This window comes from Schistocerca gregaria, chromosome 6, assembly GCF_023897955.1.
Source record: "Schistocerca gregaria isolate iqSchGreg1 chromosome 6, iqSchGreg1.2, whole genome shotgun sequence".
Classification (NCBI taxonomy): Eukaryota; Metazoa; Arthropoda; class Insecta; order Orthoptera; family Acrididae; genus Schistocerca; species Schistocerca gregaria.
The window spans coordinates 512,996,124-513,068,212 of record NC_064925.1 but is presented as its reverse complement, the minus strand read 5'-3'; positions in this window follow the sequence as shown (position 1 = coordinate 513,068,212).

The following is a 72,089-nucleotide window of genomic DNA, read 5'->3' as shown; positions in this document are numbered from 1 at the left end:
ACACACACACACACACACACACACACACACTTACGTTTGCAATATGTGGTTGACTTACATCAGGGACATCTGAAAGGTGGTTTTAGCGTGTTCACTTTTCCATACTGTCTCTGATGTACCAAATACGACAGTTATGCTGCCTTTTAGCTTAACCTGGATGTGTACCCGTTGTACTGACGAAGTGGCCGAGTGCCCGGAACCGTGTTACGTGAGACTTTAGTAATAAAATTTGGGACAACTGTGGCGGAAATTTCAGTCATGGACAATTCACATAACTGCTGCAGGCGTCCCACTAACAGAAATCTCCTTATCGGGTGATATCATCTAGCCCAGCTTCCACTCATTTACGTTCACAGCAGGGATTCTAAATACACAACTTAAAGGCAAGCGTCGCTGAACAGTGGTAATTTTTGTTATGAATTACATAAGTTTTAATCGAAGCCTTTTAAAGATCCAACTATGACCACAGCCTGGGTGAATGTTTTGAAATAGCCACGTGTGGTAGAGCACTCAAAATTAGGCCCTCATGATTTGTGTACGCTGTGTGCACCACATGAAACCTACTGGTGCCTCAAAAATGTTCAAATATGTATGAAATCTTACGGGGCTTTATTGCTAAGGTCATCAGTCCCTAAGCTTACACACCACTTAACCTAAATTATCCTAAGGACAAACACAGACACCCATGTCCGAGGGAGGACTCGAACCTCCTCCTGGACCAGCCGCACCGTCCATGACTGCAGCGTCTTAGACCGTTCGGCTAATCCAGCGCAGCACTGGTGCCTCTGAAATTACATTTTATCTAAAGATGTTTCCTAAAGCATGAAATCAGCCGTGATTGTTGAAAAAATGTGACATTTGAAGGAAGTAATAGTCATTACAGTAACTGAGAACACAATGTCAAGGAGACGTCGGTGCTTAAACGGAACAGTTTCATCAGTAAACGAAGTGAGACGGAAAGAACGAGCTCTGACGCACTGCTGTTAGCAATGAGTCTGTATACTCCGAATCGTCATGGCTTTGCGTTATACATATTACTTTGTTTGTTCTTGCCTTGCTCTGTAAATGGCACGTATAATGTTCCTTTATAAGTCCATACGTTAAGTTCTTAGCAGCCTCCATTAAAAGTTTTACGGATCGTCATTACGTCTACAAATTCTGAATAAAGCGAAGCAGATGATAGAATCAGAAGTGATTATCACGTTTAGATTCCCAAATAATTGTATAAATATGATTTTTATCACACAGTACATTAGCCTCCAACGCAACTACTTACAACTCAGTTCACACACAGATTTCGTCTCCTTTGCACATAGTAAGTCAGAAAAGCGAAATATGTTTCTAATTTACAATTTTGAATGATTAGTATACCCTTTCCCTTTGTTTTCACACATATTTGTGTCTAAACTTCATAATATAACTACACTGCTTCACCCTTACCTCTTCCCAGCTATCTCTGCTTGCTCAAACGCCGTCTTTTTGAAATAAATGGGGATAGGGTACATCTATGGATCTTGGGTCTACTTTCAACGATCTTCTAAGCATTAACATGCCACTGTTTTTCTTTAAATTAGAGTTTTTCTTATGGCTTATAAGGGACTGACGATCGTGAAACATGTATTTGTAGTGACCAAAGGTTCCTAATTTTAGTATGCAAATTCTCACCCCGGGTGTCAGAGTTTGTGCGTGTTGCCAATAAATCTTCACTTATGTAAGTCTGCAGGCTTTCGTGGCCGTTGTCACTGAAGTTAAAATCTTCTGGGTTATTAAGCCGCGTCATGTTTGTTCTAAAATGTTCAACGTTTCGACCCCTCTGCTGGGATCTTGCTTAGGATCTTTTGGTGTCTACTACTGCTAGAACACTGTCAGAGACGAGTGTCGCGTCCACTTATAAAGGGGGAATTTTCTGGCGTTCATGTTGGAGAAGTGGTAGTATTGGTTAAAACACATGTGGCTACCATTGGTGGGCTATTGTCATAGGCTAATAGAGATGAAGGGACGTTGGTAGCTTGTCTCCTGTGGATACCATTGGTGGTCATCGTCATCGGATAGAAAGGCACTATTCCACACTTATGCTGGAGAAGGGTGATTGATTGAAATGCCTGCTACCACTATTGGTTGGTCGTCATCAGTGGCTAGATTCGAAACGGACAGAGCAAGAGAGGGGGAATTTTTACCCAAAATATAATTGTCCACCGAGGTGACTTACAGTGCTTCGTTTATGCCGCTCACATACCGCGACCGCGTATTTACTTCCTCGATGGCGGGGAGCCACTATGCCGGAAGCCTATAGCCGTCCACTCTATTGAAATTAGATGCATTCTTAGAAATTTCGACCGCTTCTCGGACTTTTAGTCTATAAATGTTTGTTTCTTTAACCAGTACACGTATGTTATTAAAATCGATGTCAGAGCCACAGTTCTCGGATGTTCCGCTACTGCCGATTTTGCACTTTGTTTTAGATGCATGTGCCGTTCGTGTTCCTTAATGCGTTCTTTAACAGTTCTTCCCGTTTCGCCTATATACACTTTGCCGCAGCCACAAGGCACTTCATAGACGCCTGCATTGTGGAGGTAATCAGGTGCATCCGTTTTCAGTCGGAATTTTATTTTGACAATAGAAAGATGTCTGAATACAATTTTTCTTTAAAATTCTGCTTATGCGGTCAGTGACCGTAGTAACGAACTGTAAGTAGTGCTCCTCTGAATCATTCTTGCTTGCTCCACTACGTGGACGATACATTTGTTATATGCTCACACGGTGAAGAAGAACTTCATGCGTGCCACAACTTCTTAAATGGAATTCATCCCAAAATAAAATTCACCTTGGAAGTTGAGAGTGAGGTCGCTGTCCCGTTCCTAGATGTGTTGCTATACAGAAGATCTGATAACACTTTGGGTCACAGAGTGTACAGAAAGCCGACTAACATAAACAAGTATTTAGATGCCACTTCGCACCACCACCCAGCCCAGAAGCAAGCAGTACTCAACACTCTGTCTTCACGTGCCTTCCGTATCAGCGATGACGACAATTTAGAATCGGATCTGATTTTTTTAAAGGGGACGTTAAAGGCTAATGGGTATGATAGTTATTCATTCGACAGGGCTTTTAGACGGAATATTTATACCGCTAATAAGAATGAGGAGGAACCGCCTTCTCAGTCCGTCAGGTTACAGTCTCTGGAGTCTCTGATCACATAAGCAGAATTTTAAAGAAAAATTGTATTCAGGCATCTTTCTTTAGTCAAAACAAAATTCCGACTGAAAACGGATGCACCTGATTACCTCCACAATGCAGGCGTCTATCAAATGTCATATGGCTGCGGCAAAGTGTGTATATTCGAAACGGGAAGAACTGTTAAAGAACGCATTAAGGAACACGAACGGCACATGCGGCTAAATCAAAGTGCAAAATCGGCAGCAGCGGAACATCCGAGAACTGTGGCTCTGACACCGATTTTAATAACGTACGTGTATTGGCTAGAGAAACAAATATTTATAAAAGAAAGGTCCGAGAAGCGGTTGGAATTTCTAAGAATTGATCTAATTTCAATAGAGAGGACGGCTAAAGGCTTCCGGCGTCGTGGCTCCCTGCCATCAAGGAAGTAAATACGCGGCCGTTGTGTGTGAGCGGCATAAACAACGCGCTGCAAGTCACCCCGGCGGACAATAATATTTTGGGTAAACATTCCCCCTCTCTTGCTCTGTCCGTTTCGAATCTAGCCACGGATGACGACCAACCAATAGCGGTAGCAGGCATTTCAATCACCCTTCTCCAGCATATATGTGGAACAGTGCCTTTCTATCCAATGACGATGACCACCAATGGTATCCACAGGAGACGTACTACCAACGCCTCTTCTTCTGTATTAGCCTATGACTATAGCCCACCAACGGTAGCCACATGTGTTTTAACCAGTACTATCACTTCTCCAGCACGAACGCCACAAAATTACTCCTTTATAAGTGGACGCGACACTCGTCTCTGACAGTGTTCTAGCAGTAGTGGACACCAAAAGATACTGAGGAAAATCCCAGCAGAGGGGTCGAAACGTCGAACATTTTAGAAGAAACATGACGCGGCCTAGTAATCCGGAAGATTTTAACTTCAAATCTTCACTTCTCCAATAACTAGTATTTTACACATCTTCAAGCAGTTAGGTGCTTACATTAATGTTTGTGTGGCAGATGCCAACTCATCTCGTGTGTCCGAAAAGATTCGAAGCTGAATGAATAAGAAATGGAGAAACGTTAATATCATGTTTTAATGCTTGACATGTTTTGCCTGGTCTTCCCATACTTGACGTCTAGAACTGTCAACTCTAATTTTCCTCGGGCACTTCCTTGAGCACAATGCACAGATCATTCATAGGATCATGTGGATCTTTCAGAAAATTCTCTCTTTGGGATGCTGTTCAAATCGGGCATGATATTGTCTTGAATGTTGGTTATCTTGGGCCTTCACGTGAATTTCTGGACTTAGTTGTTTTGTTACATGTTGGAACTGATGACACCGCCTCTTGTCACCGTGATTTTTTCCAGGAAACAATTGTTTCCGGTTTGGTACTCATTAAAGTCGTCGCCGATGCTCACGCGTCGTTGTTTTTGCTTGGGAGTGAAGGAATACGGAACAAACGGTGGTAACACTTTGTTCTTCTTAAAAGCATTCTGCAGTATGTTTTGATCTAGGAGTGTTGATATTTTAGAAAATATCAGGTATCCGATACAACGATATTTACTGCAATATTATTAGTGGCCCTAAGTATAACGAAAAATTTATCGATATATCGTTATATCGACGGAAGAAATATCAATGTACCGATCCATAAAAATATCGGCTGCCATTGTAAATATATTGCCAGTTTTAGAGGTGTACATTTAAGCACTGATTTATTATCACATATTCTGTGTATCAACAAGCTAGCAACCTGCTTATCCCCCTTTGAGCAAGACTGAAAGACAAACGATGCACATTCATGCTTGCTAACAATCTTAACTGTGGATAAGTGTCATGATAAATGGTTCCGTCGTTCGGGTTCGTCACATATCGGATATGTGCGGAAGACTTCATGTTGACTTCTCTGTTTTTTCGTTTCTGCAAACGCCAGTGACCTAGCGATTCCAGTGTCAACATTGCGTGGTGAAGCTAAACACTGCAGTTTCTATTCGTACCGCAGAGCACTGAAAGCGCCGCTGCCCACCGCAAAAACCAGTCTTGTTAATTGCCTAAAGCAACTGCTAGTATAGAGTGCCGATAAGAAGAAATAGCACACAATCTGGGGTAAAAATTGTTTCCTTAACGCAACTGGTGCGCTATTTCTCCGCATCGGAAATCTTGTTATCCGAGTCACCCCAACACCCCTCCAGTGAAATCGGACTTCTTCTTTGTGCCACCTGTACTTGCTTCACACAGTCAAAGAGAAAGACTGGACGTGATGAAAGCTCACGCTCCTTAGCACAGCGATAGGAAAATAGTTTTCTAATAAAATTTCAGAAGAACATGGTAGAATGAAGGCTTTCACGACCGGGTGTCATGGCTGTTGATGTACTTTTCGGGATGTGAGGTCGTGGTCCAAAGAACTTTTCTGCTCCTTACGTTTCGTCCAGGACTGCGCTGGACTTCCTCAGAGGCGCTGCTCCGCTGAGTCTTGCAGACAGAAGAACAGTTTCAAATATTTACCGAAAACTGCGAAAAAATATAATCACAACTAAAAATATAGGCACAGAACAATGCCATATCGATAATCTTATACCGATATACGGTACAAAATGTTATCGCTGTGCATATGTCGACATAAAATGGCAAAATGTAGGTATATCGATATCTTATCGATAGCCCTAATTTAAACACCATTTCGATTAGTGCAGTGGCGGATACATATGGGGGACGCTCGGAGCATGCACCGCTCCCTTACGGCGCTGTCCGCATGGCCACCCGCGCCACCCCCGCCAGTCAACCCGCACGCTATTTGTTCGTTTCTTTCGTCAATCGACTGGACTGAAACGGGTTATCAAGTAGTTGTACTTTCCTTTGTTGCTGGCGTTTCTTCGTCATCGTGTTTTTTACGTTTCTGTCTGGCACATAATTAGCTAACACATACCTACGAGAAAAGTCGCGGCCCATCTAGTGATCCCAATGCTGTCCGGTATATGCTCCAGAAAAGTTGCCAATATTCTGCTGTTTTCGATTAAAAAGAGGTTAATTGGAGGAATACTTCAATAAAAGCAAACGAGCATAAACGCCCTTAATGAACGTGATTCTGTTATGCAAGCGTTGTCTGTATGTCCTATGTCTGACTATCCTACTTTGCACACGCTGTACAAAATATTTGCTTGTCTTCACCAGGTTACCTTCCATTCGGAAGCTCGCTGCACTCAGCGACTGTTATGTGACTTATAAATTATAGAGTGCAGCAATCAGTCGCCCTTTTTTAGATTTTATTACGCAAATCCAGATTTCGCCTAGTATCTACCCACTCTGAATACACTATATTCTATTCTCAATTAATGTAAGTCGTGGCTGTTCGGGCGTCAGTCACAGTTCTCTGAATACCTTATTTGCGTGATAAAATCTAAAAGTGGACGAATGATTGCTGCACTCTATAATTTATACATTTGCTTGTGTACCTGCATCTGTCGCAGAAAGCCGTTTTTGAACATTGCGGCGTACAAAGATTTGGCTGCGATCGACAATGAAGGAGGATCGACTTAATGGCTTAGCTCTGTTGAACACTCACCCTGACATTGATTTTCCTATTGATGATGTAATTAACCATTTCGACAGGAAAAATAGGAGCATAGAATTCATTATTTAAAGAAGAGAACCACAATTGTAGCTTTTTTATGTCATATTACGGCATTGTCTTGTGTATGTGTATAATCAGTTTTAAAAAAATGTTGTACACTTTGAATGTGACTTGATTATTTTTTATCATGGTAAATGTAAACGTAGCTCAAGATATCTTTAGCCCCCCCTAGCTGAGGTTTTTCTGTATTCGACACTGGATTAGTGCCACGCTGCATATCCAGAACTTAACAATGCCTGCTCCCAGTTGACTGGTCGAATGCGCAGCTGTTGTTTATAGATATTAGTTCAAGCTGCCAGCACAGTTACGACGCCAATTCGCTTATACAGAAGGAATAAAATCAGCCCCGGAACCTTTTATACGATCGGTGTATGTTCAGTTACTTCCAACGAATGATGTCCGATAAAGTAAATTACCTCCCGTTAAAGTACTGACGTCGAAGACGTTGTATTTGCTACCACGATAACCTTCAATGGACAGTTACAGACTATTGGCGTGGCTCGGGTTGGACAGTAAAAGGAACGTCTCGCCTCACTCTGCTCTCTCTCTCTCTCTCTCTCTCTCTCTCTCTCTCTCTCTATATATATATATATATATATATATATATATATATATATATATATATATATATAAACACAAGGTATGGCACGATTTACAAAACGGCAAACTTCAAATACACTCCTGGAAATGGAAAAAAGAACACATTGACACCGGTGTGTCAGATCCACCATACTTGCTCCGGACACTGCGAGAGGGCTGTACAAGCAATGATCACACGCACGACACAGCGGACACACCAGGAACCGCGGTGTTGGCCGTCGAATGGCTCTAGCTGCGCAGCATTTGTGCACCGCCGCAGTCAGTGTCAGCCACTTTGCAGTGGCATACGGAGCTCCATCGCAGTCTTTAACACTGGTAGCATGCCGTGACAGCGTGGACGCGAACCGTATGTGCAGTTGACGGACTTTGAGCGAGGGCGTATAGTGGGCATGCGGGAGGCCGGGTGGACGTACCGCCGAATTGCTCAACACGTGGGGCGTGAGGTCTCCACAGTACATCGATGTTGTCGCCAGTGGTCGGCGGAAGGTGCACGTGCCCGTCGACCTGGGACCGGACCGCAGCGACGCACGGATGCACGCCAAGACCGTAGGATCCTACGCAGTGCCGTAGGGGACCGCACCGCCACTTCCCAGCAAATTAGGGACACTGTTGCTCCTGGGGTATCGGCGAGGACCATTCACAACCGTCTCCATGAAGCTGGGCTACGGTCCCGCACACCGTTAGGCCGTCTTCCGCTCACGCCCCAACATCGTGCAGCCCGCCTCCAGTGGTGTCGCGACAGGCGTGAATGGAGGAACGAATGGAGACGTGTCGTCTTCAGCGATGAGAGTCGCTTCTGCCTTGATGCCAATGATGGTCGTATGCGTGTTTGGCGCCGAGCAGCTGAGCGCCACAATCAGGACTGCATACAACCGAGGCACACAGGGCCAACACCCGGCATCATGGTGTGGGGAGCGATCTCCTACACTGGCTGTACACCTCTGGTGATCGTCGAGGGGACACTGAATAGTGCATGGTACATCCAAACCGTCATCGAACCAATCGTTCTACCATTCCTAGACCGGCAAGGGAACATGCTGTTCCATCAGGACAATGCACGTCCGCATGCATCCCGTGCCATCCAACGTGCTCTAGAAGGTGTAAGTCAACTACCCTGGCCAGCAAGATCTCCGGATCTCTCCCCCATTGAGCATGTTTGGTACTGGATGAAGCGTCGTCTCACGCAGTCTGCACGTCCAGCACGAACGCTGGTCCAACTGAGGCGCCAGGTGGAAATGGCATGGCAAGCCGTTCCACAGGACTACATGCAGCATCTCTACGATCGTCTCCATGGGAGAATAGGAGCCTGCATTGCTGCGAAAGGTGGATATACACTGTACTAGTGCCGACATTGTGCATGCTCTGTTGCCTGTGTCTATGTGCCTGTGGTTCTGTCAGTGTGATAATGATTGTATCTGACCCCAGGAATGTGTCAATAAAGTTTCCCCTTCCTGGGACAATGAATTCACGGTGTTCGTATTGCAATTTCCAGGAGTGTACATCGGGGAAATACTACAAATGAATGGACCTAACAGAGGCTCAAACGAAGAAAGAGAAACTAAACTGGACGAGGCATACAAAGTAGTGTGGATTCATTGCAACTAGTGTCCGCTCCCGGTAGCTGAGTGGTTCTCCTGCACTCTTTGTCCACACTCTGTTACGGCACTAGCAGGGGCCGGTCCTGTCCTTAACACGCAGTCTCTTAGATATCCTCCGACCAGCTTCTCTCGATCCACCGATCAATGTGGCACCTATTTCTCCATTATTGTACCAAGTCGCCGATTGTTTCATAGAAATCAGCTACGTTCGGGCCGATCTTCCAGTCACCCGTCTTCCTCGTACGAAAGATTATTACCGTTTGTTTATGCTGTCCAACCCTTGCGACCCCATGGTGCTACAACATCCTGACATTAACTGGCGAACGGTTTGGTGGTGTGCGCATTCACCCTTTTTACCGTCGTCTGTGTCTGCATTCTGGTATGTTTTAGTCTATGGAAAATTCCCGACTAATAGTCGACTATATCGCATTGGACTGGCCACGTCCCCACTCTGCCCTGACTGTCAGCTCGAAGACACCGACGAGCACCGTCTTACGTGTCCCCTGAAAGAAAACGTATGGCTCCTCATCCAACGAATCGTGGGCTTTTGCCTCAGTGCCCCGCCAATGACGGTAACCCCGGATTTCCTGTTGTTGCCCCAGACATTTAACTACCCTCTTGCTAAGCACCATACCCTAATCTGGTTTCGAGGACAGTATTTCGAATTCCTGTTTCAGAGTGGTCCGCAAACAGTCCTTGACTTCCGGTAGAAAGTTGTGACCGCGCATAGCACCCTCACCCGAAAACCATATTACCGACAAACTTTTGCCGGTTATCTCTGCAGCGTCTTCCTTGACCTCCCTCAAAGTTGGGGTGTGCCATGCCTACCTGTCACATGATACAACACCCTGGTCCAAGTTCTCATGCATCTACCAAAAAACAAATAAAAAAGGAAGAAAGACAGAATATGTTATATTTCGTTATATTTAATGTTATTATAATAATTTGTTTGCCTAACACTCATTTGTATGTGTTTAAGTGGTACCTTGAAGAACTGTTGCTTTGTGTATATATGTGTACTCTTAGTTTGTTAAAAAAAAAAAAGAAAAGTGGTCAGTGCGACAGAATGTCAATCCTAAGGGCCCGGGTTCGATTCCCGGGTGGGTCGGAGATTTTCTCCTCTCAGGGACTGGGTGTTGTGTTGTCCTAATCACCATCATTTCATCACCATCGACGCACAAGTCGCCGAAGTGGCGTCAAATCGAAAGACGTGCACCACGCGAGTGGTCTACCCGACGGGAGGCTCTCGTCACACGCCATTATTATTATTATTATTATTACAACAAGAAGTCTATCTCACAAAAAGCCAGATTACTCCACTACGACACGGTGGTGCTCCCCGAGGAACTATATGCAGCAGAGACCACACGAATCCTAGGGCATACACTTATCAGACAACTAGAAAAAGTAAAACGGAAAATACTTAGGAAAATATTTAGCACAACTAACAACAATGGAATATGAATCAAGAAACCTAGAGAGGAACTATACACACATACGGAGACAATCACAGAAAAGGTTAGAAAACGCAGACTACAATTCTATGGACACATATACAGAATGCCATCACACTGACTGACCAAACAGATCTTTGACTGGGTAACCACTAGAAACAACAAATGGGTCGTAGACATAAGAAACGACCTGAACCAACCCAACATAACAGAAGACACAATAAACGACAGAATAAAATTCAGAAACATCATTAAGAAAAGTAAACTACATGAGATACAATGTGACAAACGAACAGGCGTAAAATGGACCGAAGAAAGAAAGCAAGATCACAGCCGGAAGATGAGAGAAATATGGGCAACCAAAAAGGCAATCAAGATGAAGCCGAAGACACAAAGCCGACAAGAAGCATGGACAGAGGACCGGAAGCAGAAACACAGCGAGCGAATGAGGGAAGTTTGGGCAGCAAGAAAGGAAGCAAAAGGAACTGTCCATGTAGTTTAGTCCAAATGCGCTCTTTAAGCGCAAAAGACCAATAATATATGTACAGGGTGTTACAAAAAGTTGCGGCCAAACTTTAGGAAACATTCCTCACACACAAAGAAAGAAAATATGTTATGTGGACATGTGTCCGGAAACACTTACTTTCCATGTTAGAGCTCATTTTGTTACTTCTCTTAAAATCACATTAATCCTGGAATGGAAACACACAGCAACAGAACGTACCAGCGTGACTTCAAACACTGTGTTACGGGAAATGTTCAAAATGTCCTCCATTAGCGATGCAGCCACCCACCGTAGAATAGAATCCCTGATGCGCTGATGCAGCCCTGGACAATGGCGTATTGTATCACAGCCGTCCACAATACGAGCACGAAGAGTGTCTACATTTGGTACCGGGGTTGCGTAGACAAGAGCTTTCAAATGCACCCATAAATGAAAGTCAAGAGGGTTGAGGTCAGGAGAGCGTGGTGGCCATGAAATTGGTCCGCCTCTACCAATCCATCGGTCACCGAATCTGTTATTGGGAAGCGTACGAACACTTCGACTGAAATGTGCAGGAGCTCCACCGTGCATGAACCACATGTTGTGTCGTACTTGTAAAGGCACATCACATGTTCTAGCAGCACAGGTAGAGTATCCCGTATGAAATCATAATAACGTGATCCATTGAGCGTAGGTGGAAGAACATGGGGCCCTATCAAGACATCACCAACAGTGCCTGCCCAAACATTCACAGATAATCTGTGTTGATGATGTGATTGCACAACTGCGTTCGAATTCTCGTCAGCCCATACATGTCGGTTGTGAAAATTTACAATTTGATCACATTGGAATGAAATCGCGTCCGTAAAGAGAACATTTGCGCTGAAATGAGGATTGACACATTGTTGGATGAACCATTCGCAGAATGGTACTCGTGGAGGCCAATCAGCGTCTGCTAGTGCCTGCACACGCTGTACATGGTATGGAAACAACTGGTTCTCACGTAGCACTCTCCATACAGTGACGTGGTCAACGTTACTTTGTACAGGAGCAACTTCTCTGACCTGACGTTAAGGTTATCGTCGACTGCACGAAGAATTGCCTCGTCCATTGCAGGTGTCCTCGTGGTTCTAGGTCTTCCCCAGTCGCGAGTCATAAGCTGAAATGTTCCGTGCTCCCTAAGACGCCAATCAATTGCATCGAACGTCTTCCTGTCGGGACACCTTCGTTCTGGAAATCTGTTTTGATACAAACGTACAGCGCCACGGCTATTGCCCCGTGATAATCCATACATCAAACGGGCATCTGCCAACTGCACGTTTGTAAACATTGCACTGACTGCAAAACCACGTTCGTGATGAACACTAACCTGTTGATGCTACGTACTGATGTGCTTCATGCTAGTACTGTACAGCAATGAGTCGCATGTCAACACAAGCACCGAAGTCACCATTACCTTCAGTTCTGCAGGGAACCCTTTTCCGTGAGGTGTATTTGTGTCTGTGGCGTAAAGGGAACTCATTCATCCTCAAGAATCAAAGCAACAGAATCGAGGAAGTACAGTACATACTGACGAAACTAAAATGAGCACTAACATGGAAATTAAGCGTTTCCGGACGCATGTCAACATAAAATCTTTTCTTTATCTGTGTGTGAGGAATGTTTCCTGAAAGTTTGGCCGTACCCTATTGTAGTCCTCAGCTTCACCAAACCTCTACACCATGTCACTAACGTGACATGTAAATTACGACCGTGTTGACTTAAGAACACTGAAATAACGAAGCTGACCTCATTAGGTAACAATTAATTTACTGTTTACTAGTAATGTTTTCCGAATTTGATTTCTGATTCTGAATCCACAAAGTCCATTTTTATGGGAGATGAAACAAAATTTAGGGGAGCACATTAATACACTACTGGAAATGGAAAAAAGAACACATTGACACCGGTGTGTCAGACCCATCATACTTGCTCCGGACACTGCGAGAGGGCTGTACAAGCAATGATCACACGCACGGCACAGCGGACACACCAGGAACCGCGGTGTTGGCCGTCGAATGGCGCTAGCTGCGCAGCATTTGTGCACCGCCGCCGTCAGTGTCAGCCAGTTTGCCGTGGCATACGGAGCTCCATCGCAGTCTTTAACACTGGTAGCATGCCGTGACAGCGTGGACGGGAACCGTATGTGCAGTTGACGGACTTTGAGCGAGGGCGTATAGTGGGCATGCGGGAGGCCGGGTGGACGTACCGCCGAATTGCTCAACACGTGGGGCGTGAGGTCTCCACAGTACATCGATGTTGTCGCCAGTGGTCGGCGGAAGGTGCACGTGCCCGTCGACCTGGGACCGGACCGCAGCGACGCACGGATGCACGCCAAGACCGTAGGATCCTACGCAGTGCCGTAGGGTACCGCACCGCCACTTCCCAGCAAATTAGGGACACTGTTGCTCCTGGGGTATCGGCGACGACCATTCACAACCGTCTCCATGAAGCTGGGCTACGGTCCCGCACACCATTAGGCCGTCTTCCGCTCACGCCCCAACATCGTGCAGCCCGCCTCCAGTGGTGTCGCGACAGGCGTGAATGGAGGGACGAATGGAGACGTGTCGTCTTCAGCGATGCGAGTCGCTTCTGCCTTGGTGCCAGTGATGGTCGTATGCATGTTTGGCGCCGTGAAGGTGAGCGCCACAGTCAGGACTGCATACGACCGAGGCACACAGGGCCAACACCCGGCATCATGGTGTGGGGAGCGATTTCCTACACTGGCCGTACACCTCTGGTGATCGTCGAGGGGACACTGAGTAGTGCACGGTACATCCAAACCGTCATCGAACCCATCGTTCTACCATTCCTAGACCGGCAAGGGAACATGCTGTTCCAACAGGACAATGCACGTCCGCATGCATCCCGTGCCATCCAACGTGCTCTAGAAGGTGTAAGTCAACTACCCTGGCCAGCAAGATCTCCGGATCTCTCCCCCATTGAGCATGTTTGGTACTGGATGAAGCGTCGTCTCACGCAGTCTGCACGTCCAGCACGAACGCTGGTCCAACTGAGGCGCCAGGTGGAAATGGCATGGCAAGCCGTTCCACAGGACTACATGCAGCATCTCTACGATCGTCTCCATGGGAGAATAGCAGCCTGCATTGCTGCGAAAGGTGGATATACACTGTACTAGTGCCGACATTGTGCATGCTCTGTTGCCTGTGTCTATGTGCCTGTGGTTCTGTCAGTGTGATCATGTGATGTATCTGACCCCAGGAATGTGTCAATAAAGTTTCCCCTTCCTGGGACAATGAATTCACGGTGTTCTTATTTCAATTTCCAGGAGTGTATTATCACATAAAAATGCCATGTACACCATCTGATCAAATGTAAGCGACACTTATTAGTATACTTTAATGTGGTGTGTGTCCACCTTTTGCCTATATGAAGGCTTCAGTTTTCCAGGGAACACTTTTCCGTGAGGTGTATTTGTGTCTGTGGCGTAAAGGGAACGCATTCTTCCTCAAGAATCGAAGCAATAGAAGGTATTCATGTTGGACGCCCGAGTCTTGAGTGAAGTCGACGTATGTATTCCACGGGAGTTCACGTCGGGGCTTTGGGCAGGCCATATGATTTCATGAATATTATTTATGGATTATTCCTTCGCTTCCTGACAGAACAATTCCTTATTGAGAGTTGAATAAGACGTAGGCGCTTTCTTGTTACACCGGTATTCATTTATATGAACTAGTATTCGGCTTATTAGGCCATTTTCAGATAACTACTGGCTATTGTTCACAAGGAGCCAGTGTTCTTACGAACCAAACATTCTGGACTAAGAAACAACGCACTTACATAAGACCTTTAGTTGTGGTATTGTCTTTAAAATTGTCAAGCGGGTCTTTTGACATTTTGTACTGTAAAACTGCGAGTTTATATGTTAAAGAACAGTTTTACTCTAGTTGTGGTATTGTCTTTGGAATTGTAAAACGGGTCTTCTGACTTTTTGTTCTGTAAAACTGTGATTTTTTATGTTAAAGAACAGTTTTACAGAACAAAAAGTCAAAAGATCTGTTTGACAATTCCAAAGACAATACCACAACTAAAGATCGTACGTAAGTTCGTTGTATCTTAGTCCAGAATGTTTGGTTCGTAAGAACACAAGCTCCTTGTAAACAATAGCCAGTAGTTATCTGAAGATGGCCTCATAAAGCGAAAACTAGTTCAGACAAATAAAATTCCGAGGAACAAAAAACCGACTAAGTGTTATTCAACCCTCAACATTTCATGAATGTTATTGTCCAAAGAATATAGTGCCACAGGTGCTGCTATATGACAGGATGGATTGTCATGCTGATATATTCATTGTCTCGGAACTAATTCTCTACTGCCTGCAACAGACAATGCTGTAAAATGTTTTCAAATCCTTCAGCATTCAGCTTTTTCTTAAGCACAATAAGCGAACCATACCCTACCCACGAGAAACACCCCCATACATCAACATCACCTTTTCCATACTTCACTGTTGGCAATACACGTGATGGCAGGTGAAGTTCTCCTGCCATTCGCCATACCCAGGCACTTCTATAGGACTGACATGGGGTACAATGTGTTTCGTCAGTCAAATTCACTCGTTTCCAGTCATCTACTGTCCAGTGGCGTCTTTCTTTACACCAAATGAAGCGTTATTTAGAGTTGGCTACAGAAGTGAGTGGCTTATGAGGAGTGAAGAAGAATTACATGATCTGCTGAATGCAATAAACAATCTAATGAGTACAGAATATGGACTGAGAGTAAACTGAAGAAAGACCAAAGTAATGAGAAAGAGCGCAAATGAGAACAGCGAGAAACTTAATATCAGGATTGAGGGACACGAAATAGATGAAGTTAATGAGTTCTGTTAAGCAGGCACTAAATTAACTAGTGACGGGACGGAGCAAGGAGGACATCAAAAGAGACTAGCACTGGCTAAAACGGCATTCCTGGTCAAGAGAAGTCTACTGGTATCACACATAGGCATTAGTTTGAGGAAGAAATTTCTGAGAATGTGCGTTTGGAGCACAGAGTTGTATGGCAGTGAAACATGGACTGTGGGAAAACCAGAATAGAAGAGAATCTAAGAATTTTAAATATGGTGCTACAGACGAATGTTGAACATTAGATAGGCTGATAAGGTAAGGAATGAGGATGTTATGCGCAAAATCAGAGAGGAAACGAATACGTGGAAAACACGGACAAGGAGAAGGCACAGGATGATAGGACATTTGTAAAGACATCAGGGATTAACTTCCATAGTAATAGAGGGAGTTGTAGAGGGTAAAAGCTGTAGAGGAAAGCAGGGACTGGAATACATCCAGCAAATAATTGAGGACGTAAGTTGTAAGTGCAGCTCTGAGACGATGACGTTGGAAGAGAAGAGGAATTCGTGACATCAAACCAGTCAGAAGACAGATGACTCAAAAACAAAAAGAAGGTGAGTGGATCGATCATTGTATTGCACTTTTTAACTCCCTAAGTTAACTGGTGGTAGCACTTTGGAACGCATGGGTGATTTCGTCCGCTGATGCGGTTTTATACAATGTTCCTCCGCAATGCTGGATGGTTCCTATATGTCCGCTCTTCACATCTGCCTGACTTTGGTTTATCTTTGGTCATTTCTTGACGTTTACACTTCACAAACACATCAGTAACAGTCGACTTGGGCTGCCTTAAAAGGGCTGAAATGTGCTTGACGATTCTGTAGCGCAGGTGACATCCAATAAATTGTCTAAGTTCGAAGTCACTGAGATCTATTCGCCGACCAATTCTGCTCCTTCTCCACTGGAGACACAATACTTCCCGTCTCCTTTTATATTCGAGGATCTGCCTCTGATTATATATAGTGGACAATCGGACAATCCCTATTACAATGGAGTGTCCAGATACTTGCGTCGTAGTGGAAGAGCCAATCTATTGGAAACACTTCTTGCCTCACTCTCTTTCGAAAAAAAGATGTCGTCATGGAATTAAGATATAAAATGATCGTTAACAAGAATATAAGGGATGAGAGGCAGGTAATCCGCTGTTTTAAAATCAACCTCTACTCGTTAAAACTGACAATTCTACAGATGAGCTAAACATATACACCAATGAATGGCACTTGATGTGTGATCGACCTACATCTACATCTACACGGATGCTCTGCAAATCACATTCAAGTTCCTGACAAAGGGTTCATTGAACCACCTTCACAATTCTCCATTATTCCAATCTCGCACAGCGCGCGGAAAGAATGAACACCTATATCTCTCCGTACGAGCTCTGATTTTCCTTATTTTATCGTGGTGACCGTTCCTCCCTATATAGATCGGTGTCAACAAAATATCTTCGCGTTCGGAGGAGAAAGTTGATGATTGGAATTTAGTGAGAAGATTCTGTCGCAACGAAAAACGCCTTTCTTTGACGATTTCCAGTCCAGATCCTGTATAATTTCTGTGACACTCTCTCACATATTTCCGGATAATACAAAACGTGCTGCCTTTCTTTGAATTTTTTTCGATATACTCCGTCAGTCCTATCTGGTAAGGATCCCACACCTCGTACGAGTATTCTAAAAGACGACGGACAAGCCTAGGGTATTCAGTCGCCGTAGTAGGTCTGTTACATTTTCTAAGTCTCCCGCCAATAAAACGTAGTCTTTGGTTAGCCTTCCCCACAACATTTTCTACGTGTTCCTTCCAATTTAAGTTGTTCATAATTGTATTACCTAGGTATTTAGCTGAATCTACGGCTTTTAGATTACACTGATTTATCGTGTAACTGCAGTTTAACGAGTTCCTTTTAGTACTAATGTGCATGACCTCACACTTTTCGTTAATTAGGGTCAACTGTCACTTTTCGCACCATTCAGATATCTTTTCTAAATGTTTTGCAGTTTGTTTTGATCTTCCGATAACTTTATTAGTCGATAAACGACAGCGTCATCTGCAAACAACCGAAGACGGCTGTTCAGATTGTCTCCAAAATCGTTTATATAGATAAGGAACAGCAAAGGGCCTATAACACTACTGTGGTGAACGCCAGAAATCACTTCTGTTTTACTTGATGACTTTTCGTCAGTTACTACGAACTGTGACCTGTCTGACAGTAAATCACAAATCCACTCACATAACTGAGACGATATTCCATAGACACGCAACTTCACTACGACACGCTTGTGTAGTACAGTGTCAAAAGCCTTCCGGAAATCAAGAAATACGGAATCTGAAATACCTTGTCAATAGCATTCAACACTTCTTGTGAATAAAGAGGCAGCAGAAGGAGACAATTTTCATAAAATTCTACTGGGTCGGTTATCACTTCTTGTTTCAAACTGCACCATTGTTTCGAAAGTAGCCTTTATCGAGATATATAATACGCACTCTGATTAGAGTCATTTCCAACAGTGACACAAACGTTGGTGCATTTTATAACATGACACGGTCTACGACTCAGAAGCATTTTGCGCAAATAGAGCTAGTATTTGACACATAAAGTACTCCAAAGAAAGATGCAGTGTGTGTGCGCTGATATTGCCAGTGCGTTCCTTGGACCGCTTCTTCTGGCGTGCCCAGAAGTAATCAGCCATCTCGGCACTCCATCACGTTGTTCTTCCCCTCCCGTCAGAGAATGTGAAGGAGACAGATAGTGCGGTGTACCAGCTGACTGGATTCGGCCGGAACAACACTGAAGCTGCTGTTACCGGAGTGCACGTCGTTTCTTGCCACCTCAAGAAATTACAAGAGACCGTACAGTTAATAACTTACTCAGTTAACGTAGGCGTTTAATGTAATTTCCAGTCGATGAATTTTTTGTTCATTATTTTAAGATCATCACGATATTTCCTCTACGCTATATGTATCGAGGTTTTCGTATACGTATAGGAGAATGTTGTACCTAGGTAGTGTACCATTGAACGCGTTATGTGTTTTGATTACTACGTTAGTCTAGTGACTTGTCTTAGAATAACATGGCGAAACTCGAACTAGAGACAGTTACAAGAAATTACCAATATTGTCTACGGCGTTTGCTGTTGGTAGACATGAGGCTGTGTTCCGCGCTGTATTTTTACATATTTCACACTCTGCGCATTTAAGAGCTGTATTTATCAAATATTTACCCCTTATTAAAGCTGTTTTTGATATACTGTGAATTCTTCAGGTACCAAATTTTATACTGGGTAGTATTAGAACTATTAATAAGGCATGTACTTTGTTGATCGTGTACCATCTTGTACCATGACATAGAAGAAGATGTTTTACCACAGGGCATTTGATACTTGCGAAGATACTCGTAAATGAACTGCATTTATTTAATATGTTAAGAGGTTTACCTGCCTGAATATGGAAATTTCTGTTTTCAACTGCCTCGCGGGATTAGCCGAGCTGTCTTGGGCGCTTCAGTCATGGACTGTGCGGCTGATCTCGGCGGAAGTTCGAGTCCCCCCTCGGGCGTGTGTGTGTGTGTGTGTGTTTGTCCTTAGGCTAATTTAGGTTAAGTAGTGTGTAAGGACTGATGACCTTAGCATTTAAGTCCCATAAGATTTCACACACATTTGGACATTTTTTGATTTCATCAGCATTTCTTTCAATACATATTTCAATTGTAACTGGTTATTGTTAATACTGCTGCTTAACTTGGTTTCACTTACTGGTTATTGGTGTGTAGTAGAGGAATATTGAAACTGGTAAACAATTAAATAGAATATGAATAAGATTTTCTGAACTGCCACTTCAACGTGTCTTGAAACATATTATCATATTTGGAAAGAAATCATTTTTATGGAGTAGCTTTTGTAACTGTAGAAAACTCCTACAACACATAAAAAGTGACTCCTATCATTTAAAAATGGAATGACAAAATACGTTAAACTTCTGTTACAGGGATGGCTACAGACGTAACTCTCTCTCTCTCTCTCTCTCTCTCTCTCTCTCTCCCTCTCTCTCTCTCTCTCTCTCTCTCTCTCTCTCTCTCTCTCTCTCTCTCTCTCTCTCTACTACGTTCTTAATTAACTTTAGAGCCATATGGTTAGCTTGTTTTCTGCCTATGCCCTTTGCACGTCACTTCTTATGTGAAATCATAATTTTGCTTTCTACATAAAATCACAATACCACAAATTAGCCTTCTAATAAAAAAGTTATTCTCAACTCAATGAGATGATAACTGTCCATTACTCAGTAATATTTCGTCTAGAGACAGCTATCAGGAACGCTGCAGTAGCTTGCTTTCGGGAAAGGATAATGTGATAAAGGATCATCCAATACCTAGTGGTTTGTGTTCTAAAATAATTCTTGTGGATTAAAATATGCCTTTCCAGCAGAGAACTACGATGTGTTGTTTAAGAGTATCCATGTTTGTACAATGTCCAGTTTAGTAACTCAGAATCGTACAGTACCAGTTCTGTAGTGCTCGTTAGGCTTATTTCTTAACTACTCAAACGAATTGCTAATTAATAGAGACTGTTTCGGGAAAACAGGTAGCGATCTGATATGCTTAGGACGGAGAATAGAGACTAACAAGTCGGGAACTCAGAATTTTTACCAGGTCATGATATCTCTCTACAAGGCCTGTAGTCAGTGCCAGAAAAGTCATACTCTCATAGGTACATGTAAAGATTAAAGTCACACAGCGTTAATTGGAAGATGGAAGTAGTCGGATAAAGGGAATTCTGGCGCACTTTTGACATCAAACTGATATGCTAATTAATTAAATATAACAATTAAATCACCCATTACCCTCTCCCTCCTCTTAACCTATTGTTCTGCTAAGTGGATTATGACCCCTGGGGGCTGAATTATGACCGTCTGGAGATAATCTGTCCTTCTGAGAAAGCCCCAACCTTCCCTCTTCACCTCTTCCATTCCGCATCCCTCTTGGTAAAGGAATTTATCACAGCTTTCCAGTTCAGTTCTGAACCTCTTTTCCTCCTTCTGGGAAATACCCCAGCACTCTCTTCACCTCCCCCACTTCCCTCTCCAACCCCATCTGAAAATTAGCGGGAAAAAGACCCAGTCTGTGCTGAGTCGTTGGAGAGGAAGTATATCAAAAGACAAAATTTAAATCATTATCAGCTGACATAATAGTGTATCATGCAACTCTATTTGTATATTGTTTTTTTTTTCAAATTACAGGAGACATGGCTCCTCTCACCTCTCCCCAACTTTGGAGAGCTTACATCTGTTCCATGGAATGGAATGATGTGTTAGCCACCATTCTGGATCACCCACATGTGTGTCAGTCAGCCAGGCAGCAAGTGCGCTGTCACCCACGTCTGCCAGCTGGCCGCTGCTGGCATCAGGAAGAGCTTTGAGCACTGCAGAAGCCTGCTAGCCAATGGCGTGTTCCTGCACAAACTTACATTTTGCATAAGGACCATGAAGATAAGACACAAGAAATTAACGCTCATACGGAGGCATATAGATAGTCTTTTTCTCCTTCATGCTGCTTGCGTGTGGAATAGGAAAGTAAATGACTGGCAGTGGTACAGGTTACCCTCTGCGATGCACTGTGCAGTAGCTTTCGCAGTATGTATATAGATGTAGATGTTAATTTACTCTACCTATTATGATGCCAATCCATCCATTTACAGACATGCAAAACTCATGGAAGAATGTTGTCTATAATGTCTGTTGTTGATCGAGAAAACACAAGATGGAAATTCTGCTCTTGATAGTGTCTTGGTAAAAATCTTCACATTAGCTACTAATTTTCTCATTGCTTCACAAGATGTATGTGATAGATTGTAATTTGTTTGCTCACAACACTTAGAACAGGTATATATCTCACTTCTCAACTCTCCTTTTGCCAGAGAATCACTTGCCTCTCGCGAATTTTCCATTCTTCGATATTCTGCATGTGAATGCACCTGATTCCGACGAATAAGAGATGTCTCCCTCCAAGTTATAGACCCATGCTAATTCTTTGAAAACCCCATCGCATTCTGGGAGAACTATCCCATTAGTTAGAAGACTGTCTAGTCCTTCATTCATGGCTCACAAGGTAGAAAACTATCACGTTGAGGGAAAAGCACACTAATGTACTTGATGAAATTCACAACCATGGAGAGTATATGTGGACTGCTGAAACAAATTCAGACGCACAGCATCTACAATTCATCCATATCGAATGATTGTCTATAAACATCTCACTGTGTGTGTCCTAATCCCATTTACAATATTCCTATGTTTGCTACTAGAAATACGACAGTGTACGATATCAAAGTCTTCGTCGACAGCATAGTGTTTCTTGGGATTCCAGCAAATGAATCTGGACCTGACATATGCATTCTACTTTCGTTCACTCCAGATGTTTACTGCTATTCCTTTTACTGCAGTTAACGCTTCTGATGACAGTGTATGGGATTTACAGTAGTATTAATGTGCAATAGATTTAGTTATATTGAGGTCAACTCCCAACTCCACCACAGGTCTTTCCACCCACTTGCCGATCACTCCAACACCTATAAGCGTTCTACTTCTAAAACAAATACACTTCAAGTGGCTTGACAGTGACTGGCGGAGGATACATCGCATCAGTATTATCGATTAATCATCTATACCAATCTCACATACTGAATCAAAAATTGGCTATATATTTCCATATGTACCCTAATCCAGCAATAAGTTTTTGGGAGAAATATAACATCTCACCCAGAGATTTTCTTTCTGACACATATTTCAATGGAGTATGCCAACCTACACAATCCTAGCAGCATCAAAAAGGTGCTTCTGCTTCATCAGTCATATAAAAATGAGCAGATGATGGCTCACAGGATTGGTAGACAACATCTTTGTGGTGACGAGCTGTCAAATCGACATATTTGTTCAGACGTATGTATCATTTAACCACAAATTTGTGTATGCATGTGAATTATGGGATAGCAGCAGACTGTACTCCAGATTTTCCACTGCTAAATCCATCTCCACACAGTACCCTGGGCGTATCACAGGTGGATTCATCTTCAAACACTATCCTGTTCATAATGCATGGTGGATCCACATACAAAACCTATCCCAGATCTAGTGCATGGTGGATCCACCTTCAAACAGTATCCAAACCGTAACGCATGGTAGATACATCTCTGAACACAGTCCCAACTGCAACATGTGGTGAATACACCTCTGAATCCTTGCCAGCCATAATAAATGGTGGATCCATCTTTGAACACTAACCCAGGCATTAGACATGGTAGATCCATCTATGAGCTTCATTTTAACTGTATCCTAAGCCTAAGCTGTACCATTAACGCCCAACGTGAACTGATAGACATATACATAAAAATAACGCATTTGCGCTAGGTGTTGACCACTTTGCTGCATTTACAAGCAAATTTAGAAGGTTGACCAGAAGTGAAATCATGATCACATGAGCAGAATTCTCATGATCCTGGATCTTTAGAGTGGGCTATCTATAACATGAGTTGTGAAAGCTGGTCGCTCTGTAACATAGAGTGTGTGGGGATGTATATTGGTGGGTCAAACTGTTTGTGTTGCATGGTATTTGTAACAGAATGGAGATACCCCCACAGTCATCCTCTGAATTATCATTGTTATGCACTTCAGTGTGTTATGTGTTGGAGAGTATGTTAGCTCACCTTAAATATAGAATGCGAGGTGCAAGTATGGCACCTCTCAAAAGTTAGTCTTTAGCTATTAAACATTGCCTGATGAGCTAAGCTGATTTTTTTTTACACCAGTGGCAGAGATGGAACCACGTGTTTCCATTGTGGTGTGGTTCAAAATATTGGGATCAAACGGATACCCCATTGGTTGACATGCTTTGTGGTTTTTCGACTGCTTGTTTGAGCTTCTAGCGAGGGATATGGATTTTGTGGATAATATCTGTCAGAAGAGAAAAGCAAAAATTACTTCGAAGTTTGCAGCTAATATTAAAAGTCCAAATCTTCAGAAAGCACCAACGGAACACAATATAGCTGTGAGAGCTTCTGACAATGCTCACCTGTGTAAAATCTGTCTCATGGAAAGGGTGTGAGTATTTTCTTTACATGCTGACACGCTGCTGCTCGTGTTAAAAGTGAACGTACCCTTTCCTTGCATACAATGTGTCAGGGACCAGTTTATCTTCAGTGTGAGCATTCTGACGAAAGTGGCAATATTGTAAGAGTTACTATTATTTTATGATGTATTTGTAACATTGCATAGAATGTGTGGCTGAGAGTAAGCAGTACCAATATTGGTCAGCTGATTTCCTATTCCAGTCACAAATGTATCAAAAGAAAGAGACACTCTATATATGACTCCATATTAGCATTAATTTCTCCTATCTTATCTTCGTGAGTTTTACTTGAAATATACTTTGCAGGTGGTAGGTACCTTCTCAGTCAGCTTCAAATGTCGATTCTCAATAGCGGTCCTCTAAAAGAACATCGTCTTCCATCCAGGAAATCCCATCTGAGTTACCTGGTGAGTGTAGTCTGACTGCTGAGAAAAATTACTCCCCGCGCAAACGGGCTGTCATGATTAATTAACTAGTCAATAATTTGATATCAATGACATCTCACAGAGTGAGTGGAAGCGAGGGCAAGGGTGCCACAGATTTGATTCGAAAGTTGGAGTGATGAGCAAACGTTTTCTTTATTTCGTTGGTGCGAGATCTTTTAATGAAATTACAAACTCTCACCTACACAGTGTGATATGGCTATCGTAATAACACCAACTATATTACCGAAAGCAGCTATGTTACCAAATTTATAAGATGATAAATAGTATTATGATAAACTTGTAGTATTGTAATAAACTTGTAGTAGAGCCAAAAATTACTTTACTATTCAAGTCCTTTGATGGATGATGTAACAGATATTACGCTGACAAGAACAATTTTTTAACTGGATTATAATAAAGCCTATGCCATGCTGTTGTAAAGAATTTTTGCAACAAATAACTATATTTTAGCATTGTGAAAACCCATGTATGATCCAGTTTCTTCTCTCTTCGAAAATAACTCCTATAAAAGGGAGGAATCTATGATCAGAATGAGAAATTGGAGGTGTATGGACAACAAAATTCCCATTTAGGAGTGGGTGAAGTGAATTTATTACATTGGCGATTCTATGTAGGGCATGAAATTGCAGTTAGAACTTTACATCCAATTCACGCCAGCTTGTCCCGCAGTGAACCATGGCCAATGGTAGGACTGATAACAGAGCTTGTGCAATCGGCTCTCTCACATAACAGTGGGAACAAGTCCTGGGTGGCAGTACTACCAGTGTCCTCTGTGTGACTGAATAGCAAACTAACTGGTTGAACAGTGGCAGAAGCAGACATGTGTGTTGCGTGCATTCTCCGATTTTACTTGGAAATTTGAAAAGGTCCCATGTAGCAAGTGTTAGCAATGGATTGTTATTCTCCCTGCTGCCCTAGATAAATTGATTGGCTGTAGGCTGGGCGGTGAATTCATTCGCGTTTGTGGCCTCTGAGTGTTTGGTGTGGCTAGCTTTTTAGTTGAAATGTTGTAGTGGGGCAGTGTGCTCCTATTCTCAAACATCCATGCATACAAGACCTCGGATATTTTCTGCTGCAATCCATTTATGGAAGGAATTTAATTATTTGATTTGCAAGATGAAAGTGCGTGATTCTTAAACTTCAAAAACACATTTTATTAAAAAGAAGAACCGTTGTCAGGTGGTAGTGAGTGTATTAAGCAATCTAACTGAATCCTGTAAACTGCTGAACAATTCATTTGATAAGTCAGTACAAATGGACCACTGCCCACCATTTTTGATATTACAATTGTGCCAGATCCCCTTTTGTCCTGTGATGTCATAAGAGAGTGCTATTTCTCTCACCCATATAAACAGAACCAATGCACAGTATTTCCCACCAATTTAAATAATTAATTTAATTGGCATTTAAATAAATAAATAATATATTGCTCGAATTTATGAGCCATTTTATGTCATGAGACACTATCAGTCCAGCATCTCAACAGAGACTGAGCTTTTCCCATTAATTCAAAAGTGAGGGAGGGGAACTGACAAACGGCTACTAACTGCTTGCCACTTGAGAGAGAGAGAAAGGGAGAGAGAGAGAGAGAGAGAGAGAGAGAGAGAGAGAGAGAGAGAGAGAGAGAGAGGGAGGGAGGGAGAGAGAGGGAGGGAAGGAGGGAGAAGAAACATGCCTGGAATTTCCCATTCAAAAAACCAAATTATCCTCATGGAATAATAAATCAACACACAGGGTGTATAAACCACTAAGGGAATAATAGGGCGAGGGGTGGGGAAGGGGTGGTTTAGTTGATAAGTTTATTTCATATGGCATATCAATGTGCTACCAGAGGGCGCCATTCCCGGTGGGAACACGCTCCTAAGCTCAAACATACAATGATAGCCTGATGAGCGAAGAAATAACTTTTAAATACAGCGAGTAAAAACTTAAGTCATCACATTACACCCATGTAGCACAAACAAACAGTTGTGATAAGTTGCTAAAAGATGAAAATGTTAATAGCCAGGGCAAACACACCCACTTACACCTCATTATAAATGAGTTCAGTGGGCAACTGAGTTTCAGCTTTAAATCACACCATGAGGTGGAAACGGTAAATACTTAACAGTCACACGGGATGGAGAACATAGGCGGAAGGGCGACATGACCAGTTCCCTGGTGACAGTTGGCTTTGAAGTATAGCCCACCAAAATATTTTAAACAAGATTAGCCCCCATAAGGTACATAAGCTGGTGGGTTCCAAGTAACCAAAGAAAGCGACTTGGCGATTTATTGCAGAACGTACCAGGCCCAAAAGAAGAAAAAAATTAGGAAAATCACCCAATAATGTAAAACACGCAATCAGATCACAACTCTATAATTACCAGATTGAAGCTATTATGTTTTCATAGAAACAACACGCTCTCAGATCGCCTGGCCACACGCAGAAACAGAGAACAACTTTAGGAGGCTGAACCGAGTCCGACGTAAAAGCAGCAAAACACAAACACCCGCAGGAATCGAACCAATCATCAAGCTCAACGCAGGGAGAAAGATCTGCCTCTAAAATCGCCGCATGCTGTGCTTTGACAAATAGTGGGAAAGCTTGGAGTCACCAGGAGGTGCCTGTATGACGGCGATTTACCACCCACCTCCAAATCGGGTCAGCCAAAGGAATAATGTTTCTTCTCTTGTCCAGAAGATGCTCATTCAGACAAACTTGCAAGTCACACGGGCGCTAGAACTAACAGCTAGCCCGTTGTCTAGCAGATCTGTGCTGTCCGTGGTGCTTCACTGAGCACCTGCCCCGAAAAACTGCTCAACGTCACTCGCCTAAACGTGCCACGCCACCGTCACACCAAAGATTGTGATCCAGGAGAAGTGGCGCGAGCTATTGAAGGTAAGAGACGAAGTACCGGCGGAACTAAACTCGTGAGTCGTGTTTGGGCAGCTCACTATGTAGAGGAAATGCCCGCAAAAGGGTAAGTTCCCATGTTCGAGTCTCGTTCCCTTACACAGTATTAATCTGTTAGGAGGTTTCAATACACAAGGATATTGAACAGGTAATTCAGTACCTAAACGAAGATGATTAAGAGTCAAGGGGGGTGGGGGAGGGGATTGGAATACGATTAGAGGGGAAGGAGGAGAAGAAAATCCGACAGGGCAATATGGATTTGGTGCTAGAAAAGGGAGAAGATGAAGACTAACTAGCTCTGCACCAAAGTTCAGCTAGTAATAGCGAATAATTTGTTCAACAACCACAAGAGGAGGAGCTTGCAACTGGGCGGAAAATAAAGAAAGTGCGGTTGACAATGTTCAAACGCGAATGTGCATATACAAAATGTTGGTTAAAAAATGTTATTGCAAATTTTGGCTAGCTCTCAGGGGATGATTTCCACACTTTGTGCATTAGTACACAATTCCACACCCGCGGATTTGTTATACTTTTTGTATTAATTATTCACTCAGACATGAGTAGATTTTATGCTAGGGAACGAGAATCAGGCGATTATTATAGCAAAATCAGTTTTCACGACACAGTTCAATCACTATTTATTGGCTTTGACCTTTTCATTCACACAATGAAATTCGCACTGGTGCGACGGTTTACTGTTTTACTTTAATAATAATTTGACTCTGAGCCCCCAATAGCAGTAATGTAGGCTGCTATAAACGAAAATTCCTCAACCAATTCGAACAGAACCAGAAATCCCACTGTTCTCTTTGTTCTAACAGTTTTGGCGCGAAATCACAGTTCGCGATATGTTCACTTATGACGATGTATACCTCGTAAATCGTACTCACACAAAAATCGTAGCACTTCCAGTTCACCAAATATATGCTTCCACTATTAAACAATACTCTTTATGGAAATAAATCAGCGCGAAAAAGAATTCTCAAAGGACCACATGGGCCACCCTCCAATGGGGCTTGCTCGCCACTCAACCTCCAAAACGACTGACCAGCGACTGAGCCCTGGCCAAGATGGCAGCTCGCTTATATAGGATCGGACGTCAACCCCTTCCCCCCAACACCGGTTATGCTAGTACCAATCTCACCAGTTAAGGTTACAAATTTTCATGAATTTTAATACATGCATCCCTCGACATAAATAAGTACACCATCGGAATCGTGCTAAAAGGTACATCATATTTACTATGTTACATTAATTTCTAGGTTTATTCTATCTCCCGTTAACCAGGTTTTAGTTTTTGCTAAATTTCGACACTTAGCGCACATTTGTTTGTTGACATCCATGCTGCAAAGAGCCGGCCGGGGTGGTCGAGCGGCTCTAGGCACTACAGTATGGAACCGCGCGACCAGTACGGTCGCAGGTTCGACCTCTGCCTCGGGCATGGATGTGTGTGATGTCCTTAGGTTGGTTAGGTTTAAGTAATTCTAAGTTCTAGGGGACTGATGACCTCAGAAGTTAAGTACGATAGTGCTCAGAGAAATATTTTTCTTTCTTTTTGCTCGAAGTTTTAACATAGAACTGCATGTAGCACCGTTTCTTAGACGTAATCTATAGCAATCTACACACTGCTCTGCTCAAAACCTTCCTATCTATAATAATTAATAAATTATGGCGATAAACGTTAATAATAATTTGCAAATAGTGAAATTATTGCAAGTTAAGCGTATAGTATAACTTACTTAGTTTAAGATACGTGTGATGCCACCCAAAATATTGTATAGTGCCGTTACTTATGTCATGAATTTTCTATTTAATTTTATAAACAATTTTCCCTGAAACTTTCTTTATTACTCTTTACGGGTTTAATTATTTATGAATCTTAACATATGACTATGGTACTCGATCCTCTATGACGGAAGGTTTTCAATGAGTGCTCGCTCATCCCTGTAAGTTGTGTTTTACTATATTTATTAATCTTTCAGTATTCGTGATGTTAACCGATTTTGAGGTTACTATAACTGTTGCGTCTCGTGACTTGAAATAAAGATCGATCTTTCGGAAGGTGCATACTGCTGACCACAACCCACTGCCACATCGCTCTTCAACGTAAATTACATTGTTTTCGCGTAATGCGCAAGAATCCAAACAATGCCCCAAGCTGTGCACCAAGTGGCCGCCCGGCGGCAGAGACATCACACCGACCGCTGCAAATCTCGCGCGGGCGCGCCAAGCCCTTCCGCGAATCGCACACCATGTTGCAGTCTCGGACTCCACAAAGCAATCCTTGCATAGTAGACCTATTCATCTAGTAACGAGGGTTTGTACCGTCACAAGCTATACATGGAAAAGGCCGGGAGATACGGTAAGATTTAGGGTAGTTTACGTCATGGTCAGGCAGAGATTTTGAAATCAGGAACAGATATAGATCCATATCACAATATAGTAATGACGAAGAGTAAGCTGAAGTTTAAGAGACTATTCAGGAAGATTCAATTCCCAAAGAGGATACTGAAGTATGTATTAATGAGGAGATACGCTTGAAGTTCTCTGAGGCTATGTATACTGCGATAATGAATAACTCATTAGGCAGTTCAGGTGAAGAGGAATGGACATTTCTAAAAATAGCAAACACAGAAAATGGAGAGAAAACCATAGGTACAAGGACGGTAATGTGAAGAAGCTATAGGTGACCAAAGAAATACTGCAGTTGATCGATGAAAGAAGTGCATCTAAAAAATATATATATTACAGAAAATTCAGGAATACAGAAATACAATAGACGTAGGAATGAAGTAAACTGGAAGTTCAGGAAGGCTAAGGCAAAATGGCTGCATGAAAGATGTGAAGAAATTGAAAAACAGTTGTCGGAAGGACTGACTCAGAATGTAGGAAAATGAAAATGACGTTCGGTCAAATTAAAAGCAATAATGTTAACATTTAGAGTGTAACGGGAATTTCACTTTAAAACGTTGAGGAGAGAGCGGATAGGTGGAAAGAGTATGTTGAAGGCCTCTATGAGGGGCAGACATGTCTGACGACTTAATATAAACGGAAACAGGGGTCGATATAAAAGATAGACCTGAAACAGTATTAGAACCACAATTTAAAAGAGCTTTTGAAGACTTCAGATGGAATGAAGCAAAAGGGATACATAACATTCTATTGTGACTACCCACTTGTCTAACATAGGGTGCCTATGAAATTGTTTTATCGGAGCGCTAGACAACAACTGAAATCGCATTAGAGAGTTTATTACAGTTAGTTAAATTACAATGCTTAACTTTCCGTATTCCCAAAGGTGTGTTTCAAGTAAAAGGCTACATGCAACTAATCAGTATCCTTTGGTATTACACAATTTCATTGCAAGCAAAACAGTACAGGTCATGTCATCATGTCACTGCTGTAGCGTTTGTATGACGGCTCGTCTCCCACTCCCCCCCCCCCCCCCCCCCCCCCCCCCCCCGCAGCTCTGCAGCGCGGTGCTTACATGCTCTTGGTGTAGAGTCCGCTCCTGCCTTCGTGTCACCTTAGAGAGTGGTTTCCTCAGCGAACTATTAGCTGACGTCGTCTCACAGCACTCTCTGCTCTTTCGTTCTTGATCGTGGTGTTGACGCTTGTCGTTATGCTGGAACACATGCCATCAGAATTTCTAAAATAATTGGGGGAAGTGGCAACAAAACAATTATTCAGTTTGGTGTGCAGGGTGTGTGACTCTTGCGATATGCCATCTGACTTTCGGAAAATCATCATCCACGTAATTCCGGAGATTGCAAGAGATGACAAGTCCGAGAATTATCGCACCGTAAGCTTAACAGCGCACCCATCCACGTTGCTGACAAGAATAATATACACAGGGAAGGAAAAGAAAGTTGAGGATCGGTTAGATAGCGATCGCTTTGTCTGTAAGAAAGTTAAAGACGCGAGAGAGGAAAGCCTGACGATAGGAAGCAAGACTAACGAAATATTAAGACACGTTCATAACATTTGCCGACCTGGAATAAAGCGTTCCACAAGGTCAAACATTGCAAGATGTTCTAAATTCTGAGAAAACTGGGGGTAGGCTACAGGGAAAGACGGGTAATATACAATATTTACAAGAGCCAAGGGGGAAAAATGAAAGCGGAAGATCAAGGACGAAGTGATCGAATTAAAATATGTGTACGGGAGGGGTTTAATCTCTCGCCCCTACTTTAACCTATACATCGAAGAAGCAGGGACGGAAATAAAATAAAAGTTCAATAATAGCACTGAAATTCAAGGGAAAAGGATATCTATGATAAGATTTGGTGATGACATTGCTATCCTCACTGAAAGTACAAAAGAATTACGGGATCTGCTAAATGGAATGAACAGATAATCAGCACAGATTGAACAGATAATCAATACAGATTGCGGATCAGGAATAAATCGAAGGAAGACGAAAGTATTGAGAAGTAGCCGAAATGAGAACAAAGAGGAACGTACATCAGTATCGATGATCACAACTTAGACAAAGTTAAGGAATTTTGCTACACAGGCAACAAAATGATTCATGACGAACGGATCAAGCAAGATATAAAAAGCAGACTACCAATGGCAAAAAGGGCATTCCTGTCCAAGAGAATTGTAGTTGTACCGCACATAGGCCTTAATCTGAGGAAGAAATTTCTGAGAATGTGCTTTTGGGGCACAGCGTTGTGTGGTAGCAGAACATCGACTGAGGAAAACCGGAAATGAAGATGATCGAAGTATTTGAGATGTGGTGCTGCAGAAGGATGATGAAAATTAGGTGGACTCATAAGGTATGCAATGAGTAGGTTCTCCACAAAGATAGCGAGGAAAGGAATATTTGGAAAATACTGACAAGAAGAAGGCAATGGATTACAAAACATCTATTCTGAAATCGGGATCTATCTTTCTATTTATTCTCAGCACATTACACTTGTCTACATTGAGATTCAATTGCCATTCCCTGCACCATGCGTCAATTCGCTGCAGATCCTCCTGCATTTCAGTACAATTTTCCATTGTTACAACCTCTCGACACACCACAGCATCATCTGCAAAAAGCCTCAGTGAACTTACGATGTCATCCACCAGGTCATTTATGTATATTGTGAATAGCAACGGTCCTATGACACTCCCCTGCGGCACACCTGAAATCACTCTTACTTCGCAAGACTTCTCTCCACTGGGAAGACATGCTGCGTTCTGCTATCTAGGAACTCCTCAATCCAATCACACAATTGGTCTCATAGCCCCTATGCTCTTACTTTGTTCATTAAACGGCTGTGGGGAACTGTATCCACATGGGAGTGTGATAGGACCGTTGCTGGTTACAATACGTGTAATGGATCAAGTAGAAGTGTCAGATGCACTTCAAGGCTAGCCGGCTGGGGTAAAGTTATCAGACCATCAAGAAACAACCGAAGAATCATTAGGACAAGACATATGTATGGAGCAAAGGGTGGCAAGTGACCCGGAGAAACGAAAAGTGCGTGCTCCACGTAAGTACTCGCCGGCCTCTGTGGCCGAGCGGTTCTAGGCTCTACAGTGTGGGACCGCGCGACCGCTACTGTTGCTGGTTCGAATCCTGCCCTCGGCCTGGATGTGTGTGAGGCCCTTAGGTTAGTTAGGTTTAAGTATTTCTTAGTTGTAGGGGACTGATGAACTCAGAAGTTAAGTCCCATAGTGCTCAGTACCATTTGAGACATCTTTAAGGTTATTCGCAGATGATGCAGTTGTTTATACCAAAGTAGCAAGGAGAGAAGACAGTAAGAATTTGCAGAACGACCTGCAGAGAATTGATGAATGGTGCAGAATCTGGAAGTTGACCCCGAACGTAAGTAAATGTAACATACTGCGCATACATAGGAAAAGGAACCCACTACTGTAGAGCTACACTGATGTCAAACAGCTGGAGACAGCGTCTGCCGTAAAATATCTAGAGCGACCTTGAGTAGAATGACCATATAAAACAGATAGTGGGAAAAGCGGACCCCAGACTCAGATGCATCGGAAGACTCTTAAGGAAATGTAACTCAGCCGTAAAATAAGTGGAATATAAGGCACTTTTTTGCCCGATTCTTGACTATTGTTCTCCTATTTGGGATCCCTATCACGTAGAACTGATAGAGGACATAGAGAGTATCCTACGAAGAGGGGCGCGTTTCGTCACGGGATCGTTTAGCTGGCGAGAGAGCGTTACGGAGATGCTAAACAAACTCCAGTGGCAGACGTTACAAAAGATAAAAGAGGGGTTTTTGTGCATTACGGAGAGATTTACTACTCAAATTTCGGGACCGCAGTTTATCAGGAGTCAGAAAGCATATAACTTCCCCCCCCCCCCCCCCCCCCCCCCCCAACATCACGCGTATTGATCATTAGGAAAAAAATTTGGGAAATCAGAGGCAATAAAGAGGCTTACCGACAATCATTCTCATCACGCACTGTTCTCGAGCAGAACAGGGTTGCAGGGATCAGGTAGTGGTACCAAAAGTACCCTCCGGCACACATCATTAGGTGGCTTGCGGAGTATGATGTAGGTACATCAAAACATTGGCCGTAGATGCTCTATTTAGGCTGGCGAATTATGTGCGTCTCTGAAAGTGTGGGCACTGTAGACCAATGTCCTCAGATCAGGATTTGTAGGCAGCACCTGATGAGCATGACGAGTCACGTTGTCGAGATATCGTCCATGAACACCTCAGGTTGTCCAGATTTAACATATACAAGATTTGCCGTGGAATATAGGTAACTCATCACAGAACGAAATTTGAGAAGCTGTTCTATCGCCATTCTTTCAGGTAATACTTTAAGAAGCTTTCATTCCACCCTCCCTCTACAAGTACTTGCTTGATCTCTGACGTAATAGCGGCAAGGTTAAGTAAATGTTATAACATAAAACCTCAGGCGTTTAGGTAAAAAAATACATTCACGAAAAGCTAATTAAGTCACGAAACACCTTTAATATGGCAGCAGTAAATCTGGAATGGCTCTGAGAAAGATCTGCGCAGCTTGTATGGAATTCAGCAAGTGATATTATCACCGATGTTGACACATCTCTCAAACGATTGCCAAACTACAATCTGCGTCTACATATTGAAGATACTGCTCCAAATTTAATGTGTTATTGAACATACATTACTGCCCATTAAAATTGCTACACCACTAAGATGACGTACTAAAGCCGCGAAATTTAACCGAAAGGAAGAGGATGATGAGACATGCAGAGGATTTGCTTTACAGAGCATTCACACAAGGTTGGTGCCGGTGGCGACACCTACAACATGCTGATATGAGGAAAGTTTCCAACCGATTTCTCATATACAAAGAGCAGTTGACCGGCGTTGCGTGGTGAAACGTTGATCTGATGCCTTGTGTAAGAAGGAGAAATGCGTACCATCACGTTTACGACTTTGATAAAAGTCGGATTGTAGCCTACCACGATTGCGGTTTACCGTATCGGAACATAGCTGCTCGCTTTGGTCGAGATCCAATGACTGTTAGCAGAATATGGAGTCGTTGGCTGTTAGGAAGGTAATACGGTACGCCGTGCTGGATCCCAACGGCCTCGTATCACTAGCAGTCGAGATGACAGGCATCTTATTCGCATGGATGTAACGGATCGAGCAGCCACGTCTCGATCCCTGAGTCAACAGATGGGGACGTTTGCAAGACAACAACCATCTGCACGGACAGTTCAACGACGTTTGCAGCAGCATGGACTATCAGCTCGGAGACTATGGCTGTGTTTACCCTTGACGCTGCATCACAGACAGCAGTGACTGCGATGGTGTACTCAACGACGAACCTGGGTGGTTGTTCAGGGTACTGATTCCTCAGGATCTATGCACCCAAATTGTCTGAAAATGTGATCACATGTCAGTTCTAGTATACTATATATGTCCAATGAGTACCCGTTTATTTACGATGAGTATGGGGTGTTTCGCAACCAGTTCATACATGCCTAAAAACGTTTTTCGCCTTTCCTGCAAAAATTGCTTCCTTTGACTTGCAAGCTCTCCTACGCTAGCGGCTCAACTGCTAGTACAGTGGTAGAGGACTGAGTGCATCTTGCACCCTAAGGTAAGTTCCTCGGTTGTTTTGTTCCAGTCGCGATGCTCCTTGCGACAATGAGAACTTCTGAGGGCCTCAGTGCCGTAACGTAAGTAGCGACGGCAACGAGCAATCACTGCCAAGTGTTATGCCTCGTACAGGGGGCGTGCGACCCAATTTGCCGCTCTGAATAGCTGTACAGATGGGTCCACGCAGCAATCTCGTCTCACTGCGTAGCTCCGGCAATCACCACAGTGGAATGTGATGGGGTTGAAGTTAGCGAGCAGTACCAAGCTTCTTGTACCCATAACAAGTTTCCTGTACAATTAACTAACAGCTTTCTGCCGTGAAAGCTAAGCAAACGTTCCGGCACGAGCAGCTACTCGACTCCCACACTGTTACGTTTATGTTTGCTTGGCAAGACGTGAAGTCTGACTTCCTAGCGGATGTGGCAATTCGTAACGTAATTTCAGGGAACGATCTTGGTAATTAATGGTAGTCTTTGGGGCACCGGGAAGATATTATGTGTACACTGTACGTACCAATGTCAGACTAAGGAACTACTCATAAGGTTTCAGTGTCTGAAGTTAATAATAATCAGAGAGAACAGGTAGTCTGCACTTTTAATGCTCCACCGACGGCATGGTCGTAGGTGAGCAAGCTCTGTCCGGAAAACAATAAGGTAGGAAACCGGCCGAGCCATTTCGAAAGAAACCATTTCTCATTCTTTCCACAAATACCCTATATCATAAAGTACTTATTTACTACATGATATAAGAATAAGACGGACAAGATAGACACGAAGCCCACACCTACTACAGTAGTACAAGTTTATATGCCAACTAGCTCCGCAGATGACGAAAAGATTGATGAAATATATGATGAGATAAAAGAAATTACTCAGATAGTGAAAGGAGACGAAAATTTAATACACATAGGTGACTGAAACTCGACAGTAGGAAAAGGAAGAGAAGGGAATATAGTAGGTGAATATGGAATGGGGTCAGGGAATGAAAGAGGAAGCCGCCTGGTAGAATTCTGCACAGAACACAACTTCATCATAGATAACACTTGGTTGAAGAATCATGAAAGAAGGTTGTGTACTTGGAAAAAGCCTGGAGATACTAGAACGTTTCACGTAGACTATATAATTGTAAGGCAGAGATTCAGGAACGAGGTTTTAAATTGTAAGACATTTCCAGGGACAGATTTGGGTTCTTACCACAATCTAATGGTTATGAATTGTAGATTAAAACTGAAGAAACTGCAAAAAGGTGGGATTTGAGGAGAAGGGACGTGGATAAACTGAAAGAACCAGAGGTTATAGAGAGTTTCAGGGAGAGCATAAAGGAACATTTGACAGGAATGGGGGAAATAAATACAGTAAAAGAAGAATGGGTAGCTTTAAGAGATGCATTAGTGAAGGCAGCAGAGGATCACTTAGGTAAAAAGACGAGGGCTAGTGGAAATCCTTGAGTAACAGAAGAGATATTGAATTTAATTGATAAAAGAGGAAAGTACAAAAATGCAGTAAATGAAGCAGGCAAAAAGGAATATAAACGTCTCCGACATGAGGTCGACAGGAAGTGCAAAATGGCTAAGCACGGATGGCTAGAGGGCAAATGTGAGGATGTAGAGGCTCACATCACTAGGTGTAAGATAGGTACTGCCTACAGGAAAATTAAAGACGCCTTTGAGTAAAAGAGAAGCACTTGTATGAATATCAAAGGCTCAAATGGAGACCTAGTTCTAAACAAAGAAGGGAAAACAGAATGGTGGAAGGAGTATATAGAGTATAGGGTCTATACAAGGGTAATGTTCTTGAGGGCAATATTATGGAAATGGAAGAGAATGTAGATGAAGATGAAATAGCAGATATGATACTGCTTGAAGAGTTTGACAGAGCACCGAAAGACCTATGACGGAAAAAGGCCTCTGGAGTATGCAACACGCCATTTGAACTACTGATGGCCTTGGGAGAGCGTCATGACAGAACTATACCAGCTGGTGAGCAAGATCTATGAGACAGGCGAAATACCCTCAGACTTCAAGAAGAATATAATAATTTCAATCCCAAAGAAAGCAGGTGCTGGCAGATGTGAAAATTACCGAACTGTCAGTTTAATAAGTCACTGCTGCAAAATACTAACGAATGGGAAAACTGGTAGATGGGGACTTCGGGGAGGATCAGTTTGGATTCCGTAGAAATTTTGGAACACGTGAGGCAATACTGACCTTACTACGTATCTTAGAAGAAAGATTAAGGAAAGGCAAACCAACGTTTCTAGCATTTGTAGACTTAGAGAAAGCTTTTGACAATGCTGACTGGAGTACTCTCTTTCAAATTCTGGAGGTGGCAGGGGTAAAATACAGGGAGCCAAAGCCTATTTACAATTTGTACAGAAACCAGATGGCAGTTATTAGAGTCGAGGGACATGAAAGGGCAGCAGTGGTTGGGAAGTGAGTGAGCCAGGGTTGGAGCCTATCCCCGATGTATTCAATCTGTATATTGAGCAAGCAGTAAAGGAAACAAAAGAAAAATTTGGGGTAGGAGTTAAAATCCATATAGAAGAAATAAAAACTTTGTAACACTATTAGAGACAACAAAGGACTTGGAAGAGCAGTTGAACGGAATGGACACTGTCTTGAAACGAGGATATAATATGAACATCGCCAAAAACAAAACGAGGATAATGGAATGTAGTCGAATTAAGTCCGGTGATGCTGAGGGAATTAGATTAGGAAATGAGACACTTAAAGTAGTAAACGAGTTTTGCTATTTGGGGAGCAAAATAACTGATGATGGTCGAAGTAGAGAGGATATAAAATGTAGACTGTCAATGGCAAGGAAAGCGTTTCTGAAGAAGCGAAATTTGTTAACATCAGGTATAGATTTAAGTGTCAGGAAGTCGTTTCTGAAAGTATTTGTATGGATTGTAGCCATGTGTGGAAGTGAAACGTGGACAGTACATAGTTTGGAAAAGAAGAGTATAGAAGCTTTCGAAATGTGGTACTACAGAAGAATGCTCAGGATTAGATGGGTAGATCACATAACGAATGAGGAGGTACTGAATAGGATTGGAGAGAAGAGAAAGTTGTGGCACAACTTGACTAGAAGAAGGGATCGGTTGGGAGGGCATATTCGGAGGCATCAAGGGATCACCTATGTGGTACTGGAAAGCAGCGTGGAGGGTAAAAATCGTAGAGGGAGACCAAGAGATGAATACACTGAACAGGTTCAGAAGGATGTAGGTTGCAGTAGTTACTGGGAGATGAAGAAGCTTGCACATGATAGAGTAGAATGGAGAGCTGCATCAAAGCAGTCTCTGGACTGAAGGTCACAACAACAAGAATGAGGTAAACTACACTGAACTCCGTCCGAACAGGCCATGAAGGCCCAACGGTTACGACCGGTCGCCCTGTCAACTTGAGCCCGCAGGCGTCACTGGATGCCGATATTGAGGGGCATGTGGTCGGCACACCGGTCTCCCGGTCGTATGTGAGCTTACGAGACCGGAGACTCTACTTCTCGATGAAGTAGCTCCTCAGTTTGCCTCTCAACGGCTGAGTGCACCCCGCTTGCCAATAGCGCTTGGCGGACCAGATGGTCTCCCATCCATGCGCTAGCCCAGCCCAACCGATATTACCTTCGGTGATTGACGTCAACCGGTGTTACCACTATGCCAAGGTCGTTAGCAAGAATAATGTAAACCTTGTGTAAAATAACAATCAATTACCCCGAGAGTGGTTCAAAGCTCGGATATTTATATACAACTTATTAATCTTACAAACTAAAGTCACGAAGTTTACTACGGCTGGGAAGAGTATCCGTACGTAGTGTAATCCATGATAAATTTTACAGATAACAATATTTATCTCAAGCATCGCTTCTAAGTGCAGGTTATAACCACGAACCAACAAATCATTCGGACTGGGAACTAAGGTTTTTTTCGTATGGAGCAAAATAATATAGGGAAACTCCCTTTTCCGTCACTTCTCGCCTGAATTTATAGTGTGGAATAGATACAACGGTGAATTCCCCCGGATACATGGTCCTAATACAGATTAAGGCAAATACCATTTCACAACAAGCATAATAATTAAATAATGTAATACTACTTTTGATATAATCTGGAGAGAGAGTTTCTAACATTCGTCATATCTCTAACGAATCTCATAATACAAGACTTTTTCTTCTCTTTCTGCCGAAAGGTTAGTAATGAAGACTAGATGTACATCAGAAATAACTCTTAGCACTAGGTAGTCAACTTCATTTCCGATGCATAGCAGATACGAAAAATACCTGTTAAAACAGTTCAATCTGGATGGGACGACGTGTCTTTGAAGCCGGGCCAGCTCCTTTCGAACGTCCTTTGAACAATTGGTAACGACGGTGTCAATAAGGGTAATCATGAAGCTACCAGTTATGGTTCGCAAAATTTTTCCGAAACGCTTGGCTCCCCAGGTCTGAGTTCATAGGTGGCTAAAATAATTTTTTTCTTTAACTGCACATATTGTGATAAAACATTTATTGCAATCTATGTTAATGCTAATAATCTCAATGAAAACGTACATTTGCTTCATCTAACTGGAACGTGAACTCATGAACATCTAGGTGTACCGGAACATGAGGACGCGCTTGAATTATACTGGGAGTAAACAATAAATATTTAGAATGTACCACACTGGGCTAGGAGAAGCCGAGGCGAACAGTTCGATGAAAGAAATTTGTTGGCAACTTAAGAAAACTATCTCAAAGTGCTCTACAGAGGCCATGAAATTTAATTTTAGTTATCGCGCTCACTTGACAGACTCAGTTTAACAGAGACTACTTCGAATATGATCAAATAAATCCCTGAATTCATTTAGGTGCTGGCTTTCCCTTTGTAACTGCGCTTGTTGCGACCGGGATAAACAACTTTGGTTTGGCCACAACTGTATGATCTTTGGCTGCTAGGCGAGGTGGCATATCAAACTGGAACACATGAATTCTTAGCTCACTTTATTACATAAAAGAATGAATCATTTACTTAACTTTGACACACGTTTCTGCCACAGAACAACAGGATAGTTGACAACTGTCGTGGTCTAGCAAAGCATCACATTCATGAAGTTTTTTTCGTTATTTTTCTCTAGAACTATAATTTTCATTTTGGTCATTTATTATTTAAGGTGTGTAGGACGTCAAACGGACCGACGTGGAGCATGAGAGGCACCACGGAACATTTTAATTTCCACTGTGTATACTTTTATAAATAAGTCCATAAAACTTTGTCAGCATGACCAGGAAAGATTCAGGATTCACACTTATAGCAGTGGAAGTTCAAAAACAAAACAAAAAAAAGTTATTTTATATCTGAAGTTTCATCATTTTTTCACTTACTATTGGCTGCATTTGTTGCTGTAGGTACCCGTTTCTTCATAAGTAAGAGAGGTTCTTCGACAAATTTTGCACAGCATACAAACCATATCTACAGGCGTATGAAACTCTAGAATTTATTTAATTTATGAAAAAATAAATGACCTGTTACATTTTAAACTTCATGTTTATAAAAACTAAAATTTTTTAGTTAAAATCTCAAGTTTTGCTAGATTTTTTTAATAGATTCAGAAAATTCTCTCTTACTTACGAAGAAAAGTGTACCTATACCAACAAATGCAGCTAATAGTAAGTTAAAAATGAATAAAATTTCACCTGTAAAAAAATTATTTTCTTGTGGTTTTGAACTTCCATTGTAATGAGTGTGAATCCTGAAACCTTCCTTATTATGCTGACAAAGTTATATGAATTTATGTGTAAAAGTATAGACAATGGAAATTAAAATGTCCTGTGGTACCTCTCCTATTCCAAGTCAGCCCGTTTGACGTCGTTTCAAAATGCATAACACTGTGATGTCTATGATAATGTTATTTACTCTGCTACCGGTTTCGGTGTTGAACCACCACCAAAGCCAGAAAAATTATTGCATATTTATCACACGTCACACGTGCTCTAACGTACAATAATTCTTAAAACCATAATTGCCCATAAGAGGGAAAACTTGTAGCAAGATTACAATACAATGGCTCATTGACAAAAGTACAACATGTGTCCTTTTGTAAATGGACCATTTTAATGTAATCTTGATTCAATTTTTACATTTTTATTGGTAATTTTGGTTTTCGGTAGTAGTGCATGTCAAAGAATGTATGACATGTTACAAATCTGCAATAATTTTTCTGGCTTTGGTGATGGTTTAAGAGCAAAACCTGTAGCAGAATAAATAACGTTATCACAAGACAGTAGAGTGTTATGCATTTTGTAAAATTCGGACGTGCGGTAGACCAGCGCCTCAACCAGATATTATTTAATAATTGGTTATAGAGTTTTTGTCGAGTAGGAACTTTTTAATTTACGGCACTAATTAACAAACCGTACTCTTGAGGTACAAAGCTCAACACTAAAAACAGCCAAACTTATCTGAAATATTAACTATTCATTCATCCTAGACAATATTGTTGATTGCTGTAGCTGAGGTCTCGAACTGGGGCTGAGCTCATGCGTGCTCAGCACTATATTCACATCAGTGTGAGGGCGCAGGAGCGCCTCACACACGTCGTTGCCGGTTGCTGCAAGCCCTAGCTACTGACTTAGGTATCGATTCGCAATGGCGAGTTTGGTACGTCGCTGCGATTTCTGTACGAAACCACAGTGATGCGCAAGGAAACACACTCACTCTTACAAAACAATAAATAACAAAACACGGTGGTTCCAAACAGTCTGAAAGGCTTGTAGGGGTGCTGCAGGGTAGGTTGTGCTGAGAAATGAATTTTAAGAAAAAAATTCTATACCTTCCGCCGTTTCCGAGTTGATTAGCACTGAAGTTAGCTAATCAGGCCGTTGTACGCGCAGATACAGTTAGACTTAGTTGTTCTTACAGCGTGGATGATAGCGCGCGAGATGCGCTCAGCCTTTGGATCGGGATCGATCCCTACACCATTTATTGTCCAGTTTTTGAATGGCTTTCCCATTCAGTTTTTTGAAACAAAACGAAGAACTTGTTTGGCGCAGGTGGCGCAGTGGTTAGTACACTGGACTCACATTCGAGACGACGACATCTCTACCCACTTCCAGCCATCCAGATTTACGTTTTCCGTGATTTCCCTAATTCGCTCCAGGTAAATGCACGGGATGGTTCCTTTGAAAGGGCACGTCCAATTTCATTCCCAATCCTTTGAAACTTCTGTGTTATTTTTTCACTTAAGGTGAAATACCTGAGACGGTGACACTACTACATTATTTGATTCTGAAACTGCTGAGTGAAACTGAATGAAAGTGAACCTGCTTGAAGTGTTGAGTGAAACGGAACGAACTGAATTTTCCCTGACTAACAAAACTCAAACTTTTTCTATTCATTGATTACTCACAATATTCAACGGTAACGCAACCTGACTGCTTTCAGATTAACTGAAAAGAACGGCCTTGACTAAAATTAATCCTACCAATAAACTATACATTACATTAGTCACTTACTTCACAAAAATCTTCAGCAACGCTATTTCCGGTTTTAAGGCAACCGGGATTCACCCTTTTAATCCGGAAGCCATACGAAAGGAAGCTTTTGCACCAAGCACTGTCTGAGATAATCCAGTTCCTCTCGAATATGGTTCTGCAAGCATATCTCAAAATGACCTGGCGAGTAACGACATTTATAATCTTTCTTTTCATGACCTTATGTCAATTCCTAACACCCAGAGAGCAATTAAGAGACATATACGACATAAATTAATAAGTGCTGGTACTGATCCCCCATGGTACACAAAACGGATCAGATCGCTGTGCAGAATCAGCGAAAAACGTATGCCAAATTTAAAATAACACAAAATCCCCAAGTTTGGCAGAGTTTTACAGAAGTTCAAAATATGTCGCGTACTTCAATGCCAGATGCTTTTAATAATTTCCAGAACGAAATTTTGTCTCGAAATCTGGAACAAAACCCAAAGAGATTTTGGTCATACATAAAGCACACCAGTGGCAAGACACAATCAATACCTTTCAGTGTGTGGTAACAACGGTGAAGTCACTGATGACAATGCCTCTAAAGCAGAGTTGTTAAACACGGTTTTCTGAAACTCCTTCACCAAAGAAGAGCCGGCGGGTGTGTCCGTGCGGTTCTAGGCGCTTCAGTCTGGAACCGCGCGACCGCTACGGTTGAAGGTTCGAATTCTGCCTCGGCCATAGATGTGTGTGATGTCCTTAGGTTAGTTAGTTTAAGTAGTTCTAAGTTCTAGGGGACTGATGACCTCAGATGTTAAGTCCCGTAGTGCTCAGAGCCATTTGAATTTGAACCAAAGAAGACGAAGTAAGTATTCCTGAATTCGAATCAAGAACAATTGCCAAGATGAGGGTCAAACTGTAGGAGAAGATAGATCTTAGGATAAATGCAACAAATAATTGACAACGTTAGGTGTAAGTGTTACTCTGATATGAAGAGTTTGGCAAAGAAGCAGCAACCCCGACAATCAACATCACACCAGCCAGAGGACTGATCGTTCTTCGTCCAAAAAATGACTTAACGCGTTGTACCGTTCCAATAAAGATCTCCAACAGCAACCACTGTCATCCATAAGAATGATATACATGACTGTTGGATGGCAATAAATCAGCTATGACAATAAATATTCTTTGCTGGCAACGTGCCCATTTGAGAAATTAATTTTGTGACTTATAATGGTCCAAGCTAAAATTCCAAGTCAGACATCTTGCCGCGAACATTATCAAAATAGGGGCCATCAAAACTCACAAGTGCATCCGTTTAAATTTTCAGTTGCTTTATTATTTGCCAATAACTGTTGAACATTCTCAAGTATTTGTATGCACTGTTTCTTTAGTTTGGTTGTATACTTTGGAAACCAGACTCTGTGATCATACTGAATCAGCTGTTCTCTGATTATATCCCTAATGTCTAACTTATCTGGATTGCTTTGATAATACGTACAGTAAAATGACTCCTGTTACAAGTGATTGAAATTAAAATTTGTCGCTGACTTTTTTATCTATTACCCTAAATCACGTCAACGTTAAGGCCAGGCTAGGAAAGTACTATTGGAATAGGAACTGAGGCGTAGGAAACAAACGGTGACACTGACCATTTACTTTCTGAGATTTTCGCTTGTTGCTGTCGTGAAGCAAGCTGTTTTGAGCAAACTCCGTGGTTCGGTTTGCTACATATCTGCCTGCGAAATCATCAGTAAATGAGTCTGAAAAACTGTTTGCCTCTTTTTGGTCGTAGCGGCCGATTGCCACCCGGTTTGCCCCTAGATCGAATCCCGATACTGCCAGTTTTATCCGTGCTGAGAGGAAAGGGCCAGCGTGCATTCAGCCTGGTGACACCAGGCACTTGACCGAGTAGTGGAGGCTCCAGGTCACCAAAACTGACAACGGCAAGAAGAGTGGTACTCTGAGCCCATTCCCCTGTATACCGCATCCAATGATGCCTTTATTGGAGGGTGGCACGGCGGCAGGTTGTTATTGGTTGGCCTGCGACGTCCAGTTGGTTGGAACTCGCATTTTTATGTTTGCAACACTCGAAAATGTTGATAACGTTTATCTAAGATCGACTGCTCGTACAAACTACCTTTGCTCTGCTCTAGAGAATTGAACTTTCGATAACTAAAGGTATTTCACTGCTATAGGTATAAACATGAAATGGATGATAACTTAGTCTAAGAAAATTCACTGTCACAATACGATAACGGTGGTATGGTGAGCCCTTGAGGATGGAGCAGCAGAACTGAATTAGCTTTAGAAAAAGACGAAGACAAATTTACGGCAAGAAAATAAAAGTGGTAGCATATCAGGTGTTTGTATTGCACTCACTCATAGTTATTCTGGCTTTCAGAGGTTGGTACACTAGGAAACACCAATAACCAGTGTTGATTCTCCAGCTACGCTACTACCGATATTTCCGGTTTAGCTCCTAGTAGAGGTGCGAATTTATGCCGATACGGAAACAACCTGGAGCAATACCACGACCTCCCTGTCACTACCGGAAACGTGTGGATTTTAATTTTGTAAAGCCGGTCAAATGCGCTGAGGCAACACAGCGGCACACGAAGTTTCGCCGAAGCGTGGAGGTTTTGTATTTGCTCTGTAGCCAGCGAGTGTGCAAGGCGAGATCTTTTGCCGAAAGCGTGGTAACCGTTGCGGAAGAAAACGCTTACAGGAGTTGGCGGAATGTGGTCACTAGCCTATTGGAAGCCGCTGCTGAACGGGTCGTTTGGCCAGAGACTGTCAGCGACAACCGCCGGGCGGAACTGTGCGCCGATTGTGACCGAATTAGCGGAATCAGGGTCGGTGCGGCGTGAACTCCCGTGCGGCAGCGCTCATTTGCAGTAATCGACTTGCCGCGCGGACACGAGTTGCGAAAGCAGAGCTGCACTTGGCGGTGTTACGCTTAAACGTTGCAGAGTTCGGACTGAGCGCTCTGCTGAGCGACCTCAGCACAAGGCGGCACTTTTCACAGCAAACAACTCGTTGTCTTGTGTGGCTGTCTACTCACGGACAATTCATCGCCACTTTCTAATTAAGCCAATTGCACTACCCTCAATATTGTCATAGTAACAACAAGGTCACACGTGATAGGTCCTCCAGAGGTGGCTGCGTCCCTCGCTCTCCACGGTGACGTCAGACGATAACCCAACTGTGCTCTCTGGAACTCCGGATGTCTTCGTTCGATTCCCTGCATGTGTAACTATCCTGCTGCTCTCCTCTGAATTCTGAGATGTGTTTCATAATTTTATCACATAATTACGTATGACTTTATCAATCAATTACGCTGTTCCCTGTATCCAAGGATATATGTTATATGTTGTTGTTGTTGTATTCAGTCCGGAGACTGGTTTGATGCAGCTCTCCATGCTGCTCTATCCTGTGCAAGCTTCTTCATCTCCCAGTACTTACTGCAACCTACATCTTTCTGAATCTGCTTAGTGTATACATCTCTTGGTCTCCCTCTACGATTTTTACCCTCCACGCTGCCCTCCAATGCTAAATTTGTGATCCTTTGATGCCTCATAATATGCCAATCCAACCGATCCATTCTTTTTGTCAAGTTGTGCCACAAGCTCCTCTTCTCCCCAATCCTATTCAATACTTTCTCATTAGTTATGTGATCTACCCATCTAATCTTCATCATTCTTCTGTAGCACCACATTTCTAAAGCTTCTATTCTCTTCTAGTCCAAACTATTTATCGTCCATGTTTCACTTCCATACGTGGCTACACTCCATACAAATACTTTCAGAAACGACTTATAAGTTTATCATAAAATTACGTTGTCCCATGGACTTCAACCTTGGGCCTTCGGCATTGGGACGTGGAGCCTGAAGTAGTACTTAACATTATGAAGACGACGAAAGTCGTTGCACTGTGACGTCTTCGTGAAGTCACTTAACACTATGAAGACGACGAAAGTCGTTGCACTGTGACGTCTTCGTGAAGTCTTCACTGTTCGGAATGTGTGTAATTGCCATAGATTTGCGCTGCAAAGGCTTTCCATGCTATTGCATTAAATCTTAGGATTTTGAGGTCATCTATGCAGTAGAGAGGAATATAAATCGTACAGTGAACTCAGTGATCTCATATTGACAGTTCATTTTAGAATGCCACTCTTTACCACAGCATACCTGTTAACAGGATGTGATTCAAAACTTGTGAAGGTTGGACTTCGTCTCTGATCGTGAATGTGAAATTAGAATAGAAATTGAGAATATTTATCGTAATGCTAAAATAAAACTTACAGAGATGATGTAGGGAGAGGTTTGTATGCAGATGAAGCGCAATAAGCTGGTTGATAACGACAGACTAGGTTCATCTCAATATCCTCTTGGCATCAACATATGTAGCAAGATGCCATCATTGGCGTGTATGAAACTCTAACATTAAAGTTGTCATCATCATCAGAGGGTCCTTCACAGCGTGTTTATTAAAAACTCTCAGTGTTATGAATTTGTACTGGTTATACAGTGCAATATGGATTGCAACAGACGAACTAAGTGACGGTATGTGAAAGTGCTATTTAACGATGTTGTAAGTTATGCACGTGAATGTAGCGTACAAGATGATTTAGACCGTTGTGTAAATGTATGTATGTGTGCAGTACTGGAACCTTCTAGTAAAACTCGTGTAAATATTACATGTCTAGAACTTGGAATTACAGATGAGTACCGAAATATGTCGTCCCTACTACAGGTTTGGACACCACACAAGTAGAATTTATAGCATATAAAATCAATAATTTCATTAGTATTGAAGGGACGCATGGCGTAATGAATAATAAGGAATGTGTTAACAACATATGTGTTTTTATTTTCTGTAATCGTAAAATGTTAATAAAGTTATTTAAAACATATATATTTTGTATTAAATAGGTCCAACAATGGTATGATCAGCATCAGCAGGAAACATAAATAATATGCAATTTACTTACAGGTATCATAAACAGGTCATACTATTTCGATAACATACACACATACATACAAAACATACGCTCACTCATTCGGCGAATAGTGCGAATGTGGCAGAGTGTCGACACCATTCTCTCAAGTGACTCGTTTATCATCCCGTGGCGACAGTCCGTTTTTCAGTTGTAATACGGTGTGCACCACATGTTTACTTGATTAAAAATTTACTTGGCATATCATAAGTGGAGCAGGAGGAAGAGTATCAGCACCGACACCGTTATACAGGCATTTAATGTAATTGTCAACCGTAACATGTTTTTTAAATGCACAAGTCATACCCTTAGCCTGTCAAAGGGTTGCACCTGTGTCTATCCAGTATGCATACATTTTCGTTTGAAAGCCAATAAAACCGACAGTGAACGCCCCAATCGGCTCGCCTTTTGTAAGACTGATAACCTTATTGTTTGCAGGATTTATGTCACAAGGATTATTGGCTGCATAGCTGGAAGCGTCGAATTCATGAGGATTGTGCATTACCAATTCATATGGATCACAGTCTTTAACCCCTTAAATGGAACTGTCTTCCAAATGAGGTTTAGCAAACTCATAATGAGACCTGTATATGTGAAGTATGGGCGGATGTAATACACACATAAACACATAAAGACGCCCGCTGAACTTGATCAAAATTTCTTATCACAAGGGCAGCAAATTCCTTATTGAAGATAGCTACCTATTTAAAATTGGGTTTGGTGATTAACTGCCTTTCACAAAGGCACCCATCTCATTTCTGAACTAAGCAAATCTTGCATCGATTTTTCATAGTTTATTGAAGATAGCGTTATTCGTGAGTTTGCCAACTACTGGATATATCATTAGGCCTGTCAACATCTGGTTAGAGTTCTAATGAAACATTGGTACATTTCTACATTGCATCCCATGAAAGTCTTGGTGCAGGAAAGTAGAAGGCATGTTAAAGCTTGTATGTTTGCATGCTCACACTCCTAAACCGTTCAAAAAATTTTGTAAATAAAAGCACGTCTTTCTGCATACAAAGATTTACACTGGCCTAAATTAAAAGTAATAAACTGTTCCAAACACATACTGTGTACTTGTGCTCCGTATTTGTAAAACTACTGCCAGTAAGCTTGATGTAGAATGCGGTTGCGTCAGTGTGCGCTGTCTCATAAGTTTGTCCTCTGAATCTAAATATTCGCACTGGAATTCTCCTTTTCTCATCATGAGCTGAAATTCATCATGGTCATAGTATATGCTCAACTGAACTGTAAATCTTTGGGATGCGTAGTTTCAGCAAATTTCTATAGTGGTGCTTGTATGAACCTTAATGAGTCCAAGAAATGTAATGTGATAATTTCTGTCATCTTCTTTGAAAACGAAATGCATTTCTTAGGGTCCTCGGCTAGCCAAATCGTTATGCACACCGAATTTATTCAAGGATTCGATCAGGAAATGCACTTCATACCCTGAAATTGTTAAAAAAAATACAGGTACGTCTTGGAGGGCTTATAACTCAAATTACCTTAGTTGTGTCCTACACTACAGAATTTACCAGTTAAACGACAATTATCCTAACAGGTGACTGCAAATGGAATAGTTAATCGCAGTCTCATATAGTGAATTACTTGGAGGTGTTTATTTTATTGGAAAAATGGAGTTACCGATATCATCAACTCTCAGAGAGCAACCATCTTGCAGGATCTTTCCCAGTGTACGGTTCGAAATGGGTACGAGATGAATCGTAATGAACATACAACTCGGTATGCTGCTGTGAACAGTACATGTTGTTCTTTGATGGTACGATACTGAATTTTAGGATCTCTTTCACACTGCACCACAGGTGTGAGCAGACGCTTCAATTCTGTGTAGGCAGCGAATGGTACTCGCTCTCTGTGGCGAAAAGTTTTAAAATCTATCATTTTATCAAGACCTGTAGGCACATCTACATGAACGGAAGCTTTTATAGAACAGTTTTGCTGATGATCAGATAAATTTTCACTCAGGTAAAATGCAAAAATCTGCATTAGATATACTGTACACCAGTATGTTTACTCAGTTGCGACGTCATAAGACCGCAAATTCCTTATCCAAAATTAATTCTTCTTGTTATTGTTTTCATCTGAGATGAGCAGCAAATCTAAATTTTTTACGACTGTCCAGCAATATCTGAGACATGGAGGAGGTCGGCAAGTTTATGAGCAGTATTACCATTACAATCCTTGCAAGGTGCTGAGGTGTGTACATGAATAGAAATATGATCATTCTGATTTTCAAATACACCAGTGTCCTGAGTTTTCATGGGATAATAAATGCCGTCATGTTTATAATGATTGGGAACATCCAATACGTCATATTTACCAAGATGTTCCAGACAGGTATCGAAATTATTCTCTCAGGCAAAAAGTAACAATTTAAATCAGAATTTACCTTTGCAGAATGAAATTTTCACTCTCAGCAGAGTGTGATCTGATATGAAACTTCTTGGCAGATTAAAACCGTGGGCCAGACTGAGACCCGAAAGCGGGCCTTCTGCTTCTCTTGGCACTTCTATCAGTCCACACTCCGCTGCAAAGTGAAAACTTCATTCTGGAAACATGCTAAGGCTGTGGCTAAGCCATGTACCCGCTATACCCAGTAGCGCTAGTTTGCAAGGTTCGCAGGAGTGCTTCTGTGAATTTCGGAAGGTAGGAGACGAGGTACTGGCGGAAGTTAAGCTGTGAGTACGGTCGTAAGTCTTACTTGGGTGGCTCTGTTGGCAGAACAGTTGCCCACGAAAGGCAAAGGTCCCGAGTTCGAGTCTCGGTCGGGCGTACAGTTTTAATCTACCAGGAAGTTCCAAAATATTTATAAACAACTGTGTGTTTTGATGCTACATCCTTTGGAAGTTTTATATACTACTTGGGTCATAACCACACTCGTAAGAAAAAAGCGACCAAATACAGCACTTTGCATGATGCTTTCCCGGATTCGCTTTCATTGAATTGTAAGAACCACCATTCATTGAGTGAGGTGCTTTGTAAAATTACATTTATTCTACTCCACATATATACGACAGCCATCTCAGTCACAATGTAACACATAGCAGCAACAAATTCACAGTATAACATTGCATTACACTTATTAGAAGGATACTGAGGTTCCTTTAGAGCCTTAGAAATGTTTTCTATGCAAAGAGGTTTTTACAGATATAGAAATACAGGATGATCTAGATATTGTTGATGTTGTAGTGGTGTTCAGTCCAGAGACTGGTTTGATGCAGCTCTCCATGCTACCCTATCCTGTACAAGCGTCTTCATCCCCCAGTACTTAGTGGAACCCACATCCTTCTGAATCTGCTTAGTGTATTCATCTCTTAGTCTCCCTCTACCATTTTGCCCTCCACTCTGCCCTCCAATGTTAAATGAATGATCCCTTGATGCCTCAGAGCATGTCCTACCAACCGGTCCCTTCTTCTTGTCAAGTTGTGCCACAAACTCCTCTTCTCCCCAATTCTATTTAATACTTCATCATTTTTTATGTGATCCACCCATCTAATCCTGAGCATTCTTCTGTAGTACCACATTTTGAAAGCTTCTTTTCTCTGCTTGTACAAAGTATTTATCCTCCATGTTTCACTTCCATACATGGCTACACTCCATACAAACACTATCAGAAACGAGTTCCTGACACTTAAATCTATACTTGTTCGATTCTTCAGAAACGCTTTCCTTGCCATTGCCCGTCTACATATTATATCTTCTCTACTTCGAACATTATCATTTATTTTGCACCCCAAATAGCAAAACTCCTTTACTACCTAAGTGTCTCATTTCCTAATCTAATTCCCTCAGCATCGCCCGACTTAATTCGACGACATTCCAATATCCTCGTTTTGCTTTTGTTGATGTTCATCTTATATCCTCCTTTCAAGACACTTTCCAATCCGTTCAACTGCTCTTCCAAGTCCTTTTCTGTCTCTGATAGAATTACAATGTCATCGGCAAACCTCAAAGCTTTTATTTCTTCTCCATGGATTTTAATACCTACTCCGAATACTTCTTTTGTTTCCTTTACTGCTTGCTCAATATACAGATTGTGTAACATTGGGGAGAGGCTACAACCCTGTCTCACTCCCTTCCCAACCACTGCTTCCCTTTCATGTCCCTCGACTCTTAATACTGCCATCTGGTTTCTGTTCAAATTTAAATAGCCTTTCGCTCCCTGTATTTTACCCCTGCCACCTTTAGAATTTGAAAAAGAGTATTCTAATCAATGTTGTCAAAAGCTTTCTCTAATTCTACAAATTCTTGACGTAGGTTTGCCTTTCCTTAATCTTTCTTCTAAGATAAGTCGTAAGGTCAGTATTGCCTCACGTGTTCCAGTCTTTCTACGGAATCCAAACTGATCTTCCCCGAGGTCGGCTTCTACTAGTTTTTCCATTCGTCTGTAAAGAATTCGCGTTAGTATTTTGCAGCTGTGCTTTATTAAACTGATAGTTCGGTAATTTTCACATCTATCAACACCTGCTTGTTTGGGATTGGAATTATTATATTCTTATTGAAGTCTGAGGGTATTTGCCTGTCTCATACATCTTGCTCACCAGATGGTAGAGTTCTGTCAGGACTGGGTCTCCCAAGTCCGTCAGTAGTTCTAATGGAATGTTGTCTACTCCCGGGGCCTTGTTTCGACTCAGATCTTTCAGTACTCTGTCAAACTCTTCACGCAGTATCGTATCCCCCATTTCATCTTCATCTACATCCTCTTCCATTTCCATAATATTGTCATCAAGTACATCGCCCTTGTATAGACCCTCTACATACTCCTTGAGCCTTTCTGCTTTCCCTTCTTTGCTTACACCTGGGTTTCGATCTGAGCTCTTGATATTCAAACAAGTGGTTCTCTTTTCTCCAAAGGTCCCTTTAATTTTCCTGTTGGCAGTATCTATCTTACCCATAGTGAGATAAGCCTTTACATCCTTACATTTGTCCTCTAGCCATTCCTGCTTAGCCAATTTGCACTTCCTGTTGTTCTCATTTTTGAGACGTCTGTATTCTTTTTGCCTCCTTCATTTACTGCATTTTTATATTTTCTCCTTTCATCAATTAAGTTCAATATTTCTTCTGTTACCCAAGGATTTCTACTAGCCCTCGTCTTTTTACCTACTTGATCCTCTGCTGCCCTCAGTACTTCTTCCCTCAGAGCTACCCATTCTTCTTCTACTCTACTTCCTTCCCCCATTCCTGTCAATTGTTCCCTTATGCTCTCCCTGAAACTCTGTACAACCTCTATCTACATCTACATCTACATCTACATGACTACTCTGCAATTCGCATTTAAGTTCTTGGCAGAGGGTTCAGCGAACCACAATCATACTATCTCTCTACTATTCCACTCCCGAACAGCGAGCGGGAAAAACGAACACCTAAACCTTTCTGTTCGAGCTCTGATTTCTCTTATTTTATTTTGATGATCATTCCTACCTATGTAGGTTGGGCTCAATAAAATATTTTCGCATTCGGAAGAGAAAGTTGGTGACTGAAATTTCGTAAAAAGGTCTCGCCGCGACGAAAAACGTCTATGCTGTAATGACTTCCATCCCAACTCGTGTATCATATCTGCCACACTCTCTCCCCTATAACGCGATAATACAAAACGAGCTGCCCTTCTTTGCACCCTCTCGATGTCCTCCGTCAATCCCATCTGGTAAGGATCCCACACCGCGCAGCAATATTCTAACAGAGGACGAACGAGTGTAGTGTAAGCTGTCTCTTTAGTGGACTTGTTGTATCTTCTAAGTGTCCTGCCAATGAAACGCAACCTTTGGCTCGCCTTCCCGACAATATTATCTATGTGGTCTTTCCACCTGAAGTTGCTCGTAATTTTAACACCCAGGTACTTAGTTGAATTGACAGCCTTGAGAATTGTACTATTTATCGAGTAATCGAATTCCAACGGATTTCTTTTGGAACTCATGTGGATCATCTCACACTTTTCGTTATTTAGCGTCAACTGCCACCTGACACACCATACAGCAATCTTTTCTAAATCGCTTTGCAGCTGATACTGGTCTTCGGATGACCTTACTAGACGGTAAATTACAGCATCATCTGCGAACAGTCTAAGAGAACTGCTCAGATTGTCACCCAGGTCATTTATATAGATCAGGAACAGTAGAGGTCCCAGGACGCTTCCCTGGGGAACACCTGATATCACTTCAGTTTTACTCGATGATTTGTCGTCTATTATTACGAACTGTGACCTTCCTGACAGGAAATCACGAATCCAGTCGCACAACTGAGACGATACCCCATAGCTCCGCAACTTGATTAGAAGTCGCTTGTGAGGAACGGTGTCAAAAGCTTTCCGGAAATCTAGAAATACGGAATCAACTTGAGATCCCCTGTCGATAGCGGCCATTACTTCGTGCGAATAAAGAGCTACCTGCGTTGCACAAGAGCGATGTTTTCTGAAGCCATGCTGATTACGTGTCAATAGATCGTTCCCTTCGAGGCGGTTCATAATGTTTGAATACAGTATATGCTCCAAAACCCTACTGCAAACCGACGCCAATGATATAGGTCTGTAGTTAAATGGATTACTCCTACTACCCTTCTTGAACACTGGTGCGACCTGCGCAATTTTCCAATCTGTAGGTACAGATCTATCGGTGAGCGAGCGGTTGTATATGAGTGCTAAGTAGGGAGCTATAGTATCAGCGTTATCTGAAAGGAACCTAATCGGTATACAATCTGGACCTGAAGACTTGCCTGTATCAAGCGATTTGAGTTGCTTCGCAACCCCTGAGGTATCTACTTCTAAGAAACTCATGCTAGCAGATGTTCGTGTTTCAAATTCTGGAATATTCCATTCGTCTTCCCTGGTGAAGGAATTTCGGAAAACTGCGTTCAATAACTCCGCTTTAGCGGCACAGTCGTCGATAACAGTACCATCGGCACTGCGCAGCGAAGGTGTTGACTGCGTCTTGCCGCTTGTGTACTTTACATACGACCAGAATTTCTTCGGATTTTCTACCAAATTTCGAGACAATGTTTCGTTGTGGAACCTATTAAAGGCATCTCGCATCGAAGTACGTGCCAAATTTCGCGCGTCTGTAAATTTTAGCCCATCTTCAGGATTTCGCGTTCTTCTAAACTTCGCATGCTTTTTCCGTTGCCTCTGCAACAGCGTTCGGACCTTTTTTGTGTACCACGGGGGATCCGTTCCATCTCTTACCAATTTATGAGGTATGAATATCTTAATTGCTGTTCCTACTATATCTTTGAATTTGAGCCACATCTCGTCTACATTCGCATAGTCAGTTCGGAAGGAATGGAAATTGTCTTTTAGGAAGGCTTCTAGTGGCACTTTATCCGCTTTTTTAAATAAAATTAGTTTGCGTTTGTTTCTGATGGATTTGGAAGAAATGGTATTGAGCCTAGCTACAATGACCTTGTGATCACTAATCCCTGTATCAGTCATGATGCTCTCTATCAGCTCTGGATTGTTTGTGGCCAAGAGGTCAAGTGTGTTTTCGCAACCATTTACAATTCGCGTCGGTTCGTGGACTAACTGCTCGAAATAATTTTCGGAGAATGCATTTAGGACAAGCTCGGAAGACGTTTTCTGCCTACCACCGGTTTTGAACAAGTATTTTTGCCAACATACCGAGGGTAGGTTGAAGTCCCCACCAACTATAACCGTATGAGTGGGGTATTTATTTGTTACGAGACTCAAACATTCTCTGAACTGTTCCGCAACTGTATCATCGGTGTCTGGGGGTCGGTAGAAGGATCCAATTATTAACTTAATTCGGTTGTTAAGTATAACCTCCACCCACACTAATTCGCACGGAATATCTACTTCGACTTCACTGCAAGATAAACCACTACTGACAGACACAAACACTCCACCACCAATTCTGCCTAATCTATCTTTCCTGAACACCGTCTGAGACTTCGTAAAAATTTCTGCAGAACTTATTTCAGGCTTTAGCCAGCTTTCTGTACCTATAACGATATCAGCTTCTGTGCTTTCTATTAGCGCTTGAAGCTCAGGGACTTTTCCAGCGCAACTACAACAATTTACAACTAAAATTCCGACTGTTCCTTGATCCAAGCACGTCCTGTATTTGCCAAGCACCCTTTGAAATTGCAGCCCATCCCGCACTTTCCCGAGGCCTTCTAACCTAAAAAACCGCCCAGTCCACGCCACACAGCCTCCGCTACCCGTGTAGCCGCCAGCTGAGTGTAGTGAACTCCTGACCTATTCAGGGGAACCCGAAACCCCACCACCCTATGGCGCAAGTCTAGCAATCTGCAGCCAATACGGTCGCAAAACCGTCTGAGCCTCTGATTCAGACCCTCCACCCGGCTCTGCACCAAAGGTCCGCAGTCGGTTCTGTCAACGATGCTGCAGATGGTGAGCTCTGCCTTCATCTCGTAAGCATGACCGGCAGCCTTCACCAAATCAGATAGCCGCTGGAATCCAGAGAGAATTTCCTCAGATCCAAAGCGACACATGTCATTAGTGCTTACATGTGCCACCACCTGCAGCTGGCTGCATCCTGTGCTCTTCATGGCATCCGGAAGGACCCTTTCCACATCAGGAATGACTCCTCCCGGAATGCACACGGAGTGCACACTGGATTTCTTCCCCTCCTTAGCCGCCGTATCCCTAAGGGGCCTCATTACGCGCCTAACATTGGAGCTCCCAACTACCAGTAAGCCCACCCTCTGCGATTGCCCTGACCTTGGAGGCTGAGAATGATCCTCTGAAACAGGGCAGGCAGCTGCATCTGGCTCAGCCAGAGATAGTGCCTGAAACCGGTTTGTCAGACGCACCGGGGAGGCTTTCTGATCAGCCTCCGGGGACGCCTTTCGCTGCCTGCCACGCCTTGGAACGACCTCCAAATCAAACACAGGCGAGGGCTCAGCCCCACTGCGGGCAGCAACCGGGGAAACCACAGCGGCAGACCGATCTGGGGACAGATGGGACGAGGTTGACATCCCCGTGATACCCGAGTCCGGCTCCCCACAGTGGTGCCCATTGGAAACAGCCTCAAGCTGCGCGACCGAAGTCAGCGCCGATTGCAGCTGTGAGCGAAGGGATGCCAAGTCAGCCCTCATCCGAACCTCTGGTTCTTTCTGTTTATCCAGGTCACATCTCCTTAAATTCCCACCTTTTTGCAGTTTCTTCAGTTTTAATCTACAGGACATAACCAATAGATTGTGGTCAGAATCCACATCTGCCCTTGGAAATGTCTTACAATTTAAAACCTGGTCCCGAAATCTCTGTCTTGCCATTATACAATCTATCTGAAACCTTTTAGTATCTCCAGGATTCTTCCATGTATACAACCTTCATTCATGATTCTTGAACCAAGTGTTAGCTATGATTAAGTTATGCTCTATGCAAAATTCTACCAGACGGCTTCCTCTCCCATTTTTTAGCCCCAATCCATATTCACCTACTATGTTTCCTTCTCTCCCTTTTCCTACTCTCGAATTCCAGTCACCCATGACTATTAAGTTTTTATCTCCCTTTCCTACCTGAATAATTTCTTTTATCTCACCATACATTTCTTCAATTTCTTCATCATCTGAAGAGCTAGTTGGCATATAAACTTGTACTACTGTTGTAGGTGTGGGCTTCGTATCTATCTTGGCCACAATAATGCGTTCACTATGCTGTTTGTAGTAGCTTACCCGCAGACCTACTTTTTTATTCACTATTAAACCTACTTCTGCATTACCCCTATTTGATTTTGTGTCTATAACCCTATATTCACCTGACCAAAAGTCTTGTTCCTCTTGCCACCGATCTTCGCTAATTCCCACTATATCTAACTTTAACTTATCCCTTTCTCTTTTTAAATTTTCTAATGTACCTGCCTGGTTAAGGGATCTGACGTTCTGCGCTCCGATCCGTAGAACGCCAGTTTTCTTCTTTCCTGATAACGACGTCCTCTTGAGTAGTCCCCGCCCGGTGATCCGAATGGGGGACTATTTTACCTCCCGAATATTTTACCCAAGAGGACGCCATCGTCATTTTCCATACAGTAAAGCTGCATGCCCTCGGGTAATATTACGGCCGTAGTTTCCCCTTGCTTTCAGCCGTTCGTAGTACCAGCACAGCAAGGCAATGTTGGTTAATATTGCAAGGACAGGTGAGTCAATCATCCAGACTGTTGCCCTGCAACTACTGAAAAGGCTGCTGCCCCTCTTCAGGAACCACACGTTTGACTGGCCTCTCAACAGATACCACCCCATTGTGGTTGCACTTACGGTAGGGCCATCTGTATCGCTGAGGCACGCAAGGCTCCCCACCAACGGCAAGGTCCATGGTTCATAGGGAAGTCATAGGATCGAGATATCCCACGGTATTCTAAATTCGAACTTCTGTTTCTGAGAGCACCCTAAAAATAGTTCAAATTGCTCTGAGCACTAAGGGACTTAACATCTGAGGCCATGAGTCCCCTAGACTTAGAACTACTTAAACCTATCTAAGGACACCACACACATCCATGCCCGAGGCAGAATTCGAACTTGAAGCGCCTAGAACACCTCGGCCACAACGGCCGCCGAGAGCACCGTAAATCACAGCATAATTAAGGTCTGTGGTGTGGCTTATCTCAGGCAGCTGGCCATTATTATTACAACTGCTGCTGGTACTGGTATAGTTGTCGCCGATGGTACTTCGCTAATATGACAGTGTTTGCTGAGACGGGTCAGCTCCAGCACAGGTCAGAGTTGAGGGTGTCTCCCAGTGTGAAAATCCAGGCTAAGGTGATGTCACGCTGCTTCTGCCACCACTTTTTTGCATAGATGGTAGGAGTGTGGACGTCAGAGGCCTATCGCTGACGCCATGTTGCTGCCTTCTGCAGGAGATGGTGACGATGGGGCATCCGTTGTGTTGGCTGTTGAGAGCAACCTGGCTGCGGAGACGCTAATGCTGCCCATCCAGAACAGCTCTGCTAGGATCATCCATTCACTGACGAGAACAAAGAAAAGACACATTAGTACCATGTATTTTTCCTAATTAATAACTGTCATAACATTGTCCGGAGCATTACCTACCCTGAGATGCTGAAGAATTGTAGGTGTGTGTGGGAAGAGATATAACCCATTGTGAACAGGTTGGTTATGGGAGCGCTGGACCAGCCCCCATCTACTGAGATAATAAATAATCCAGTGGATTTAGCAGCCAGACTCTCATCCCTGTGAACACGAAAACCAAATCTCGTAACGTTAAAAGGAGTATTGCTTAGCCTGAGAGAATGGTCACATTAGACTACGTACAGGCAAAGGTGTTGGTGACGTTTGAGTAAGGATAAGTTCTGTAACAAACAAAACAAAGCTAACATATTATACAAAAAATATAAGTTAACATTGACAGTGCTACTCATTGCTGCCAGCATTCAAGTGGTGGGTTGGAATCTGTGTTTACAATACACACAGACAATCTTCATGCATATATTCCTTCTCCTCAGAATCATCTACAAAAAGGCGTTATATTTAAATATATTTTAACATGTATGGAAGCATGTACACACTAGCATCACTTACTGAACACAGAGCCGAAGACTTCTTTGGCTTTACGATGTTGCAGTTTTGCAAAAAGTGTTAGCAATATTCTTCATGTGTAGCAGCATATATTTTTCCAGTCGAGCGGCTAAATTGTGGTCATGACACCTTATGCTCACTGGAATTTGTGAATCTGTAGCAAAAATTTGCGATAAATAAGTAAAAGAAAGATATGTACTCATATAGAATATTAATATGCTACATACAATTTCAGGAGACAATTGTGGTGACTCTTAACTATATTTAATAGAGCATAGATATAAACATCATACATTACACTAAAAATAGTTATTAATTTGATGTAAGGACAGTATCTTCTCATAAACAAGGTGCCGGACAGTTAAAACTTTTGCAAGTTGTCGGGAGTCCATAAAGGGCTTTCTAATTTCTGACCATATGCAACAACAACAGCAACAACAACAACAAACGAATTTGCGTGTAACAATACGTATTTAAATACTATTTAACATAAACACAAAGTAAATATGATACTTACGGAAAACTGTCTATAAATATCACCCGAATCCGTCTGCTACTGACGAACAGATGTTTCAGTTCCAGTTGTTAAACTATTATCGTCATCCACTGCTACAAAAAGACAAAAAAAAAAGACACGTACTCATGAATGATAAAAGAAAATTACGAGTATATAAAACTCGTGGTGGACATATACCGAATGAATAGTCAATAACGGAATATATCCAGTCAAGTTTAGGAGCATCATTACCATTTATAATATATATGTCACACTTCTCAGGTTGACATGTCTATGAAGCATGAGAACAAATTATGAAATATTGCTTACCAATATGACGACGATGAGGGTCGTTAGGGGTCTGTGCTGTGTCGTTTCATGGTGAGAAACACATATTCACTGCTTCTCCACTAGCTTTATATACACTTAGTACTGAAGGCCTGAAGCAATTTCAGCTGCCCTGGAAGGCTAACGTTTTATGTTACATCTGTGTGCAAACAAGGCAAACGTTTTATGTTACATCTGTGTGCAAACAAAAAAAACAGTGCTATGGAAAGAGATGAAGACGTTGTAGTATTTGAGTACGTATAATAAGAAAAAAGAATCTGTTACAACTCATATCCATACGAGTGTAGAGGTAAAAGGAAAATCATGATCCAAATACATTATGGAGTTCTCTAAATTGAATGAAACCTTGCACATTCTCCGGTATAGAGAAATCTATTAGGCTATGTAGTGCGTCGTCATTTGGAAGTTATGGATGGTGAGAGTGAGGGGTGGGGAGGGTTTGGGGGGTGGGGTGGAGAGGGCAAGTGAGTTGCAGACTACCACATTCCTGTGAGTTAGTTCTAGGGTGGGACAGGACGTGAAGTGTGCGGACTGTAGGTTACATGTAGTGAGTCAAAAATGTAAACTAAGAATATTTACTTTTCAACCAATTTAATACTGGTAACAGTTTGTCACAGGCGTTCGAAATTTTATCACTTCTTGTCGGCTTCAAACTGCTTAGAGAGAGACATCCGTAGTCTTCAAGTTTTCGAACTTGTGGTTGTTCAGATATAGCCTGTGTTCTAATATCTTCTCATTTCCCTTCACACAAATAACATTGTTAGTATAACCGTAAATTTTAAGCGTTGTTAATAAGGCTTTGTGCTGAACGGTTTTAGCTTTCCATTGAAATCTAGTGAGAGTGTCTGTGAACGAGAGAACTCTACGACGTGATTTTTCATACTTTATTTCATTAAGTAGTTTCTTTGAATGTGACAATCACATTGTACTCGTATGTCACGATATCACATCATCCTTTCCTAAGTGCTACGAAAGCAACATTTTTTACCAAGAACCTCGCATTTACGTTGTGAAATCCTTGCATGTCTAAAATCAATATAACATATGAACAGTTCAGCTATACATGAAAAGTTACGGCTGTTACGACCAGGACAGCAGACTAGAGATAAGTATTTCAAAGAATAATTGACAACTCTTACCGAAATCACTGAGCACGTATCACAAGTACGGTAAACTCATCCTGATGCTCTTCGATCCACGCATGTACACCGCGAGCTGCGACACACGTTGCGTTGTCCAGCTGATAGATTCCGTCGTGCTGAGGCAAAGAAAACTGCTTATAGGGGTGGACATGGTCTCCAGAAATAAATGCGTACTTGTATTGATACACTGTCCCTTCCAGGAAGACGAGATCACCCAGGAAATGTCACCGAAACATTTCTCAGACGGTAACGCTCCCTCCTTCGGCCTGGACCATTCCGAAGACTCTTGCATGGCGGTAACCGCCTACGGTCACCTGTCCGATTGAGCATAAAATGTGATTCATCTAGAAAGGGCCCTATCACCACTCAGTGGACGTCAGGTTATCCTACTGACGTGCTCACTACGGCCCTCTTTGCCGACGAACAGCAATCATCATGGGTTCATGAACTAGCCCTCTGTTGCGAAGACTCATAGGCAGCAACGAAGTAACGAACATTGGCAAAATAATGAACCCGTGAAATTCAAGCAAGTTTACAAAACATGTTAGAAGACAGTACGCAAAAAGCAATACCAAATGTCGCTTTTATAGTAAGTGCTAATCCTCGCCGTTAACAGAAAAATTCACATTTTTAAATTAGAAATGAGAAAGTTAGCATATAACAACGAGGTACTTGGTGTAGTGTGTAGACACTTTTGTTAAAGTGGCTACTAGGGTACCGAAAATGCTGATAGACCCCTAGAGGATATTTAGATAATTCACTCTACTCTTACCACCTCCAACGTGTGCAATTTCGTAATGATATGGACCTAGGCTACAGAACAAACATTTATAAGTGGAAGAATAAGATGAGGTCCACTCTAGCCTTTACACTAGCATTCTATTAACCGGAACCCAGGATTAAATTGTGTTTTTTTAATAATAACTGTTGTATTTTTTCAATGTACTTGTTCAAACTCAAAAGTATCTATAAATCATCGCATCAGCAATGTTTCTCATTGATTGTTGGTTAGAGATGCTTCCATTTTGTGGGGCCATACCTTCTTCTATAAAAATGATGTGGACGAAACTACTTTCGGGCTTCGCGCTTTATCTTTCAAGGCTGTTTGAGGATGTTCGCTTACAGCAAACTTAGAGTACATGATATGGTTGCTAAGACTTTTTCAGTTTAATAGAATGTACTCTCAACTGCTTTGTTTTGTGTCGCTCTTAGTACACCCTGTTTCTATGATATGATGCACACAAAAATATGCAAATCCTAATTCGATTGGGCCAACCACAAAAATCAATATTGCATTGCTTACTAGTTGATTTTTGATAGAAATTCATCGGATAAACCACTCAGAAACAACGTGTTGTGCGACGTATGTTCATAGAAATACAGTACTTCGTTTTAAATCTGGGAGCTACAACATCACACAACGTATTTTATAGAAGTTTTTCTCCTTCACACATACTTGTGGAATGTTGTTGCTGTTGTTGTGGTCTTCAGTCCTGAGACTGGTTTGATGCAGCTCTCCATGCTACTTTATCCTGTGCAAACCTCTTCATCTACCAGTACCTTCTGCAGCCTACATCCTTCTGAATCTGCTTAGTGTATTCATCTCTTGGTCTCACTAAACGACTTTTTACCCTTGACGATGTCATCCAATACTAAATTGGAGATCCCTTGATGCCTCAGAACATGTCCTGCCAGCGATCCCTTCTTCTAGTCAAGTTGTGCCACAAATTTAGCTTCTCCCCAATTCTATTCTAATCTTCAGAATTCTTCTGTAGCACACACATTTCGAAGGCTTCTATTCTCTTCTTATGTAACCTATTTATCGTATGTGTGGAACATGTGATGCTACATGCTTATAGTTTTTTTTTACTGTTATTCAGTTACCACGTAAGTTGAACAATACCTAGAGGGTGAAACTGGCTGACAAATAAATCATAAAATAAGGTGATTTTTTGAACATAAGCCGGCATACGCAGAAAAATTAACTGCCTCAAGAAATTTACAGCAGTCGTGGACCCACGTACAGAAAAAACAATTATTACTTTCTAGATACCTAATACATTTTAACGTGACTGCACGATTCACTTCTGGATCAGCAAAAAACCTGATTTATTTCCTCGGTTTCCGCTATAATAGGAATATGGGATGCGTTTTCTCTGATGCTTCATAGTCCAGCCCAATGTAAAATCAGATAAAAATTATAGGACTAGAAACGTTTTCAATTCACTCTACATGCCAGCAAACGCAAACGTATAACTTCTACTTAATGTGCCAGTGGTTACCTGTAACATTAGAAATAACTGAGGCACTATTATCGCTTACACATAATAGCCACTATGTCACATTTTAAACATAACTTGTCTGCCAAACATATGCATGTGGAGAGCAGCGGTCGCAGAACGTATTACCGTTCACTGAATTTAACCTCACCCAGTGGACGTCCCGGTCGTTTATTTCATTAATATGTACCCGATCTGCTGTACCATGGGGTATTTGCTTGCGGCAACTGTATAACATATAAACGTTACAAATGTTCCAGTGAATGGATGACAGTACTTTAATTCAGTTTACATTGAATTTTTTTCTGTTCGTGTTTAGTGATTTATGAGAACAACGCGGGCAGCCCCTAATTCGTTATTATCGGACACACGACTGTTCTGAAATGCATCCACACGTGTTACTCAGTTTTTTCGCGGTATTTTACGTACGGTACCAATATGTGGGCTAAAGTGATAAATAAGGGCCCAATCATGTAGCAACAGACTTTCGGAAACAAGTCACTGCATGTCTGCGGCAATGATCAACAATACAATCACTTCAGCCTTTGATTTCCCAAGTTTGTGTCATACACTTTCAATGTGAATTAACTTTAGAACCCCGACGCTTATTCTAAAGGCACTCATAAAATAAATACTTTTTCAAGAAAGGAAATATGTAAACGGTTAGTAACACATGAGGGACGACCATTAACAGTGGAGTGTCGTGCTATGAAACAAGGAAGATAAAATGAAATACAAAATTTCGCATGAAGTGTATTATAGGAGTGTGCGAAGAGAGTGACGTAATTGAAATAGACGTGACTAACAAAATCCCCATTCACGGATTCACTCTGTCATTAACTGCCTTACAGCCAAATTCTGCACACATGTTACTGCTCTGATCGCAAAGTTAGCGCTCTTTGACGGTCCACTTTCAGGTAGACACGTGTTTCACAGATTATGGGTTTCAGGGAGCTCTATTACAGCGTGTTTTAGGTTACAGAGTCGACAAATCCTTCTGTGAATTTTGAGTCCTTCAGTGATTGAATCACATTCATTGGCACGAATGCTACGAGCTACGAGGCGTGTTTTTTTAAGTAAGTACCGTTCTGAAATTAAAGAAAAACGTGCTACGATATCTCAATAAGTTTATTTTTATATGAAAGCCTGTAACTTAATCTACGCTCTGAAGCCATTACAGTCTGATTATTCCTTGTTTACGTTGCGTATTGAGTGTTTAAGATGCCTCCGATAATCGTGAGTCCCGCCGGCTGTGAAGTATGGGCTGTTATAAGATTTCTTAGTGCTAAAGGCCTAAAAGCGATCGAAATTCATCGTGAGATCTGTGCAGCTTACGGAGAAAACATTGTGAGTGATGGAATGACTAGAAGGTGGGTGAGAACATTTAAAGATGGCCGCACAAACGTGCATGATGAACAACGGAGTAGGCGTCCTTCGGTCGTTAATGAAAGTTTGGTGCAGGAAGTGGACAATAAGGTGAGAGAAAACAGACACTTTACGATATCCTCCTTGAGGGATGACTTTCCTAGTGTTTCTCGTAGTGTTTTGTATGGCATTGTGACCGAGCACTTGAATTACCGAAATTTGTGCGCACACTGGGTACAGAACATGTTGACAAATATGCACAAAACCAAACTCTTAGACAGTGCATAGACTTTGCTTGAGCGGTACCACAACGGTGATGATTTCTAAAGCCAAATTTTTACGGGCGATGAAACATGGCTGGCCTATGTCACACCAGAATCAAAGCAACAGTCCAGGGAAGTTGAGCAAGGGCATCGTGTTGCTGCAAGACAATGCCCGTCCGCATGTGGCGAATCAGACCAAAGATCTTTTCGATGGGAAACTATAGATCATCCTCCGTATATCCCCGGTTTTGCGCCCAGTGACTATCATCTGTTCCTGCACTTGAAGAAACACCTGGGCGGTCATCGTCTTCAAGACGATGACGAAGTCAAAAGAGTGGCGATGCAGTGGTTAACAAATCAGATGGCAGACTTCTATGCGGAGGGTACTCCAAAAATGGTACAACGTTATGACAAGTGCCGCAATATTGACGGAAATCATGTAGGAAAGTAGATTAAGGTACACGATTTCATGTAAAAATAAAATTATTGAGGTATCTTAGCACCTCTTTTTCTAATTTCAAAACGGTACTTACTTAAAAAACACGCCTCGTATATGTTTTTAAGCACTGGTAACTTTCTACTAGTAGACGTGAATTATTAGAAATGTGAATACTGAACAGAAGCTGAAAAATTTGAAAATGAAACGCATATATGGTAGGTGCAGTGAAAAAGATAAAGAAGATAACTTAGGTTTCAGTGAAACGAATTTAAAAACAATACAACGGTTGTAGAATCTGTTATGGTTGTAGAATCTGTTATGGATAGGAATTTAAGCAGAAGTTTCAATATAAGATTAAATAGCCAACGGTTGCACACAAATAGATGAAGCGTCAATGCAATGGGAATGTTTGCACCATAGGCTAATTGCTGTGGGTGGTCTTCACAACTAACAATTTACGAGAGCATGCTACAAAGTAATGTCTCCGAATGTTTTATATGAAAACTCTTAAAGATTTTTAAAATTAACATTCGCCATCTTTATTCAGAAATTCTCAGCAGTTCTAATCGCTCTGTTCCTCCTTGAGGTGCATTGGGCAGTAGACACCGTCTCTCAGGTTGATGCAATGATCCTTGAATTCAGCAAGGCATTTGACATCACCCCGCACTGCCGGTTAGTGAAAAAAATACGAGCTTACCGATTATCGGACCAGATTAACGATTGGACTCAAGAGTTCCTTCCGGACATAACTCATCACGTCGCCCTGAAATGGAAAAAAATCGACATATATAAAGGCAATTTCTAGAGTACCTCATACAAATGTTGTAGGACCGTTGTTATTTAAAATGTAAGTAAATGATCTAATACAACACGCAGGAAGCTGTGTCAGATTGTTAGCAGATTTATTTATTTTTCTAGTTCAGGACATGAAATAATTACAAAAACTAGTAAGTATTGATTCACATAACAAATTTACAAAATTAAATATGTACAGTAATATATATGAGACAGATTCAATAATATATACAAAGAAGCAGCAGATAAACAAGCAGCAAGATGATTGTATATTTTGACGGCTATCACAGCAGTTTCGCTGGCTGCAGCAAGATCACAGAAAGCGCATGCAACCGGTAAGTTCCTGGAGAGTAGCATATGTTGTTCGTCCTGTACGTCACCACACTGACAAGTTTCCTCCTCATTACTAAAGCCCCACTTCCTGAGGTTGGCTTTGCAGCCTGACACCCCAACTCGCAGTCTGTTCAAAGACCTCCAGGTCACGTATGACAGGTGTGAACCGACCATTTCCTCCTAGACTGTTACGTGATTGTCTTCAGCTAGGGAGTCTCGCCAAAGCTCCTCTCTGCAAGTTGTGGGAGATGAACGAATTGCCATAGTTTTCTGTAGAAAGATTTTTCTTGAGCTCAGTCTTGGATGTTGAGGGTCATACCAGAACAAAAGGACGTCTAGGGTTGATTGCTTGCTTTTTTTCTGCTCCACATTTGTTGCAGCTTGCCTTCGAATGCGTGACGGTGCTATACCCATAATTGGGTACAGCTTATTGACAGAAGGAGGTCGTAAGTAGCCTGAACAAAGCGTCATGTCTCGTTCAGGGCTGTATCTACATGTTTAACATGAGCAGAGTTTTTCCAGACCGGTACTGAGTATTCTGCGGCGGAGAAACATAGTGCCAAGGCAGATGTTCTAATCACTTTTGGCTGGGCACCCCGGGTGGTTCCTATAAGTTTGCGGATGAAGTTGTTCCGCGCTTTTACTTTGAGGCTCTTTTCTTCACAATGGGCTTTGAATGTGAGGGAACGGTCCACCTTCACTCCAAGGTATTTAGGAGTTTCGATGTGGAGTAGTTGTTCTTCTCTCCAGGTGATGTTCAGTTTCCTTTTGGCTTCCCTACTTCTAAGATGGAATACACAGACTTGGGTGTTTCCAGGGTTCGGTTTCAGTTGGTTTTCATCGTAATACTTGGCATAACTTTCAAGAGCTGTTGTCAGTTTCACCTCTACTTCCTCAAAGGTCTGGTTCAAATGGGTCTGAGCACTATGGGACTTAACATTTGGGGTCATCAGTCGCCTAGAGCTAAGACATCACACACGCCCATGCCCGAGGCAGAACTCGAACTGCTACCGTAGCGGTCGCGCGGTTCCAAACTGAAGCGCCTAGAACCGCTTGGCCACAACGGCCGGCTCCTCAAAAGTCTCACCTATACACTGAAGGATCTGAGCTAGTCGGTAATCCTTTGTAGCTAAGAATACTTTTCTAAGCAGCTTTTTGTGGTTATCAGTATCATAAGCCATCATGAGGTTGATAAAAGCCACAGTTGTTATGTCGCCTCTCTCATACCCATCCTCAATATGCCGAGTCAAATTAAGATGAGTGTCTGTAGGAAAGTTGCAACACTAAAAGACAGAGTCTATTTGCAGAATTTCCTGCAGATGACATGAATGGTGCATGCTCTTGCAGTGGACGCTAAACGTGAATAAATGTAACATAATGTGCATACACAAGAAAGGAAATACACCACTGCACAATTACTTTATCGATGGCAAATTTCTGGGAACAATATGCACTGTAAAACATCTAGGAGTAACTATACAGAGCTACCTTAAGTGGAATGAGCACCTAACAAAAATGGTAGTGAACGCAGATGCCAGAATGAGATTCGTAGGAAGAATCGTGAGCAAAGATAATCCGTTTTCGAAGGAAGTGGCTTCCAAGACTCTTGTTCGACCGATTCTTGAATACTGATCATCAATTGCATCCTTACCAGGTAATACTGATAATTGAAACAGAGAATATTCAACGAAGAGCGGCGAGTTTGCTCATGGGATCGTTTAGTCGTCGCAAGAGCGTTACACAAGTGCTAAAAAAACCAGTTGTATAAGCTGCAGTGTAGGCGTTGTGCATCAAAGAGAGATTTACTACTGAAATTTCAAAAGAACGCATAGCGTGAAGAGTCATCACTTCTTCCCACATACATGGTGGCGCAAAAAGTGTGTTACCATTTTGTTTTTCAATATAAACTTTATCGTCAATTCAATCTGAAAGGAACATATACTAGATTGAAGAGCCGTGCATGGAGATTTTGTAAGTAGGCTGTTTAGGTACTTGTAAAATTTATTTGTGGGGAGCATGGGGGCTATATAAGTAGGCTGTTTAGGTTCTTTTATTGGTAATGCCGCCGCCACGTAGCGCTCTGTAAGAAAATCACTGGCTGTGCCGTGTGCAGTCTGTGGCTGGTTTGCATTGTTGTCTGCCATTGTAGTGTTGGGCAGCAGCAGCTGGATGCTAACAGCGCGTAGCGTTCCACAGTTGGAGGTGCGCCGCCAGCAGTGGTGGACGTGGGGAGAGAGATGGCGGAGTTTTGTAATTTGTAAGACTGGATGTCATGAACTGCTATATACACTCCTGGAAACTGAAATAAGAACACCGTGAATTCATTGTCCCAGGAAGGGGAAACTTTATTGACACATTCCTGGGGTCAGATACATCACATGATCACACTGACAAAACCACAGGCACATAGACACAGGCAACAGAGCATGCACAATGGCGGCATTAGTACAGTGTATATCCACCTTTCGCAGCAATGCAGGCTGCTATTCTCCCATGGAGACGATCGTAGAGATGCTGGATGTAGTTCTGTGGAACGGCTTGCCATGCCATTTCCACCTGGCGCCTCAGTTGGACCAGCGTTCGTGCTGGACGTGCAGACCGCGTGAGACGACGCTTCATCCAGTCCCAAACATGCTCAATGGGGGACAGATCCGGAGATCTTGCTGGCCAGGGTACTTGACTTACACCTTCTAGAGCACGCTGGGTGGCACGGGATACAAGCGGACGTGCATTGTCCTGTTGGAACAGCAAGTTCCCTTGCCGGTCTAGGAATGGTAGAACGATGGGTTCGATGACGGTTTGGATGTACCGTGCACTATTCAGTGTCCCCTCGACGATCACCAGAGGTGTATGGCCAGTGTAGGAGATCGCTCCCCACACCATGATGCCGGGTGTTGGCCCTGTGTGCCTCGGTCGTATGCAGTCCTGATTGTGGCGCTCACCTGCACAGCGCCAAACACGCATACGACCATCATTGGCACCAAGGCAGAAGCGACTCTCATCGCTGAAGACGACACGTCTCCATTCGTCCCTCCATTCACGCCTGTCGCGACACCACTGGAGGCGGGCTGCACGATGTTGGGGCGTGAGCGGAAGACGGCCTAACGGTGTGGGGGACCGTAGCGCAGCTTCATGGAGACGGTTGCGAATGGTCCTCGCCGATACCCCAGGAGCAACAGTGTCCCTAATTTGCTGGGAAGTGGCGGTGCGGTCCCCTACGGCACTGCGTAGGATCCTACGGTCTTGGCGTGCATCCGTGTGTCGCTGCGGTCCGGTCCCAGGTCGACGGGCACGTGCACCTTCCACAGACCACTGGCGACAACATCGATGTACTGTGGAGACCTCACGCCCCACGTGTTGAGCAATTCGGCGGTGCGTCCACCCGGCCTCCCGCATGCCCACTATACGCCCTCGCTCAAAGTCCGTCAACTGCACATACGGTTCACGTCCACGCTGTCGCGGCATGCTACCAGTGTTAAAGACTGCGATGGAGCTCCGTATGCCACGGCAAACTGGCTGACACTGACGGCGGCGGTGCACAAATGCTGCGCAGCTATTGCCATTCGACGGCCAACAACGCGGTTCCTGGTGTGTCCGCTGTGCCGTGCGTGTGATCATTGCTTGTACAGCCCTCTCGCAGTGTCCGGAGCAAGTATGGTGGGTCTGACACACCAGTGTCAATGTGTTCTTTTTTCCATTTCCAGGAGTGTATATTATGACTATTAATGTAAATACATTGTTTGTTTTCTATTAAAATCTTTCATTTGCTAACTATGCCTATCAGTAGTTAGTGCCTTCTGTAGTTTGAATCTTTTATTTAACTAGCAGTAGTGGCGCTAGCTGTATTGCAGTAGTTCGAGTAACGAAGATTTTTGGTAAGGTAAGTGATTTGTGAAAGGTATAGGTTAATGTTAGTCAGGGCCATTCTTTTGTAGTGATTATTGAAAGTCAGATTGCGTTGCGCTAAAAATATTGTGTGTCAGTTTAAGCACAGCCTTGTATAATTTTTCAAAGGGGACGTTTCAATTTATTCTAACTCAACACATGCTCAGTTGGTCCACCATTTCGTTTCCTAACTTTCTTCAAAAGAACACTGAAGTTAGTGATTATCCTACAGCACATGACTTCCGTAATTTCACTGCAAGCTTGAAGAATAAGTCTTCTGAGCTCCATTAAATCACGTGGACGTTTCGGGAAATTTTTTTCGTTTAGGTACCCCCAAAGAAAAATGTCACATGGATTGTGTCTGGACTATTGAGGGGGGGGGTAATTCTGTCCGTCATTGAAGTGACCTGGAAACCTGAGTGAAATAATCCGCATGTCGAATTGCTCGTGTAATACCTCCAACACAGTGTTTTCAGTGTGTGGCCTTGCTCCATCGTTCATGAACCACTGCGTGGTGAAGGGGAAGGCAGTAGCAAGAAGCTGTGGAATGAAGCTGTTGCGAAGCATTCTCAAATAACGCTCGCTGTTCACAGTTTCTTCAAAGAAAAAGGGTACAATAAGTCCGTGACTGGAAATTTCTGCCCACGCTGTTAACCTCGGAGCATAATGTTGTCGTTCATGAAACACTTGTGGGTTTCAGTGGCCAAAAATCGTACATTTTGTTTGTTAACCACACCGTCTAAATGAAAAAGCGCCTCGTCTGAAAACCAAACATTGTTGAGAGTTTCTTCCCTATCCTCCGCCCACTGAGCAAAAAAGTAGTCTCTGCTGATTGTGTTCTTCAGTGAGCTTCTGTGCGCAGGTCATCTTGTAAGGGTACATACGGAGGTCACTTTTAAGAATGCATTGAACGGAGAGTCTGGATACTCCAAGTTCCACTGCTGCCTTTCTACACGATTTCCTGGGACTTCTCTGTACGTCAACTCGTACCTCTTCAATATTCTCCGGCGAACAAACAAGCTTAGCCCGAAGTCGCTTCGCTTCAAATACTGTTCCTTCCTGTGCAAATTTATCGTACAACCTGTGGATGGTCTTCTTGCAAGGCACCCATCGTGTGTTAAACTGTTGTCCAAAACGCCTCTGAGTCAAAACAAGGCTTTTGGTGTCATGAAAAAGTAACACAATTGCCTATCAATGCTGTGTCATCAGTCTTCCATTGTAGCCATTGTTGCTTACTAGTCTCCTTGCGGCAGTATCGTGAATTACACATTTCGTAACCCATTTGTTTTTCCAAGCTCTGCTGGTACTGCTGTAGAGTTCCCAGCGGGATATGTAATGTGCGTCGTATAGTGTGAAAGAAACAATTAGTAACAAATTTCGTGCGCTACCCTGTACATCTTGCAAA